General features: G+C 41.8%; 1 protein-coding gene and 1 pseudogene across 1 annotated transcript; both read left to right on the top strand.

Annotated features, from left to right (window-relative positions):
• Window positions 1-4650: 4650 nt before the first annotated feature.
• Window positions 4651-10163, top strand: LOC115005496 (protein phosphatase 1 regulatory subunit 29). Its single transcript, XM_029427345.1, has 5 exons — window positions 4651-4775; window positions 5766-5915; window positions 6276-7270; window positions 7811-8447; window positions 8514-10163. The coding sequence occupies exons 1-5, from the start codon at window positions 4653-4655 to the stop codon at window positions 9396-9398; spliced, it is 2790 nt and encodes a 929-aa protein (XP_029283205.1). The 5' UTR covers window positions 4651-4652; the 3' UTR covers window positions 9399-10163.
• Window positions 10164-42977: 32814 nt separating this feature from the next.
• LOC115005467 (uromodulin-like) lies at window positions 42978-57496 on the top strand (annotated as a pseudogene).
• Window positions 57497-72089: the final 14593 nt, after the last annotated feature.

Genomic DNA, 72089 nt, shown 5'->3' with positions numbered 1-72089 from the left:
TAATGTAAGCATGGAGACTAAAATGAGACTAACATAAATAAATAAATTGAGAGAATCAGAACGAGACACGGAGAGACATGGAATATACTGTATGCACAGGATTTGAAGGAACAGTGCGGCACCTTCACGAGAGCTTGAAAGGAAAAGAGAGGAGAAAGGAGTGAGGAAAATGAGTTTGAGGGAAAAGTGCAGCAGCTTTGAAGGTAAAGCAGGCAGGCTGGCAAGTTGGCAGGCTGGGACGCAAAGATAGCGCTATTAGGCATAATTCTCAGCTCCGCGTCCATGATGCTTCCCACACTGATACCTGGCTGGATGACTGACTAGACAACTGATTGGCTGGTTGTCCGATCAACGGATTGACCTGCTGTCTGTCTGACTGGCAAGGCATTTGATTTGCTGGTTGTTGGGCCTGCTGACTGACTGACTGGATTGATTGACTGGCTGACAAACTGAGACTCTCAATGGCCAGCTGATCTTTGGCCTGTCTGACTGACTGACTGATGACGGATTTCCTGGATGGCCTGATTTCATGATTTCTGAATCACTGGCTAACCACTTGACTGGTTCACTGTGGGACAATCTGTCTGGTGCCATGTTCCTGAGCAATTCTCTCTATCTGTACTGTCTGTTGTTTTACTCCTGTCTATCTGTCGATCTTTCTCACTCAGTTGAAAGATTCATGGCCTGGTATCTAGGTTAGCTGTGCTACTCTTGTCTTCCTTGTTGTTGTCCTCTCCTCAAAACTCTCACAGCTAAGACTCCAGGCAGAGCCAGGATTTCAGCAGCCCATACCACTTTTATCTAAGCCCAATGAGTATAACCCTAAACTCACATCTTCATAATACTTAACACTCATGGATAAATGCTCTGGTTCCCAAATGACTAACCTTTTGGGGACCACATATTTGTCCAAAGAAGTCCCCACATTTCCTGTACACTTACAGTATAGAAAGTATTGTAGCACTCATAACTATACCTTAAAGCAAAGGCTGCAATTCCTCTTTATAATTTATTTTCCACAAAGTCAATTTAGTCACTTTTCAGCTTTTACTTCATATTAAACTCCCTCTGGAAACCTAATAAAGCCTTTTCCCATTTTCTGTTAGATTGTGCTGTCAATCTGGCCCACAATAGCTCAGCCATGAATGGAACGGGTGGATAGAGTTCAGTTAATATGGATTGGAAAAGAAAGTGAGCAAGGAGGTGATCATGCCGAACTATAAATCTCGACAAAAGTTTGCACGTCATTATAACACAGATGGCAGTTAGTCACTCTGTTCCAGGGCTTCACTTCTTAAAGGTTCACACATCTTGGCTGGAATCATTCACCATTGGGCTAAAAAGTGGAGCATCTAATAATTTGAATGTTTAATGCAAAAAGAGTGATTTGTTGATTATTTGGAAGGTTTGTGTTCCACTTGTGCTGTAGTGCCATCAAGAGGTTAACATTTGGTGTTTTCAACAACTATTAAATGGATGTCATAACATTTGGAATAGACATCCCCAACCCCGTAAAGATGGACTGTAACCACTTTGGTGTTTACCTAACTTTTTATTTGGTCAAAATATCAATTTGTCCAATACTTTTGATCTTTCTGTATATGACTAAGAATTGAGCAGAGGGGCATTGAGTTGATAGTACCACTGAATCCTTCACACTGGTACTTTATAGAATATGTATCCTTGGATGAAGTTACTGAGAAAATCCAACTTCATCCTGTGGTTTTCCAATGAGGACAAACGCACAGAGTAGTTTTTCTCAGGGGCCGTCAGACCCTCCCAGGCTTACTTTGGGAACTTTCCATTTGTTTCTATGACCTGACATCATTAGTGTTGTTTGTCTGATCCAAAGCTTTAATTAAAGCCCAGCTATCAGGGACAATAATTAAACACAAAGAGAGCCTGCTTTGGAGAAGAAAGGGATGGGGGGGGGGGGGGGGGGAATAAGGCTGTCTCTTCCTCTGGCTTCTTGTCAAAATAAAATCAATGGCAAGAATGTGATAAAAGCAAAGAAGAGGCGATGAGATAGCAAACAAAAGGTGTCAGGTTGGGTTTTGGCAATGAAGCATATTCATTTGTGTGTGTACTTGAAAGGCAACAGAGATACGCTTAAAACAAAGCCAGCAGAAGAAAGGAATGGAGAGAAAAGAGTAGAAAGAAGTAGACGGACTGATGAAAAGAAATGCAGACAGAGATGGAGAGAAAAACAGGAGACTGACCCAGATGATAAGATAGACTGCGGTCAGGATCATTCCAGAATTATTAATAAAAAATACTGTCCTGATCTTAGCTGTTGTGACTGGACTCGGCAGTAAACAACTAGCTTTGAAATGAGTCTTGACTGACGTGTTTCATGTCTGTAAGGCGCAGTAAATACCATGTCAGGGTAGCAGTCATGTCGTATCAGATGTGCTCTGAGCTGCCGATGGGGAAAACAGCCAAACGCTCATCACAACTGTTTGGCAATTTGGAGTTCTTGAATTGCTAAAGTGTGCCAGAGACTGTCGTACATTACCTTAAACCCTAATGATAGGAAGGATGTGGAGGATTTTATCACTACATGATACAAGGCTTGGAGTTGTCTTCAAAGTGGGAGAAGAGAAGGAATTCAGAAACAGGATGAAAGAAGGAGATTGAGTGTCAGTGTCAGCGTGGCCCTTATGATCAATGTCCAAATGTTGTTGTTTGATAAATAATTGAGTTTGCTTGCGTCTTTTCATCATGACGTGCCATGAACTAATGCTCACACTCACACACATGTGCTCTACTTGGCAGCAGTTAAATCAGTAGAATACATCTGCTTCAGAGCTGAACACACACAGCTACAACTGATTAACGATAATTATCAAGGTGAAATGGAGTCGCTTTAGTTGTTGTTCCACTGAGATAAATTGCTTTTTTTGTGGGCGGTTTATTTCATACACACACATACGGACTACAACAGTGCTGGGTCAAAGGAACATCGAAGGCCTGTGGTGGAGGAATTGAATTGTCAATATCAATTTCATGGAACAATTTGAAGAGAGGACTGAGAGCTGCTCGGGGTTGTGGTGCGGCAGAGATGAGAAGCGACTGGGAGGCTAACTGAGGTGCAAGTCAGGACAGAGGATGGCGAGGAAGAGGAGGACGAGGGCAGGCTATTAGGAATGGGCCACTTTAACAGACACATTCAAAGTTGTCTTCCATTTCTTCTGAGTAGATTGGGTTCCAGCATGTCATTGCTTCATTTCTTGCAGCAGGTTTTGCTTTTAGGTTCCATCAACCAGATGAAGAAAACAGGAAGGGGAGGAGGAGAATTTATTTGGAATTGAGATAGAGAGAGTACTTAAGTAGAGTCTATTCCTTAGGTGTTCTTCACTATCAAGTCCCTGTCATTCATGTCGTGGTTAGATAACTTTTCCCTGGGAGGGAATCAAAACTTTGGAAACAAATTAAAAGAGTCGGAGCTGTGGTGATGAGATACATAATATTTTATGCTGGATTAGAGCCTAATCCACGGTTAATCCCCTGAGAAAGGTAAATATCTAACTGTCAGCTAGTATCCTGTTAAAACATGCAAATTACAACAACCCTTGTCTGTTTCCCACTTAGCCCATCTTCCCGTTTGTACCCCTATATAACTGCAGCTATTACCTTTTTATTGTTTCATTATGAACCTCAAAGTTGAAATAATAGAACCGCAGCTGGAAACTGGTGAACCTTGTAAACAATGACAAAACCAAAAGAAAAACAGTGTTGCTTTCATAGTCTTGGCAAATTTCCATTTTTATTGGTGCATCATGTGTTAATATCTGAACGGAAAAGCGACAATTTATTTTCATACGAGACTGTTTGTTTACATAAACATGAATAATTACAGAACAATTCGGTTTCATTTGAAAAGTCAAAATATATTTCTCTGGGCTTTATTAAGACTTAATGAAATAATCATAGCAGTTAATGGATTTAAAAATGTGATGCATTACCATGAAGGGAATGGGTAGCATGGGTATTACATTCATATAGCTTTTTTTTTTTACGCAGTGCTCTTAGAAATTAGACCTGAACTCAATTCACTGAAACCATCTGGGGATATATGAACTGTATTACAATGCCCTGCATACTCATAATAATTTTGTGCATATCACTATTAATGCTATTTTTTCCCCTCCCTTCTCTCTCTCTCTCTCTCTCTCTCTCTCGCTCTCTCCCTCTCTCGCTCTCTCTCTCCCTCTCTCGCTCTCTCTCCCTGTTATATAGGCTCTCTACCTTTCTCTGACAGGGACTATTTCCTCATCTGTCTTGCAAGACGTACGGTTGTCAGGGGCCATGAGTAGCTGCTGGGGTGACAGTCTCCAAAACCCTTTGACGTGGAACACCTAAAATGGGGACAGGACTTGCTGCTATGCTGCAAGCTCAGCTCTAATCACCGTGAAGACGCTCTTCCGTTCACCTTTGTCTCTACTTAGATTTGGCCTGCTTGCCCCTGATCTGCAACCCTTTCTGATTTGAAACTGCTGCTCACTGCCTCCCTCCCTCCAACTCCTTTCTTTTCCTCCTTTCTACTGAGGCAATATCCCTCGATAACACTCCTAATCCAAACCATGGCCAGCAGACACCGCTTGTCCTCCCTGTTTCTCTCCCTCCTGCTCCCTGCACTGTTGCTCCTCCACATGCCTGGCATGGTGAAAGGGGACTGCTGGCTTATAGAAGGGGATAAAGGCTACGTTTGGCTGGCTATCTGCAGTCAGAACCAGCCTCCATACGAGACCATCCCCCAGCACATCAACAGCACGGTCAGTATGAACGTATCTATCTGTAGGCCTTTTATAGCGCTGCAGCCAGCTCGATTAAACCGTATGCCTTCATGCACTCTGAGCTATGATGATGTCAGCTAAACAGCACACGCCTTTCATAGTGATAGTGGCTTTTGAAAAAAATACAAGTAAATTGAATCTTCTGTTCTGTCAGTGTAATGCTTGTGGTTCATTGTTTGATTCTGAAGGTTGTGATACTATGTTGATGTCATTTAATCATTTTTAGATTGTAAAAATGCATGAATCAATCAATTGCAAGGTTATATTCATGTGTCCAATGATAGTGAGAGTATCAGCAATAATGGCTAAATTGTTATATGGCTGTGATATTCATACAGCAAATCTGTTAAATAGATTATAGAGATGAGGTGACATAGAAGAGAAACATCAACCAAAACAAACACTTGTTTTGGGAATTGATGGCTACTAATTAAGATTGTCTAGCAGAGCCAACGGTATATTTAAAGTCGAGCATCTACAGAAGATAAGAATCAGGGCCGCACTTCACCCTCCAGATAAGCCTTTGTAAGATTACTGCACTGAAATAAACCTTCTTGTTAGAGCAAAACTGTAAGATATTCTAGATCAACTTGCTATTTGTTTATTTTATGTAGTGGCTTGCTGTTACATTTTAGAAATATAAGTGGCAAATATTTTAATTACCATCTGTAATTTACTGTGTAACAGAAAACAGTAAAACATTACCATTGGATGCTTTGTTATTACTGAACTACATTCCATAACTCGGAACAACATGTACCACTGCTAAATATCCCCGGCTGCTTACAAACAGTCTGTGATTAACAATGTATAATTGAGGAAATTACTTAATAGACAGCAACCGTGTATGTTTGTAGGTGTAATATGCTCCTGGCAGCTATTTTTGGCAAAGAGTTTTGCTTCTCCTCTATGGCTGCCAGAGGGTGCAACGCATCACCTGTAAGTCATCCGCTCTCTCGTCTCCCGTAGGTTCATGACCTGAGGCTGAACGAGAACAAACTTAAGGCTGTGCTCTTTACCTCCATGTACCGCTTCACGAACCTTACTGACCTCAATCTCACCAAGAACGAGATCAGCTACATCGAGGATGGGGCCTTTGCTGGACAGGCCAACCTGCAGGTCTGAGGCCAAGAACACAACTCTCTTTTTGTATTTGTTTGACATTACTGTGACTTTAAATTAGAAGTGAACAATCTTCCTTAAACATGCTCGTACATTAATACAAATGTGGTTGAATAAATTGTGTCTCTGTATAATATAATCCCATTAAGGATTCTATGCATTTATTGTATTATTTGTATTACTTTTTTTATTTTCATGATTTATTCACCATTAGTTTCATTGACTTTATTAACATCAGTAAAATTAAGTTACATTTCTGTTAAGTTGTATTTGCAGACCTTAAAAACATCCACTAAATGATTAACAATTAATTTTGTTGTGTCATTAAAAAGGGGCTACTCTCTCTTTCTGTCTCAGGTTCTCCAGCTGGGATACAACAAGATGACCAACCTGACGGAGGGCATGTTGAGAGGTCTGGGTCGAATACAATGCCTCTTCTTGCAACACAACCTTATTGAGGTCATTGCCAGCAATGCCTTCTGGGAGTGCCCCAGCCTGAGCAGCCTGGACTTATCTTCCAATAAGTTGGCCCGTCTTGACCCATCTACATTCACTGTGCTCAACAGGCTGCAGGTGTGTGAACTAGCAGGAAACCCGTTCCACTGTGGCTGTGAGCTCTACAGCTTTCTCACCTGGCTGGAGGCTTTTAACAATGTCACCCACACCTACGACCGACTCCAGTGCGAAACCCCTCTTGAAATGACTGGTTATCCACTTCTGAGCCCGCTGCCCGGACACGGAAGAAATGCCCGTTTCACTCTTTTATCCATGTGTCGTGATGGTGTGATAATTCCAGGGATGACTTCCCAGACACCAGATCAAGATGGCTCCGGCATGGGTTTCGACAACCCAGACCAAGGTCTGTACCACCAACCAACCCTATCGTCCACTGCTGACCCCACCAATAACCATCAGATTTCCATGAAGCTTCAAACTGTCTCCCTCTACAGCGCTTCTCTATTGGTGCAGATCCCACGACCATACAGTAAGATGTACATCCTCTCCCAGTACAACCACACTTTTGTTGCAGACATCAAGCCCCTAAAAAGCAAAAAGGAGGTACTGACTTTGGATAAACTAAAACCACACACAAACTACACTTATTGTGTGGCTTCTGCAAGCAAATCCCAGCGTTACAACCACACCTGTCTGTTCTTTACCACTCGAGCTATCGGATCAGAGGACCCACAAGCCAATCCATCCACAACTACCCACTACATCATGACCATCTTGGGATGTCTGTTTGGCATGGTCATTGTGCTTGGATTGGTCTATTACTGTCTCAGACGGCGACGCATCCAAGAAGAGAAGAAGAAAGCTATAAGCGTGAAGAAAACTATTTTGGAGATGAGGTACTAGTACATTTTTTATTGTGTGTTAATATAAGGCTTAAAGGCCACATTATAAACCTTTTTCTGACAGTGAATTGTGGAAGAGCCACTACACAGCTAGTGACTGCAACATAGATGTTTAGCCACAACAGAAATGACAACTACTGTGTGTCCCTTGGGTAAAATTGTTTTCTTTGGAACACTTTATGCTAAGGGTTTCAGTTCATCAGTTGTTTTGTTGCATTGCTTTGTTTTGATTTGAATTCCTGAAAAGCCTATTTTGAAAAACAATTTTCCCCGACCATACTCTTGGCTTTGGGCCATGCTATTTTTCATAGCTTTAATAATTTAATTGAATAACAGCAAGGATTATATCACTCCATTGCATCACTGAAAGGACATATTAAATCTAATTTATATAAAAATAGAAACAGGTATTAGGTACAACTACATTTTACAATCATGCTGTTTAGGATAATGTGCAAAATGATGTAACAATATGGGTATAGATAATGAAACTAGATGTATTGTTTGTGTTAAAGTGAATCTGTCATTCTTCAGGTATGGCCCAGAGGCGGCTGCGGCAGTGGCCAATGACCCAGGTGCCATGCAGCGTCTCCAGGAGCAAGCTCACCACCAGCACCACCATTCAGGAGGAGCTGGAGGCAAGCTGCCTCCGTCTGCCTCCTCTAGCACAGGCATGCTCCACGGCTCAGCCAACACCAGTTCCTCACGCCTCTCCAGCTTGCCGCAGGTGGAAAAAATGGCAACTGCCTTCTCTGAGGCAATGGGTGGAAAAAGCAACTACATGGATTTGAGGACAGCGGGAGTGGCAGGGGAAGGCAGGGAGGGAGGGGTAGGAGCTGGAGGACCAGTGATAGGAGGGGAAGTAGTCGTGGATATGCGAGGTGGGGCTGAGAATGGGACAGAGGCTGGGGAGGATTCGGATGATGATGGCCATGGCTCAGCATCAGAGATCTCCACCATCGCCAAGGAGGTGGACAAGGTAAATCAAATCATCAACAACTGCATTGATGCCCTGAAGCTGGATGCCTCTGCTAATGTTGTAACCACGGCTGACAATGGCAACTCTGTGTCCTCCTCCCAGCCACTAACTTGCATCACGTCCCTCCCCCGCAACCTCCTGCCCCTCTCTCCAGGCCACCTTGGAGATCAGATCATGGCCTCCTCTCCAAAGGTGCATCCAAAGTCTCACCCCCAGCCTCATTTTCATCCTCAGCCACATCCTCAGCCTCATCCTCAGCTACATCAGCCGCCTCACCCGCCATCTATGGCCCCAGTGCCCCTTGTAATGCCCCTGTCTGAGCGGCCGGGCATCAGCGGTGGAGGGTTCCTCTCCCCTCCTTACCGTGACCCACCTCCAGCCAATGCAGTGCGGCCCCTTCAGAGGCAGTTGAGCGCTGACACTACTGTGGTGAAGAACCGTTGTGGTGCCACTGCTGCGGGATCTGTCAAGAGCAACAGGGTGTACAATGTGGAGATCCCTGAGCAGCGCAGCGATCCTCCCAAGTACCCAACAGAAAAAGGAAGCCCTGTGGGTTGTGGTGGAGGGGGTGGAAGTGGAGGAGGTGGTGGAATAGGGGGCTGCAATGGGAATGGGATGGGAAACATAAATGGTGGTGGGGTGAGTGTGAATGGGGGCGGGATGGGGTGTAATAATGGGAGTGGAGGTGGGGGTGCGGTGGTTGGCCCTGGACAGCAGCAGCAGCAGCACCAGCAGCAGCACCACTTGGAAGTTCTACCAGACTACCACAGCTCCGAGCATCGCCACTCCTTTCCTGCACTCTACTACGAGGGTGGCAACGACTCACCCTCACCAGCCCAAAAGGCCTCATTCCTCAAGCCACTGGGCCGCACCAAGAGAGATGCCACAGCCACCTACTCCCAGCTCTCACCTTCTCGTCACCAAAACTACAACTCTGGCTACTCCTCCAGTCCAGAGTATTCGTCTGAGAGCACACTGCGGATCTGGGAGCGTTTCCGGCCTTACAAGAAAAGCCCCAGAGAGGAAGCATCCTATATAGCTGCAGGTCACGCCCTGCGTAAGAAGGTGCAGTTTGCCAAGGACGAGGACCTTCACGATATTTTGGACTATTGGAAGGGGGTTTCTGCCCAGCAGAAGCTGTGAGCCAATGAAGCTGACATGTTGTATGGGAGATTGTGAGGTTGGATGCCAACAGCAGACTATAAAGGGGAATTGATGTTAATGTAGCAAAACGGATGATGAAGATGTTCCTCTGATCCTCTGTGGTGTCCAGTGACATGGTTCATTCCTCTGCTGGATCAAGAGTTAAAGAGGTATTCTCACTGGGTGATTAAAAAAAATGATTTTATGATAATCCATTGACATTTTAAGAGGTTGTTTCTGAGGTTGGCTATTTTCACCACAATACTTATTGATAATTGACAAGACTCAAGCTGTTCACCACACTACCTCTTACTGGGCACTTTGGTCCTCGCAGGCTTCCATAGCCCGCTGAATCCCCACTAATGAGAAAAGAAAAGGTGGTAACAAGCAAATGTCTTCTACCTCATTACTCTTACCCTGTAGCTCAGCTATCTCACCAGAAGCAGCCCCTTTCATGACTTAAACCCCCTCCTCTACCCTGTTTCTAATCCCATCAAACCGTCATTCACAAAACAATCCTTCCACTGCACTGCCAACACCTGCTCTCCTATAGAAGCATCATTTAAGGAGATAATGAGGGAGGGAGCAGGATGAGGAATTAGGTGCGTTTGTTTTAGAGTAGCCTGAATCTCTCTCTTTGGGGGAGGACATTAAGTGATACTTATCGGGCTAATTGTTCTTCCTGGCAATTAGCCAGTATAAGAATAGGTCGGGGAGGCTGTGTGTTGAGCATGCTTATCGATTTGAAAAACCTAACTACATATGTTCAACGGTGTGTGGAAATGTATATAGTTTGTGCATGCTGGTGTGAGTGATTGTGTGTGGGTGGGAGGTCGGGGTTGGGGCTGGGGCTGGGTCTTCCATTATTCTCAGTCTCCTCTACGGTAGCGAAGTGGATATCTTAGTGGAGATGCTTTGCATATAGATAACAGTCCAGTTGGTGTGTGTGTGTGTGTGTGTGTGTGTGTGTGTGTGTGTGTGTGTGTGTGTGTGTGTGTGTGTGTGTATGTGTGTGTGTGCTTATATGACTGTGTTTGGCCCAGCATGCCTGTGTATCTAGATATTGTGAATAAACCCCTTCAAGACCTGAAGGTATTTTTGTCTCGTAGACCATTTCTTATTTACAGGTGTAGCATATTTATGATAAGGGAAGCTATGAGGTAGGACATTTACATTTCAATAGTGCGAGTCATGCAGCAATTACTTTAAGGTGGGTTGTGCAGGTTGGCAAGACAGGTGTTAGCTCCTATATTAAAGAGCCCAGTAATCACATTTAGGAGACAGATTGAGAGCAGGTTAGAGGTTTGCTGCATCTCATTTTGAACATGCCAGTGTTGAGGAGACGAGATAGCGTCCTTGTATCAGCTCAAGGCGATACTGCTTACACAGTGAGATTCAATGGATGGTAAGCAGAGTGAAGGCTCAAAGGATTTACTCTGCCTTAGGCTGGATGACTCTCCCCTCAGTTTATATGACCCTGCTTTGCTCTGGACGGGAGCTTGCTATGGACCAAAGTGCCATTTGGAGGTACAGTATGATTTTACAAGTTTCTATCATATTCATTATATTTGCTTTTCCTTCTCAATATGGTTAATTGAGAATAATTTAGTCCTAACGAGCAAGAACATAGCTGCCTTGGTTTCTTATTTAAGATTTAACTTCATGGGTTGCAATGAAATGTGTTGAAACAAATAGGAGCAAGGCTTGGCATTATTACAAACCAAACGAGAGACTTGATATGAGACGGATGTTTTTCTCACTTGCATTCATGCACAAAGCATTCTGACACTCAAGAGGCACACATTCTGATGATTCTAACGATACAAGTGCTTTAGATATTCAAAACAAAAGTACTTCTCAGCCATATAAATGATCTTTACACAGTACCTCTGCATCAACATCCATGCTGTCAAAATATTAATTTCAGCCGGCTGTCTTGTCTCTTTTTCTGCCCACTCTTCCTTTTCTCACCACTGCCATCTTGACCCCTCTTTCACTGACGTGATGCATCTCAATTGAAAAGGTATAAATTCTGTTTTTAAAAAGTCTAATGAATTCATTCTCCTCCATGTTTTTTCCCCTGCCCGCAACCTCTGTCCAACTTAATGGGGTAAATTAATGAGTAATTTGCGGAGGTTGATGTCGTACCATCGTCTGGGGTCAGAAGGGCGTGCTGATATTATTAACTCTGCCAGACTGAGAGCCTGATTGAAATTAATGACGGCTGCTTCGTCTGCCTATCTTTCCTTCTGCGCCTGCTTCCCCCGTCAGATGTTTAACCATGTTCCACCTCTCTCTGTTGCCTCTAACTCTTGCAGACAGGAATGTTCCTCAGTAAAATGAGTCAGATTGATGCTTCAACATGACGGTGCATGTTATGAGTAGGCCAAGGTGAGCTAGTGTGGGATCTAACCTCCATTAGAGGCATTATTCTTTCTCTTTTGAGTCAGATCGGACAGGAAGAAACCATCTATCGGGCCTGGAAGTAATGCATTTCTGATATCATCGTTTTGACAGGGCTTGAATGTACCCGCTGTTCGAGGTGTGAGTTTGATGAGGAAAGTGAAAGCGGAGGGTGGCATTTACTCTTTGACCTAGAAAGATCTCTGTCTACAGAATTGGTCTCTATTCAGATGGTCAGCAGATCTATTTGTTGTGAAGTAACAAAAGAAGATTATGTTCATGTGCATAAAGCACGCCTATTGGACTTTTTACCTCAAAAAGTACAAAGAAAGTAGTTCCAGCAAACAGCAAGGTCTGTAACTATGATATTTTTATACTTCAGTGATGTTTCTCAAAACCAGAGAAATTAAAAGAAACTGAAACTTGAGGGGTAAATGAGGAAACATGTTTAGTAATTTGGGTGAACCAACCATTTAATCATGCTCTAGTGATCTACCATCTGTTTCTGCTTTTGATTTTCCATTGTTTCACATGAATAATGACTTTCCTTCTGACCTCTCTATGTCATCTGTGGCAGCCAATCCAATACACCCACTAGCGTTCACCATGGATGTTAAAGGCAAGTCATTATTCTTCTATCAGATCAATGGAACTTAACTTTGGCGGGTGGGAGCAAATAAAAAAACACAGAGCACATTCCCTTGGGCGCTCATTTGGACAGCTTCCATTTTTATAAAGAGTCCACTTTTTTATTTTGGCCCATTGTTCATATTCCACTGGCAGCTCCCCTACGTGTTAGGTCCAAGGAATAACCAATCAATTAGATTTAAATTAGTACCACAGGCTATGCAGGGGTGGAAGCTTTTTAAAAAATAATGGCTTGATTTGGAAGAATAGGGGAATAGAGCTGAGGTTACCTACACATACCCTCAAGGGTTTTCCCTAGATGTAAGGATAACATTAGCTCAGTTATTTATAAGTACAGTGTGTTCAATTGGCATAATTTGCTGGCGATCATTACTGATTTCTGTCCAATCATTCAGTGTTCAGTGTCAAACTGATTCCATTCTTCTCTGTTTGTGTAAATACCACTACAATAATACATTTCAATTTGAACATACAGCCAAGCCTTGCTTCTCTTCCTCAGTTAATATGTCTCCTGTCTTTCCTAAACTATGTATTCCTCTAGAGAAGTCTTTTTCACTGTACAGCAAAGTTGTTCATCTCAGTCCCTTACAATGAGAGGTGTCTGAATTTATTCCTCAGGGGCCAGAGTCCACAAATTGAGACTGACGGATGTACAGATACTGTACCTTAGGGATTGTGTGTGTGTGCCTTCTCTCCAGTCTGGCCAATTAACAACAATGATGAATCAATGTGATGGAATTGAGATTGCACAACTTGTGGCAGCCTCTGAGGAGTAGAGTTAACCGCTCTCTTTCCAGAGCTGTGAATCCCAGAAGTACATTGGAACTGGTAATCAGGGGTGGTGTCTGCTCCCAACAAAATAATAAAACCATTCACTGGGTCTCTTGTTTTCCCAAATCGGGGTCACAGAGAGTGCAGAGAAATTTGCGTTAACGTCAAGACTATGGTCTTTGAGATTAACAGGTACTTTGGGCGGAACAACTCTGATAAAGAAGCAGCGAGCTTGATATTAATCTGAGAGCCGCCTCACTGTAATTCATGGGGGTTTACACTGTTCTAGACAATATTGCCGGCTGCCTCGGGGACTCATTGCTACACAAGTTTGGTTTTCTTATTTCAGTTTTATTTTTTTTAAATTCAGGCTTCTTGAAAAGCAAATTAATAGTCTTGGAAAATCATGGAACAACCCTCTCCATTGCCTCCCTTTGGAGATGTAGTCTCAATGCAAACTTCTGGCAGAGAAACTATGTATTGCAATGTTTCCCTGGGAATGGCAGTTTAGGCCTCTTTGCTCCTGTTTAATTCAACGTTTGAATCCATACAATAAGGTCTGGAAACATGGACTTTGTTTTAATGCTGTAAACATGAATGCATTGTGTTCAGAGAGAGGCTGACACCCAGAAGCATTCCATCTTCCGATCCCCTTATGCCCCTTCCTTCTTCACCATTAACAATGAATGGTACCTTCAACCTGGGCTGTGAACATACCTTTTTGGACTTTAATATCTGAGCAAAACATTGGAGTCTTGGGACAGAAGTTATGCGATGAAGGGAATCCAACAAATTGTCCCTAGAATTTTAATCTCCAACTTTGACCTGGTACATTTATCTCCCCTTACAAAGTTGTGCATTCTGCTAAACAGAATAATATATTTATGTTGTAAACATGTAAAATATAATACCTTTTCACACCAGATACATTTCAGAAGCTGCAGTTTGGTGCAATTTGAAGACAAGTATTTTTGTGCTATAGTGTGACAGGGTGGGACAGTCCTGCTTCCCACTATAGGGCTCAACAGGGCAGGCCAGGGTTTAAAGCACAGTTCATACAGACACGTCATTCAACACGTCCTCTTACATCTCGCTGCTCTTGGAGCAATTCTGTAGTTTAATTTGATATAGTTTATTTCCTCTGATGCCTTATGGACACAGTAATTGCTGAACATGTTAATCTGAGTCAACAGTGACAAAACAGTTTTTTGTGTTAAGCTTTAGTCAAACAAACAAACATGTATGCAGAGCTGCTGTACTTTGGAGGTAGACTTATCTTGGGCTGTCATGAATCTTGATAGGCAGAGCCAAATATCTTCTTCTTTGCATTGTCTCAAAGGCTGTACACCACGGCCTCAATCTGAATCTTAATCACCTGGATCCTTTGATTGACAAAGACTTGGAGAAAGTTTGAACCGTTTGAAAGGCTCAGTTCAGAGCATAAGCATCACCCTTCAAGAACACAGTGAACCAATGAACAGGGCGAGAAATGACAGAGAAGGTGGCTAAATATAATGAAACAGAGAACTTGTATCTCTGGAACTCTATTGCTGTTTGGCTCTGCCTGGAGAAATGGCCTTTCATCCCATCGAAGATGCTCCGCCCCTGAGGGACATGTTTGTGTCTGACTGGAAGCTACACTTCCACCACTTACCCATATCAGTCCAGCTGAGTTGACCTTGACCCTGGCTAGTTGTACCGGCTCTAAAGAGGAAGCAGGACTGTGATTTAACTGCAAACAATGCCGTCTGTCTGCTGTTGATGTTTGTCGATTCATTGGTGACCTGATCCGTTGATTATTTGATCCATCGTCAACCGATGACAAAGACAGAAAGAGGGAGTCCCTTTATGAAGTCAACATACAACAAAAGTGGAGGAGTTTCTACCGGAGGCCAACTGTGACAAACACACACTCACACAACTACACACGCACAGACACTAATGTAGAGAATCAATGAATATACTGTACGTGTTTGAATAGATTAGAGTTACACTATATATGGACATGTGAGAACACATACAACATATAAGTTCCACGCATAACTGAGTATACATAACACACACACACCCACACAAACTAACACCTTCCCACACACACAAAACACACAATATTCACACCTGCCCACACAAAATATGGACTGAATATTTTTATCCACGTTTACAGACACTAAATGGTCTTAAAAAGTGCCGAAACGGCAAGTTTTATGTGCGGGTGGAGTGGAACCAAACATCTGTAAAAATGAACTTCGTGACTTTACAGGCCTAAAAGTATAAGTGTCTTTTTTGTTATGTATTTACTTCTCTGTATAATTTATGCATATTCATTTCTAAACTGTTTGTATTTTCAGTGTTAAAGTTCACATGATCTGTTCTAATCTGTTATCTTTGTGAATGTTGGAATGAAAATGTCATATGTCGCAGGTCATGGGTTCTTCTGATCTGTCTGCTTTAAAACTGTCTGCGTTATCACAAATGTTAAATTACATATTGGGACAACTGAAAAAGCCCTGTTGCTTTGCGGACACCGCTGCTGTGTGAGATACACAGATTAACAAGAGCGCCAACAGTATTTATGTGTCAATATTTCGGATTAGATTCAGTTTCTGGTCTTTTAGCTTTTTGCCTTCAGCTTCATGGATACACACACACACACACACACACACACACACACACACACACACACACACACACACACACACACACACACACACACACACACACACTCTGAGAGCTGTGTTGAAGAGCTGATAATATGCCTGTCACGGCTGGCCTTTTCAAGGACCTTGTTTTTCAGGAGAGGCAGAGAAAAGGAAAAACAGCTGGGGACTTTGAGTGTGTCCTTTTGGAAGATTGAACTGGCTCTGCTGTTAGAATGTTATTATCCTGTGCATGTGTTTGTGTTTCACACTTTTGCGCTTTTTATCTGCTTTCAAATAACCTGTTGTGTCTGACAGTGGAGCTCTGCATGAGTGCGTCCTCAACATGAGACCGGGTAGCATTCATAATGGTGGGAGTGTTTGCCTGAATGTGTGTTTGAGGGATTCTGTTATGAACGTCCGTTCTGTCGCGAGAGTGACGGCTGAGGCTGGATATATGAAGCATTTTCAATTCATCTGCCTTTCAGTCTGCAGGTTCTCCAATAAGGCTGTCTTCATTCACCTGCCTACTATCACTCTCTGACACACACACACACACACACACACACACACACACACACACACACACACACACACACACACACACACACACACACACACACACACACACTCTCGCTCTGTCACACAGACATTAATTGCATGCTGCCCATTTCATACCCACATTTCATTGACACATTCACACCCACAATACAAACAATCAGCCAAACCTATGGATTTCATGTCTCACACAAGCACTGATTGTAATTACAAACTGCCTGGTCTGCACACTGTTCACTACACCACAGTGTCACACCTATTCATGCATGCACGTCCCTCAAACATCACTGTCATCCCTTCATCTTTTTATTTTCTGTAATGCTTTTACTCCCGACCCTCCTGCCCCTTGTAGCCTGATTAGTATTAGCGCAGCAGGTTAGCTTGGACTCTGACAACTAGAGTGGTGTGCTACTTCCCCCAACTCCTGCCCTGCAGCAGGGGGCAGAGGTACGATAATTGTCTGACAGACCCCACACAGACCTGGGTTAAGTAAAAGGGAGGCTTTGAATTGTGACTTTTAAACCCTTGTATCTCAGGGACTCCATCACAGCTGTTTACTGACTTTGGGTTCAATGAGTCGAGAGATAAAGAGGTAGAGGAGAGAGGAAGAAGACAAACAGTAAAGACGGAAACAAAAAAGTAACAAAAGAAAACTGAGATATGAAGACGTTGACAAAAGCTTCTCTGGTACAAGTCCACAAAGTAAACTGAAGTGCATTGTTGTCTGTGCTACTAGATGCTCCATCATCTTAATCGCCCACTGTTAAATGCCTTTGACACACAGCGCTGCAAGGGAGGCACGATTGTGCACACTGTAGTGAGTTCTGCAGTTTGACTGGCTGGCTGGGAGTCCAACATATCCTTGAGCAAGGCACTGAAGCTGAACACATCTCTGATGCACCTGCACATTGGTCAGACTGGCTGTGCTCTGCTGCTCCCAGATATGAATTCACTTACCACAACAACACACGTTTAAAGGATGAAGCTCTGTTCGCCCAGGACTAGAAATACCTGAGTCGTCTGTGATCTTAAACCCATGCATGTCCGTAAATTGTCAAGTAAAAATTCTGCTGCAAATGTTACACAAATGTCAGTAAATTAGAGTAAAATACAGCTTTTGCTTGTGTCACAATAAGCACAGTCATGTCAGCAAATCCCATGAGCTCCGTTAGTCAGTGTGTTATTGCTTGTACACTACCAGAGTATCATTACTGCCATTTAGCTGTTGAGTTATTTAGCACAATGAGATTAATAAGTTGTAGGTGCGACTCATACAAGCTCCAACGTTTCTGATTTATGTCCACTTACACTGATGTAAGACAGAATGTCCTCCCAGTGCAGCATCTAAAACTCTCTGTGTGATCGTTTCATCTTGGCTGTAGTCGGTGAGGACAAAACTAAATATGTTTAACATAAAACTTTATCCCCGTATTAAAATCCTGTTTTTCACCAGGTATTTAAGTCAGTACATCACAAGACGCTGCAAATATAAAAATGGGGAAGTGGTGGAAGCAGATCTAGAAGATCTAGCATCTAGAAAGCATGTGGGATGTTAGGATGCTGTGACTGTCCTGTCGATGTTGGATTCTGTGCTTGACTATTCTGATAGCTTGAGCCTCTAATGTTGAGAGGACAACATTTGTCTCTTCTTGTCTCGGCGCGCTCTCTCTCTCTCCCTAAGCCTGTCTCATCTTCGTTTATATCAGTTAACAATTTCCTGCATTCCCCAGAATGTATTTTACACCCGTCACTGGAAATACTTGCATTCATCTGGTTTCTCACAGAGTGTGCAGGTGGAAGCGACAATAACTCTGCTGAGATTCCAGTTTCTTTTGTTCAAAAATGAGCTGCAATCTGTGATCTCTCTCTTCTCTATGAAAGCTTCCCCCGTATGATTGTTGAGGGTTTTGCAGTTTGTTTGCGGAGGTGGTGAGTGAGTCATTGATCAAACTCTACATTCAGTTTTATCTGATGAGCTGAGTTTGAAACATCTTGTCTGAAGATCAATTTAATTACTATATGATGGTGAGAGCAGTTGCTCCACTCATCACACATATGCCTTCTGCAGTGTGGTCTACTGCCGGGCTCGTTTTCCATCCATCCATCCATCCATCCATCCATCCATCCATCCATCCCTCGTCTACCTCTTATCCGGGGTCGGGTCGCGGGGGCAGCAGCTCCAGTAGTGAACCCCAATCTTCCCTTCTCCGGGCCACATCCTCCAGCTCCGACTGGGGGATCCCGAGGCGTTCCCAGTGAGGAGATATAATCTCTCCACCGAGTCCTGGGTCTTCCCCGGGGTCTCCTCCCAGCTGGACGTGCCTGGAACACCTCCCTAGGGAGGCGCCCAGGTGGCTCCTTACTAGAAGAACCACCTCAACTGGCTCCTTTCAACGCAAAGGAGCAGCGGCTCTACTCCGAGTCTCTCCTGATGGCTGAGCTTCTCACCCTATCTCTAAGGGAGACGCCAGCCGTCTGAGAAAACACATTTCGGCCACTTGTACCCGTGATCTCTTTTTTCACTGACGGTTAATTTTATTTTGCGTTATGAAAGTGCCTTTTATTTCTGGGAAGTAGACCTGCCTCTGTCGTGAAATGCTGAACAAAATGGTTCTTAAAAGAAGCTCGCTGCTCCTGGATTACAGGCACCAACTTCAAAACTGACATTTACTTTTAGTGTTTTACAATAAATCCTTTAAATGTTCTTTGTTCTCTCTTTCACCAAACTCCTCTGAAAATATCTGATATCTGTTGATTATACCGGAGAGGCTCTACTCCTCCGCCCCTGCGGCGCAGTGGGTCAGTGGTTCATTGTAATGTCACGCTGTGGTCTCCGGTTGCCGAGCAATCGATTACAGGCAGCAGCGGTGGTTGCCGGGGGCGACAGGCGGAACAGTCAAGGTTGCTAGGTAGCAGATAAGAACACGGGCTCTCATTAATTTCCTTCTGCCGTCGTGGCTGAGAAAGTACAGACACAGTGTGTGTATACATTTAGGTGCACACACACATCTACTCAGTAAATGACCTTAATACACCAGCATCTAGCAACGGGAAGACATGAGAGGAAGGAGGAGACGGAGGTTACGCAGAAAGATTGAACAATAATAGAAGTCCACAAGAGAAAATTACTATATTTCATTTTGATTGAGGTATAAGTAGTGGATTTGCCTCCACTTGGACAAATTTGTAATTCTACAAGGTATCATATTTTCATAATGAGGATAATATTTCACCGTTATTACACGGGCCAAGTTTCATACGAGCTACATTAAGAATATCTGATCTGACGTTTTCTTCTGGACAGCCATGAACATTTCCGACCAGAACCTCAAAAGAAGTAAACATGAAACATCTCACGCCTCGAGGAATCCTGTCTCATTGAAATCATTATCTTTACAGTTGAAGCTTAATTCAGACAATTTGCATAAAATTGCAGCCTCTAGGCATCGATGTCAAACACATCAGCTGCGGTCAGAAACTTAATGTGCGCGCTCCTCTGACAGCCGAGCTCTGAATCTTTGGGTTTGATGATACAGTTTCTGTTCTCACTTTCATCACAGCTGCACTGTGAAACACAACGCAACACCACTGCCACTTTGTGTTAGTACAGGGCTCAGATTTAAACATATGTAACATTCAAATATCTTAAAAACATCCAGACCTATGTGATTATGTTGAGTTGTACACTTACATTATTCCAAATGTTTTTTTAAACCCAGATCAAGGTAACCTGTAATTGTGACGCATCCATTTAGCGCATGTTGTGGTCGTCTGCCAGAAGCTGTTATAAATTGACTTTTTATTTAGTTTTAAGCCACATTTTCACCCTGCACTTTTTAGAACTTGTTTGTTTTTAACTTGTCAGAGTTAGCAGAAGCTAAACAGTGTTTTTACTGGTTTTAATCCCTTCGGATTCGGAGCTTGTTTTGAAAAGCTTCTGATAATTTGACTTGCGGTAAAAAAAACCTGACCGTTGGATGTTAAGTTATCAGATAACCAAGCTGAGCACTTGTGGCAGTTTGTCTCGCATTTCCTCTGGGACGTCCATTGAGACCTTTGTGGATAATTCGTCTCATTCGATCAAAACCTCCTGAATGATGAACATGGAAGGAATTCTAAGCAGGAGAAGCTAAACACAAAGGTTGTGCCACACATTACATATTGAGCTTTTATATAGCTACGTCATTGAACAAGCAACAGTAACAGTGTTCTCATAAACCCATTTTATATGAAAGGCAGCCTGATTAAATGGGAAACTATCATTTTTTACAACCCTCTAATGTATACACCTGCCAGAATAAACAAAAAGCAATATACTGGCAATTCTCTTATGCCTAACTCATGTGATTCATATAGGAACACTGTTCACCTGTCTTCAGGTGCCGGTTTTGTCTTGTCAACCTGAGTCCACCCCGTCTTACTCGACAACTAAGATGCCCTCAAAGTCCTGCCGGTCCACGGTCCTCACATCGCTTATTAAAGATGGAGTTGTCTCTGTTACTTTGTGGCCGGATACAAGCTCAATAAAACCTTTTAGCTCACGCTCACAGTAAGGATGTTAAGCCCCCAAGACTCATGTTCGTGGCTTACAGAGGGGAATAGCAGAGCGAGAATGCACTGTGTTAAGCACGTTGTGTACCAATAAACACCAGCACACACACACATACAGGTTTTGCTTGAGCGATGCTGTTAAATACTTTAAGGCTCGCTCTCGTATACTCCGTCAAATTAATTACATCTGCTCACTTCATATCCAGCAAATTCAACCAGTTACTGTTTCAGAGTCTATGATAGCAGGCAATGTGAGGACAGGAGGACAGCACAGGAAGAGAGAAGTAGTATTCAGATTGAAACCCAGATGGACAAAGAAAGAAAGCTTAGGGTAGAGAACTTTAGCTGATGGAAGGTTAAGAGCTAGCAGGAGATAAAGGAAAGAAACAAGAAGCTGAAAGAGAAGAGAACAGTAAAGGAGAGTTTAATGAGAGCGTGATGGAGACTTAAGACTTGAACGCTTGTGCTTGTATGCTTGATACATTCATTTACGAACGTAGTGAGAAAGTGAAAGTGTTTAAATCTTTTCTGAATGGACACACTCGAGTGCGAGGCAATGAATCGTACAGATGAAGATAATGGGGAACACTTTTGGAGAGTCTCTGCTCACAGGCATTCACTCATTCAGTAATCACAAAAAGGGACAAGAGCTTGGGAGAGGAGTGGTCCATCACCGTGGGTGTTGGGCGTAGTTGTTGGTTTTTGGAAAGACACACAATTGTGTGATGTAAACCCTCCAATTGTGTCTGAACAATGTGAGGGGGTCTCACATGTAGTTCCACACACACCGAGTATGTTTACAGCTTTCTTTAAAAAAAACGATGCTGTTCAAATTGCGATGCCACTCAGTACCAGCATGCATGGAGATAACTAAACTTTACCCAGTGTTGAAGTTAGAAAACAACAGAGGAAAGAAGATTTAAGAAAGACAGAATGATTGCAAGAGAGATGATAACATGCAGGAAGGGTTTTGGAAAGCTGCATCAACTAAGACGGACAATCCTGCTTTTAGAACTTGTGAGCAAGAAGAGAGTAAACAAACCTACAATATGCAAAGTGAGTAACGAGAGTGAAAGCAGAGTAGAGGGTGGATTGGTGGCCGGGAGGTGAAAGGTTGACGACATATTTGAGTATCATGGTTCCTAAACGGGGTTTAGGAGCTCACCGTGAAGCTTACAAATTGTTTGGCCGGTCATTTCACTCTCATTCTCGTCTCATTCCCCTTTGGATGTCAGAGAGAAAGAACCATTCAAGTATTGGTGACGTTGCGGCTCTCTATCTACACAAAGTTTATGAAAGCCAGTTCTGTTCGGAATGTCTCTGGATACATACTGAATCTGCCATAAAGGGTGTTGAGATGAAGGTTTGTGGGAGCTGCAACAAACGAAGAAAAGACAGAAAGTCACACTTTATTAACAGAAAATCCAGGGAGAAAACGTATGCAAGCGATTGCTTGATGGCTTACGCGGATCAGTCACTGGTTTTGTTAGGTAGTGGCATCCGTAGCACAAGCAACATGTATCCTAAAGAAAGAGTAGTCGAGGTACAGCAGCCGTCCAACAACCCTGAGAGCAAATGCTTCTCTGGAGACTTGTCGTGTTGACAGATGTCTGGTGTGTTCTGACAAGTTGACTTGCAAGAACCTGCAAAGAAGCGTCTCAAGACATCGCCAGTGTGTGTTGCCCTTTATAATGTCATACGTGACTTAATGTCCCCGCGTCACGTAACTGTCCACATCGAAATAATTACATTATTAGTTGTTTGTTTCAAACATTTCAAACAACCTATGTCTACATATTCCTGTCGCGTGACCTCTTCTGGGGGTGCAAACAACAATAGAATAAAAGGATTTCACGGATTAATCCTTTAAGTTGAGTCCCATTGCACAGTTGGAGGAGGGACAGAGATAGACGGGAATTTAAGCCTTCAAGAATCCCAAAAAGGAAAAGCATGTAGCGTATTATGAAATACAATAGAGGCAGCTTGTTATGCTCCAAGCAGAATGGTACTTAGCATGCAGAGAGGTGGTGGGGGAAGGGAGGGAGAGAGAGAGAGGGAGAAAGATGGGATGAGATTTTCCTAAAACAATTTGGAGCACTGCTTGGAAGAGCATCAATCTCTCCTACACTTTTTCCTAACCCCTTTTTCTAAATGCCTCTCCCATCTCTCGACCCTCGTCTCTCTCCCCTTCTCAACAGCCACATGCCCCCTCCCCTCCCATTTTCACACCAAGTTCCTGCAGTTTCACCAGTCTGTGCCCGGCATCTCTGAGAGTATGAGGATCCGTGTGTGTGTGTGCGTGTGTGTGTGTGTGTGTGTGTGTGTGTGCGTGTGTGTGTGTGTGTGTGTGTGTGAGTGAAACTGTCTATAGAAACAAAATAAACCCGCATTGACTGATCAAGCAGACAATTTGTTCTTTTACGGCCCCATAAACCAGCACGTTACCATGTGATGAATATTGAGTGTATACAAAAAAATATAGTGCCATGCGCCCTTTATGGCCTATACATGGATAATACGTTAGCTAATCCTTCAATGTGTGTAACGTGCACATCACAGGGGAATGTACTGTACGTGTATGTGTGTGTTTCCTCCTTTTTACGAGCGTGTGTAGGCGTTTCAGTAGATCAATGATCCTCCCCTCCATCCTGACACAGGGCTTGTTTTGAGAGCCACTTACGCAGATTGGACTAAATGAACTGAGAGCGAGAGAGAGAGAGAGAGAGAGAGAGAGAGAGAGAGAGGGTGGGAGAAAGGGAGGAGAGCAGCTAGGGAGAATAAACACTGATAAAACCGCAGGGCGGCGTGCTGTGGGCTGCGGGCTGATCCATCAAGAGAGGTTGTTAAGGGGTGGGAGAGAGATAGCTGAGTGATGGCATCAAAACAGGATGTAAACACACTGTCCACCGCAGACTGAGACCCACATAGAGCCACCGCACTGCCTCTATCTTTGAAAGGTTAAGTTGCCCCGACATTACAAATTCAAAGTTCTGATTACTTTGAAATCACCTGAAGGTACCTGAACCTCACTGTACTCTGGGATCAGACATTGCCCCTAAAATCCTTCAATTTGAACCTGTTATAAAAGATGTTACAATAAGATAGATAACAAACGTGGTAAAATCCCAGCATGCCTAGAAGAACAGAGAAGGGGTGTTCAGGATATGCACAACGTCTTACACAACTCGTGTCTAATGTGCATTGCATTGCAAAGTCTCAGTAAACTGGCCAGCTGTCTCCGTCATCATTAACAGTGTTATCAGCCACAGCTGTCATCTCTCAGCTCTCCGCCGGGATCACACCACGAGTGATGTGTTCTCACGGTTATCTCTGCCACTGACAACGTGTGAAATTACATTGTAGCAACGTGACAGTTAGCATAACAAAAAGCCACGCGTGTCTCCATCCATTGAGTCTGGTCGGGTCGCTGACAAACGACTTAGTTGCCGCTTTATGTTTATCAATGAGACAAGAAAACACTTTAAACGAGTGGTTCCAGAACCACTAACAGTCGTTATAAGTTGAACCATTGAGTCTAAATATTCTAAATTTGAATTTTATGATGAATGTTTTCCTTTTGGAAAACAAATAAGGCTTCATCCAATAATAAATGCAGCTACACAATCTCAGAGGAAACAGATTACAGGTCCAGTTCAGTTGTGTGCTGGCTCAGAACGATCGGCGTGAGAAAACATGCCTTCTCGTCTTGATTGGTTTCAGATTCACACATTATGATTCTCACCACTGCTCTGATGTGACTCGTTGCTCCCACGGCCACTTTGCACCACGCGGACGTCTTTCTAACAACGAACTACACACCTTGTTAAATTATTTCTGTGTCCACAGTTAGATTCTTATCTTGTTCTCTTCTTGTGTTTTAAGAGCTTAGTACCAGATGGCTAGTCGGTCCTCTTAGCCCACATCTCCAGCTCGATGGCCGATGGCCCCAGGTGGACTCGCTGGTTGACTCCAAATCCGCCACATTTTCTCACGCTGCTGAGACATCGTCCTCATCTAATTAGTGGCCAACAATAGTCTCTCTGAAGTGATCATTTCCCAAATGAGCCAATGAACACATTTCCCGTCCTTCATCTTAGCAGAGAATCGTCTCCACCTGCCAGCTATTCACAGCTAATTCTGCCTTCTGAGTGGCCGAGACAGACAATGCAGTCCCCTGCCTGCTGTGTCACGCTCCAGCCGTCCTCTTGCCGTCCTCTCGCCTCCCTCTCGTTTCCCCTCTTGTACCTTTTGGCTCCATTTCCGTTCAGATCCCTGCCAAGACCGTTCTTAATGTGAGAGAAGTAATATTTACAGCATACTGCTTTCAGAATGCGCTCAACATTCATGGTGAGAACACAAACACAGTTGATCTAAAGGTCATACAGAATGATTATGTGACATGATGGCAACATCTCTCCCTTTATAACGCCGCACAGATTGTCTTTAAGCATGAATTCTTAATGACCACCTGAGAAGACAAATCAAGTCGTTAAGCTCAGTTAAGGTCGACTTAACTTTCGGAGTCGGATACAATGTTTATTTGAATAAAAGTCTGAATTAAAATGGTGTTTTATCTCAAAACTTGTACTTTAACCGAGCCATCGATATTGGTCACTGTCACACTGCCACTGACTGCTGCGATGCAATTGGACATTTACCACATGTGATGTGTAGAGAGAGAGAGGGAGGGAGAGAGACCTGAAAGCCGTTGTGTTGTGAGTGCTCTGATTCTTTGATTTTGAAACAGAAGTTGTTATTTTGAAATATGTGGCGTCTTCTCCAGTTAAGTGGAAAAGTTCACTTCAGTGTTTCTTAAAGCAGACTTCACTTTGTAGCGATGCCTTTCGAACCGTGTCAACCCAACATTGGAATGAGAAAAGAAGTGACTTCAACACTACCGTACATCTCTACCTTACTAACGCATATTTGACTGTTCCTCCATCTTCCTTTCCTCCTTTGATGTCTTTTCTTCTTGTAGTCTCTATTGATACCAGCGCCAGGGGCCGGGGCTGGGGGCCGGGGGCTCCTGCTGGAAGACATTACACACCACATTAACTAATGTGGTTTGTGCTGCTCTGACTGTGGAGGTGACTAGCAGAATAAAGGGTGGAGGGAGGGTCAACAGAGCATGGAGAGAGAGAAGTGGATTCGTAATCACCCGAATGATGATGGAAATGTGTGTGTGGACGACAGGGGGCTATTACAGGCAGTAGCATTACTCTAATGGTGTGCGTGTGTGTGTGTGTTTGGGTTAATTGCCCTAATCATGATAACTGTATGTAGCGTCACGCAAGAGCCATTTCCTGTATGACTGTGTGTGAGTGTGTGTGTGTGTGTGTGTGCCTGCAGCCTTTTACACTCTCTGCTGTGACTTTGTTGTGACCTCATACGAGTGACATTAGTGTCAAACGTTCCCTCTGTGGAAGAACAAGCATACAGACGTGCAGCAGGTGAGAGGAGCACATAGCAAAGGGCTGGCCATGGAGACACATCAGGTAATTGCTCATATTTGTTATGCAAAAGGCGAAAGAGATACACACTGAGTTCTTTATTTGACATTAGACAACAAAGGGAAGAGAAACAAGTAGTTTGTACCTTTTGTTTGGTGCCATCGTCCCAAAATTGAGGAAATATCAAAGCATAACAACCTTTACTTCCCTGAACACACCCTCTGTCCTTATACCCTCTGTCCTTAGACCCTCTGTCCTTAGACCCTCTGTCCTTAAACTCTCTGTCCTTAGACCCTCTGTCCTTAGACCCTCTGTCCTTAGACCCTCTGTCCTCAGACCCTCTGTCCTTATAACCTCTGTCCTTAGACTTACTGTCCTTAGACCCTCTGTCCTTATACCCTCTGTCCTTATAACCTCTGTCCTTCGACCCTCTGTCCTTAGACCCTCTGTCCTCAGACCCTCTGTCCTTCGACCCTCTGTCCTTAGACTCTCTGTCCTTAGACCCTCTGTCCTTAGACCCTCTGTCCTTAGACCCTCTGTCCTCAGACCCTCTGTCCTTAGACCCTCTGTCCTTAGACCCTCGCATCGCACAAGGAAAGACTTCCTAAAAGAAACCCCAAAATTAAAGGGGGAAAGAATGGAAGAAACCTCAGGGAGAGCAACTGAGGAGGGATCCCTCTCCCAGGACGGACAGACGTGCAGTAGATGTCGTGTGTACAGGATAAACAACATAGTACAAATACAACATTTGACAGAAATGATGTTGTGTTGGAAAAGAGAAAGTTTGGATGAATCCAGGAAAATGTCAAAAAGGCTTCCCGGTGTCCAGCAGGACCAGGGCAGCAGGCGCAGCCACGATTCCTGATCCTGACGTAAACTTTATCAGTGGCAACCTGCCACATGAGACACAGACACTCCGGGGATGATACCCCGGATGGTGAGTTAATAACATACATTTACATAAATGCATACAGATAGAGAGGAGAAGAAGAGAGAGGGAGGGGAGGAGAGAGGAAGAGGAGGAGAGCAGGGAGGTGTCCCCCGGCAGTCTAAGCCTATAGCAGCATAACTAGGGGCTGATCCAGGGCAAACCTGAGCCAGCCCTAACTATAAGCTTTATCAAAAAGGAAAGTCTTTAGCCTGCTCTTAAATGTGGAGAGTGTGTCTGCCTCCCGAACACAAACTGGAAGCTGGTTCCACTGGAGAGGAGCTTGGCTCCCATTGTACTCTTAGAGACTCTGGGAACTACAAGTAACCCTGCAGTCTGGGAGGAATATATTGTTTACAGTCATAATCACTGCCTGCAGATGACGGGAGTTGTATGAAGCGTCTTTGTCACAACGTTGCTTTCTGTGATTCATATTTCAATATACTTCATAAACACATTCAATCTTACAAACACAATTGTTTTGAGAGCGGACGATGATGATGACGACATTTTAAAATGGTGACATTTTTCTAAAACGTCAGGTATCTCTTTGTGAAATTAACATTTTCTGACATCAGCCATACATCGGTTTTATTTCTGTTTCTCAAAATCAAACCAGAAACTTGATACGTTTTTTCTGCATCAATGAGTAGTTTTAAAGAATATTACAAACACTGTATTTGGACGTACGCATGATATACACAAACAAAGAGCAACTGCCAGTTCTTATAATTTGTTACATCAAATAAAGATTTAACCTTTTGTTTTGACTCAAACTGACCTGAACACTGTGGATTTCTCCTTCAGATATGTGGTTGAATGTCCTCAGACATGTTCTGTGTCTGAGGGTTGAGCAGGTCGTGTGAGATGTTAACACTTCTTTATGACTCCACGTCTGTCAACTGCAACAACACGTTTCCCAAAATATTCACAACATTGTTAAAACGCCAATATCAGGCAAATGGAAATATTGTGTCCTGTGCACACAGAAACACTTACACAACATGTAAGATAGATCCTACTTAGTGTTATATATATTATATTATATATATTGTTGCCCCAGTGTTTCTATCCAACAGATAAAGACACCACATGTGATTAGTATTTGTGTTTCTTCAGCTAATTAGCACGTCACAGTCATCACTATTAAAGCCTGTTATTAATGTGCTGGATGTTCTTAGTTTAGCTCGTTATCCAAAGCGACAGATCAGAGGGTCACATGACACTGCCGTGTGACACGCATGAAGATGGATGAGGTTGAGACGATGAGCTGAAACGTGAATATCATTCGTCTTCACTGACTGACTGCTGTATCGTAACGTTCACAGACCCACGTCAGTGGCGGTAGCTATGTCTATCCAGCCTATGTTTCACTTCTGTTGACTTGTCGTTTGCTTTACTTTGTGTACTTTGATCTACTTCTGGTATATTTTACAGCAGTTTGGTTGCCTTTTGGGGAGGCAGAGTGTAAACTAAACAAGAGAAATCTGTGAATTTTGTACAAACTGTAGGAACAAATTACTGTTTTTCTACTGAGCCTATTATCTCTATATGTGTCTTTGGTGAAAGGGCGGGAAGAGAGGGATGGCGCTCTACGTGTCAGGGTGGGGGGGTGGGGAAGGGAATGAGGGTCCAGACTTTTCTGTAACCGGTCGGGGACTGTGCAATGACTGCTTGTAATTAATAAGAGAATCCAGAGTATAGAGGTGGAAAAAATGTCCCTTATGAAATGAAATAAAGTGTTATATTTGCATGATTTCCTGTATTTTCATCGAGCAGATATGGTTATGTATTTTGAGTGTCACATGAATAAGTGTTTAATTATGGAAATACTGTCACTTTCTTCTGTGAATATAAATATACCGTTTCTTAGCTCTTTTACGACTTTTAACTTTAAGTCTATGTCGTTCCCGTCACGCCACTGCAGCGTGTGATGTTTCACCAACTCACGTATGATAACAACTCTTTCAAAGTGTATTTATCCTCCGAGGCACGGGGAGAGTCCTCTGAGCTTTCCAATGACAACCTAACAAATCCCCTTCTCCCATGAGAGAAAGATTTATCATAAGTGGAACTGCGGTATACAAATTAGTATGGTAGACAGTATGGTCGTTGTGTTGAAAGTCCCAAAATGCAAAGACAACTGTGGAATGTGAAAGTAGAATCAGAACAAGAAGCTTTTAATATGAAGAAGGACTCGTGAGCTTTAAAAGTGTATTTTTGTCACTTATTAAATATTCTTTGTACAAAACTTCAGCTGCACAATCTTCTTAACTCGCACAACAAGTGACAAACGGCTGATCCCACTTTAAATACACCATCAGAACAACAGAGGTTGGGTTTGTTGTGTTTAAGTGGCGATCTTCAGAAACCCAAAAAGAATATAAATGAGTAAATAAACACGAGGTTGAAACTCTGAAACATGATCAGACTTTATAAGAAACACCAGGAGCAGTGATGATGCTCAGAGCAGCCGGAGAACCAAGGCTTCAGCTAAAGGGTGAAACTTTAATTATCGTGTTTCCAATCGTCAAGTGAATTTTAAGAACTGGTTTGGAGTGAATAAACTACAGTGTAGTTGTGTCATGAGTTATATAGACCTGCATGTAATCCCCGAGTAAACAGAGAAGAAGAAGAAGAAGTAGAGGTTTCGATCCGGAAATAAAACAAGTCGGCCTTGTCACATCTGACGAGAGGAAAGTGGAGAGAGGTCTTCAGGAAGTCTTAATTGTTCTTTCATATCGGCTACTTTTGGCCAAGTTTAATGCTGACCGGAGAAGAAGACAAACCGAGAGATCAGTCATGTGAGATAAATGTTCGCTACGTCAGATAATCCATTTAGCGCAGGGGTGGGGAACCTCCGACCTAAAACAGAGATGATGCGGAATGTCGCACTTTCCAGGAGAAATGGACGAATGATTAGTTCTCTGTGGAAGTTAAAGGCCAGTGAGTCGAGTTTGTGCGGACGTACTTGCGGTGATGAAAAATAATCTCGAGCGTCATTAAACCATGAGACATGTCAAACTGCAGGAGCTGAGAGGACGAGTGTTTGGATAAAGTTAACGCTCTTCGGTGGAGTTTGGCCCAACAAGCAGCTCTCTGCAGAGCGGAACATACAAACATGGACAGATAGAGAGGTAGACCCCCCCACCAAGAACACACTGTTGCACCACTGCTGTGCAGTTATCACTGCCTTGTGCAATACTCACTTTATTTATATCACTTGGTACTTATATTATCTTTTATTCTATTTAATTATTGTTTTCTGCCTTTTTACTTCATGTTCTTCTGCTGTGACGAGATAAACGAGATTAGTCCCCCGTTGTGGGACTAATAAAGGATTTCTGATTTCTGATAAAAAGATACTATAAAGATACTATAATTAGTACGGCCCTCGAAGGATTTTGTAAAAAATAAATGGCCCTTGATCGGAAAAAGGTTCCCCCCTCCTGGTTTAGTGCTTACTATAAAGGTTTAAATGTGAAGCTTAAACTAACTAAGTTTATATAAATATTAAATCTAGAAATGTATTTGGTAAAGGCGTTTCTATAATCCATTTAGCGCATCAATTATTTTTCAACAAAGGCAAAGAAACACCTTAAAAGAGTCAAAAATGTTTTGGAAATTAAGGATTTCTTTCTAATCTTGCAGTTTACTTGCAGTTATTCTAATGTGATACTTTAAAATATGCATACAAATACACAGCTGTTGACCATGCCATCTGTGATCACTTGTCAACTCACTAAGAGCGTATGGATGAGGATGAAAGGATGAACACAGGCTGGGGGTTGAAAGGATTAAACAAGGACTCAGGATAGTTCCTGACGTGTGGGAGAGTCATGGACAAACTTAGACAAACACTAAAACAATAGCTGCAAGCACATATGCAAATGCTTCCACGCGTGCACACTTTCACACACACTCTCTGCTGACTGCACTGATGTCTCTTACCCACACACTTGACCTCCGAAGACTGTGTGGGGAAGTTTGTGTGCACCGACTGACCGACGGAGTGACCTGTAGAGCTGCGGGTTGCAGCTAAAAAGGTGTAAACATGGCCTAAATATAATACAGGAAAAATATACCAGAGATACAAAAAGCTCTCAACAGTGAGGACACTGAAGTGTTGGTTCCTGGAATGACTGAGTAAGTGTGTTAATGTTCCTCAGTGTCAACACATGAAGTAAATGAAGCAGAAAAACTGATTTATCTTGATATATCTAAATATGCATTGAAGTTAAGCTGCTTCCAGAATAAACATTGCATCCAGAGAGCAGAGACTGCATTGATGAGATGTGCAGTGACGACAAGTGAAGCAGACATCCCCATCAGAACACACAGAATCACAACAGAGGACAGAGTTACCAACCCTCACACAGAGCACTGCTCTTTCTTTGTGCCATCAGTCATTCTGAAGCCTTTTCCTCCCTTGTTGTTAGCATTGCACAGCAGACCTGGTTGCAGATCATTTGAGGTAAAGCCAATAGAAAAACAAGAAATTCTCCTGGCAGAGAAAACCAGCTGAATGTGCGACAGAGAAAGACTCAGCAACTAGGAAGTAAAACAACGAGGTGTATGTTGTTAGTTCACCAGGTGATGAGGCTCATGGGAAACTGTTATCCATCTCTCCCCACCAGCAGGACTCCAGCCTCCCGTCTAATGTTGGGTAACTCCTGCAGAATCAACACCCTGGACAGTCATTGTGAAAAACACAATTTAAAGGTGATAAAATAAGGCACATTTGATATCTTCAGTTACACCATGAGCACCAGCAGTGGCCACACTCCTGTATTTGCTCACTACTAATACAAATGGAATTTAAATTATTGAACAAAACATCTTATGTTGCAAAGGAAGGGAGAGCTGTAATGCCATGAATATGTTGCACATGCGGCTCATGTCCTGCAGCTTTCTGAACTGCACTTTGAACGGCTGGTGTGAAGCTGCCTGTGGTGGAAGCGACATCGGTGGCCTGCAGCATTAAACAGAGATTGGCTGGTAGATGCGAACACTTGACTCTGCCCTCCTCCTTGATGGGAACTCATTGTGTTCTGACCTTTAAGTTCCCTCTATCTCCCTCCATGTCTCGCTGGCTGTTTTCTTCTCCTTCTCCTATCTTGCAGTGAGGGCCAGGGACTTGACAGCTGATTTGAAGCATTGCAGAGGCACTAGCGTTTTGTTTAATGACCCCCCCCCCACCCCTCTCCTATCTCACTTTCTGTTCCGATGTCCTGTCTTTCACCTGTGATTCTTTCCCTCTCTCCATTATTTTAATGAGAGTCAAAGAGGGAGCGTGAGAGTTGCATATCAGTATGCAGAGCGTCCGCCCCCTCTCTATCTGGGCCACAGAAACAATGGCTGCTCAGGGCGATGGGAATAAGGATTGGACAGTCCACTGGCATTTCATATCAGTTCCTCACAAAACGGCAGAAACAGAGACCGAGAGAACAGTACAGTCAAATATAACTCAAGTACTTTCTATAATATTAAATGAATGCATAACTGCCATACCTCGTATCAGTTCAGATCCCCATGCCATTATTAAAACACACTAGTTGTGGTGCATTGCGTTGGTTAAACTCTGTAAAGTCCTGTGTTTGAATTTGACCTGGGATGTCTTTGCGAGGCCTGAGCTGACATGTTCACACGGGGCCCCACATGGGCTTGTGACTTTTTTTGGTCCATCTGCTACATGTACTTTAGGTCCCATGTGGTTCCATTATGCTCATATCAGGAGGGGTAATGGGACCAGGGGGGTATATTTTCGCCCTCTGCCTTTGGATTGGGACAAGACGGGATAAATGTTCAGCTCTTATCGGCCCCAAATGAATTACATGTTTTAGTAGCAGCTTGGGTAAAACATAATGTCATCCAAGGTAATAGTTGTGAATTTTCCCATTTTCCTCAGACCACTGCATACATGGGCTCGTCATGAGGGGTCCAAAGTGGTGAGCTCACATTCAGAATTTTATGGATTTTATTCCAAAAGTTAAGAAAACTCATTCAAAATCTTTAAAAAGACGTTTCAAACGCAAATAACTAAAATAATCCAGAACTAACTTAATTAACTTGACAGTAAATTGTGTGGTTCATAACTAATAATAATAAAAGTGTCTCTATATTCTATAAGAGAGTATATATTGTTACCTCTTCCTCCTACACACAAGTCTTCTCACTTGTACTTACCTCAGCTGGGGCCCACAACATGCATCTTACAATCTACCTCTACTATGAATTAACTTTGAATATCAATAAATCTGAGTAAGCTTCCGCACATGTTGGTAAATATCCACTCTGAATATTTCAGTTTGGCTCGCATCAGCTCTTGTGAGGCTATAACTGTCATGAGTTAGTATGATCCTGCCTGCATTAACCTGTTGTGTTTGTAAGTCCAGCTGGCAGAACAGATTTGTCTCCAAGAAGGCAAACATGAGTCTTGCTTGTGAGGAGATGATCTAACCTCTCCTCGACTGCAGGACAGTTCCACACGAGCTGCAGAAATGTACCCAGAGAACTCTTTGGTTTGTAATGTGCTGCAGCTGCACACTGCAATTCAAACCAACATTGTAATTAAATTTGCTGAAGCAAATCAAGAGTACTATCCTGAACACCTTGAGGCTTCAGTCCTCTCAGGGCCAGCAGTCCTTTCCCCTTAAAGGTCTAAAGGCATTCACCCTCAATGTGAACTGTTTGCAATGACTGTCTTTTGCTGTGTGTCGGATCGGTACAAATTGCTTCTTAATAGCCCCTTTCAGAGACCTAACAACACCCCTAAGAGGGACAGGGAGCCAGACATCTCCAATCATGCATCTGTCATCCTCACACTACCTGTGCACAATATAGTCCCAATGACTTCGTTACCACAGCGGGGGCCAGAGATAGAGCGTCTGTCACTGGCAGTGTCTATACAGTGTCATGTTTTACCATTAGGAGCTGTGTCCTCGTCATGGAACACATTGTTAGGACAGGCAAGAGGATGTGATGTATTTTAATTCAGTGCATTGCAATCGACCCAGAAGGAATTCCTGGAGATGTCAGTTGGGCCGGTTGATTGCAGGATGTTGTTCAATCTTAAAATGATCACCTTGTTCAATTCTTATTCAAATCAAACTACGACAGGTGAAGGCAACACAGCACTACCAGGAAGTAAGCAACACACCGACAGCAGCCGACATTTCTTTCTTTACTTGTCCTTCATGTTCCGATGCTTTTCATAGCTTCAGCTCTCGTCGCCATAATTGTTAGTAGAAGACCATGTAATCTTTCTCTTTTCAATCTCTCAACAAAAAGATCTATTTCTACATTTTCAATAAATTGTTATTGAGAAAAGACCATTTTCCATCGAGTCCCCTCTTTATGCTCATTTTACGTGAAGCTGTAGATGTGCTGAGGATGTGACTGAGAAGGATAATGTGCGGTTCCATAACGTGATGATTATTCGTCCATTAAAGGCCGGGCATTGTTTTATTTGATGGTATATCCAGACACGTCTCTAGCGTGGCTCTGTTAAAGTGAACCGTGTCTCATTCTACTGGAAGTGCATACCTGTTTGTTCACAACGCTGTGTCAGCAGCTATGAAGCCACTGAAACATTTAATGTGTCCATCCGTCCGCACGGACCACACACACACAACACTGCTCTCTGAAAACTGCAAATACAAAGTGTATCATTTCCAAATCCATCAATAAATTAATACATTAGAAAGTGACGAATATGTAAATGTATGTTCAGTGACAATAGAATTTCATTCAAAGTATATTTGTATGCATGTTACGCCTTTCATTAGATGGCCACTGCAGAGAGATGACAGGAGACGACAGCGAGCGAGAGACAAGAGCCTCAAACGAAGCAGCGGCGTTGTGGTTACTGATTCCTGAGCTCCAGGGGCCAACAGCTTCCTACATCAGTTTATCTACAACGTCTATGCATGAGCAAAGTGGAGACCGCGATGACTACTACTACTAAATATTGATATTTAGGTTGATATTTGGCCGCTTTGGGTGTGTTTCATTATGGCGGCTGTTTTCTCGGAGGACTTTTCACCTGCTAAATGTTCCACTCTTTCACCAGCTAGCGATGAACTGTGTCTGTTGTTTTGTGCTGGATGGGTTAGCATGAAACCAAAACAACGAGCTGAAAGATGCTAAACCGGACCGAAGACATGAGGAGAACCGTAGAAGTGAGTTGTAATGCAACCGACTCCTTTCACATTACAGATAATCGTTTCATTTGATCATCTTACATGATTTGACTTCTGTTTTGTTACTTTTACATCCTGGTGAAGCTTCTTTTACTTCAAATGTGACGATTTCTTCCAGGATAGGTGTGAAAATGTATGAAGTCAGTGAAGTTGGTGACAAACATTCAAACTTGTCCCTCTTGCAAAAACACACTTGAAGCAGCAGGGATCGGTGTTTCACTCTGTCGCCCCGGGAAACATTTTTTGGAACATGTGGTTGTCTGGATATTCAGGGGTCAGTAGCAAACCTCTATACCGTCTTTCAGCACCCCGACCATGATGTAGAGCTTTACCTGACAGCAGCAGAAAGGTAATAACCTCCGAGCGACGTGGACGACAGCAGAGCTCGCCCTTGGAGTGGCAGGAGGCAGAGGAGGAGCTGCAGGTGTTAGTCTCGTCTCAACTGACGCTCGAGAGCCATAACTATCGACAAGCATTCAGTTAAATTATCAATCAATGTATGATCAATGACATAACACGTTCACAACAAATACAATGGCTTCTTTCTGACGCTGACTCTCTGATATACAAACTGCTAAGAGGTGAATTTATTATGGGCCTCAAACATAACTACCAGTGCCACCGTCAATCATTCCCCGTGTGTAATGCACGTGGATAAAATATGTATAATATAATCAATACAACAGTATTTCCCACTGTGGCCTGTCTGGTATTTGGTCACAATGAAAGGAGGGAAGTTAAATGAGCCGAATCAGAACCAGCCCGGCCCGAATCGACTGAGCGTGTCGGGCAGAGCTCTAACTCACACCTAGGAATTCATTACTTATCGGTGCAGCCATTGACCGGGCTGTGCGATCAATTCTGCACACAAATGCTACATGTACACACTTACACACACACACACACACACACACACACACACACACACACACACACACACACACACACATATATAGTACCAGAGCGATGATTAATCAGAACTTTGACCCAAACACTAATTGCAGAGCCAGCAGTATTTCCTGCTGATTTGTTATCTCTTAATGTGCAAAGTTTGTTCTTTTACTGTGAGAGGAGTCGGTCCGTGCTGAGAGAGTGATACAGTGAGAGTAATACCAATCAGGGGAAATCAGTCTGGAGTACATCCTCCCATCTTTTACTTCTGTCCCCTCCACTCGTCTCCTCTTATCTCTCCTTTTATTACCTTCACCCTGCTCTCTACAACTCTTTTTCATCCAGACCACTTTACCTGCAATTTCATCTCCTTTCTCCCCTGCCCTCATCTCTTCTCCACTCTTAACAGCGAATGTCAGTTTGGTGAAGTGTCCATATGCACGACATGTATCCAGAGGTTTGTGTACTTCCTGATCTGACACCTGCATGTTAGTGTTGAACATCTAGTTCATTTTATTACGTTTATTTAAGAAGTTTATTAAAACATGGCAGAGTTAGCCAGAAGACTCTTTTCTATCTGTAGTCCCTGACCAACGTGTTACTAAGGCTTCATAAAATACAAGAATAGAGCAAAGACCAAAACAAAACATGCAGTTAAAAGGTTGTAGAAGGACACACAGTAAAGCAGTAGTTACATACACACATATAGAACTACTTTGCACACAATCAGGACATCAGCAGCAGAACAGAGAGAGTGCTGACGTGTAATAATCATTCTTTGTTTTAACTGGTTACTGAAAGATCTATAATGTTTAGTTGTCTGATGTGGACATTGTGCTTTAAGATGTTACTGCGTGCTATAGCACTCAGGTTCCACTGTGCTGGGACGTTATAGCCCAAACCGTAAGAAACAAACTAACATGTAAACTAATCAATACTAGTTTGGGTTTCAGCATGTTAAGTTACTAAATGAACAAGAAAACATGTCATTCCACAGTCAGAACTCACCACACAGTAGCTTTGTATTGCTGTCCGACATTCAGGAATATCTTCGCATCTTTTGACACAAGTCATTGTAACATCGGGATGGATGGAGCGGGCTCAGCACAGCAGATGGCAGAACTGCAACACTTATAGATGCCAACGCAACGCCATTACATTCAACAGAAGAAGAAGAAGAAGAAGAAGAAGAAGAAGAAGAAGAAGAAGAAGAAGAAGAAGAAGAAGAAGAAGAAGACAGGTCAAGGCCGAATTTGAGCTACGTGTACGCGGCTGAAGACCTTTCAGGAACATGGCTGGCAAAGGAACTGTTTTTGTCCGGTGTAGTTGTGTGTTTTTTTTCGGAAAATGCTAAATCGTAACTTTGTTGAGAATTCAAACACGACACCAGCGGAGTCTTGTGATTGGTTGGCTTATTCTACGCGAACGTGTCTTACGTCAGAAGGACGAACCCTCATGTCCATGTGTGAAAAGGACTTTTGACTTAACAGCTGAACTTTATTAATTGTTCCCCTCGCTGTGTTACATACATACATTCTGATGACAGACATCTTGGTCATTTAGTTTCATTATTTTACATAAATGTGTTGGATATTGAGTTATTTGAATGTCGAGGTATACGGCTGAATTAATGCTTCTGCACTTTTTATGGTTCAAGTTTATTTCATTTTAAACGCCCAAGATCAGAATGAAATCTAAATAGCTTTGGGACAACGGTCAAAATAGAAAGCATACATATTGAAGTCTGTTCATCCGTTTGTGCTGACAAAGAAAAACTCGGCAAAATTCAAAACTTGGACAAGCGGAAAGTTTCAATGAGTCTCGCTGCTGGAAACAGAAGACTTTGCTCGGAGACAAGTCGGGGGAATATTCTGCTTCTGGAACATATAAACAATATCTTTGACGAAAGTCGTTCATGCCCCACAACTACTCAAGATGTTTTCTTGCACCTCACGCAGAGATTGTGACGAGTTAGTTAGAAGGAGTTCATCCTAAACATAATGATCATGAAAGAAGTTTGTATCTGTCAATCAAATTGTGAGTGATTGTAGTTTCCAATTTTCTGTTGTTGAGGATATAAAAGAAAAAAAAAGAAACATAAAAAAGAAATCAGACTCTTTTAATGGTTTCCAAAGCCAGCAGGAATTCTCTATAACTTTTATGCTGCAACGTGAGACGTAACCTGAAACTTGGGTGTTTAGCATCAAACACTCACCACCTGCAGGCTTGAAAGGTGGCCGTTAAAAGCGAAGTCGTTTCATCCTTTCTAGAAAAGAATAATCAGTGGACAGCTTGACTTTGTGTCACTTATATTATATATTAATATAGATATCAATAGTGACACGTTTTCAAAATTTTAAAGTACCAAAAAGTTCCTTAGAAACTTCTCAAACCAATATTGCAGCGTAAGCATTAATATACTATATGCTTCAATATAAAACAGTGTGTGTGTTAATCTATGCAGCGTAAAGATATATTACCTTTAGAATCCGAAAATGTCTGACACATTACGGCCTCGTGCAGGACAATGACATGAATGAATGCGCGACAAGTAGGTTGCATTCCACAAAGACGCTATGATCACATAAAGATTCTGCACGTAGCTTAATTATGTTTGAACGTTACGTTCCACTCTGAGCCTCTGAACTACTGTACAATAATGACGTGATGAAAGAAACACTTTCCCTCACCTTAAGTAAATCATGTAGATTATGCACCATCCTCAGCTTGTAAAATAAGAAGAGCTGCAATTACATGTCATTTACAATCCAATTATTATTTGTTTGCAGGATGAGGAAACCGAAATCAAATCCGACATTTGCATCAGTGAAAAACAAAACCAAACGTATTCCTGCAAGTCAGAAATTCCATTATGCAAATGTGGTTCACGCCATTTAACACTGATTAAGAATTCATTATACAAATATATTTTAAGGTGGAAATGTAAATACTTAAAGTACAAACATGCAACAACAAAAACACACACTGCGAAAACAAAGAGTGTGTGGAAGGAGAGAGGTGATGACACAATGTCCTGACACAGATACACAACATCAGCTCATACACTGGAGACAAGTGTTATACATGTGTGTGTGTGTGTGTGTGTGTGTCTGTGTGTTTGTGAATATCAACAGAAATGTTTGTACCCTGAAGTTAACCCCCAAACACACACATACACTCATCTCTTGGTTCCTGTTAATGTCCTCACACCCAGAAGTACCAAGGAGCATCTTTATGATCAGATCAGACTCCGTAAATCTCATTAAATGATTTGACTGTGTGTGTGTGTGTGTGTGTGTGTGTGTGTGTCTCAGCATCAATACATTATGTAAGCATGACCATAAGTGTCTAATAGCTCAGCTGTTAGTGGGACGACGTACAGAGAACGATGTTTGACACTGTGCAGATTAATGAAGACCTTATTAGTTATAATGTGAGACAAACTTTAGTTCTTTAGTTGTGCAGTTCACATAGATCTGAGTCGCATATGTGCACAAATAATCACTTTTGGTGCACTTTCCCCTGCAGTGCGATTCTGTTCTGTGCTCGGGGTTCGGAGGGCTTTGTAGTAGAGTTTGCCTCGGGAATGAAAATAAGGTGATTAAAAATGTTTTATGTTATTATTAGGAGGTATCTGCTCTTATTTTCTTATTTTCTAATTTATATTATATTCTGCTCTATATGCATTTGTTGGTGTTTGTATGTGTTTGTTTGAATATGTATCTGCAGAATGGTGCATGTGTAGTCTCTCCCTCTCTCCCTCACCGTGTCTCTGGGTGAAACAAAGCCTAATTGGTGTTTGGCCGTATCAGCGACTGGGCAGCAGACTGTTGGACCTGCCCTCAGTCCCGCTGGAACTTACCAATTAACGTCTCATTACCCTGACAAAGGGATGCTTTTTCTTTAGATCCGTATGTGAATGGGAGACACAGGAAGAGAGCGAGACACTGAGGGAACATGTGATTATTTTATGGGAATAAATGTGTGTGTGTGTTTGAAACCTGAAAACCTGTGTTTGCATTTTTTTATTGATGTGAAGAAATGTATGTGTCTATAGCTGAGGGTGAAAAGTTTGCTGATACATATGAAACATACATGTAATACACAAGTAGCATCACCACGGCTGTGGCTCAGTAGGTAGTGGTCGTCCACCGGTCGGAAGGTTCAATCCCCAGTCCTGCAGTCAGCATGTCGAAGGTTCCTTGGGCAAGATACTGAACCCCAAATTGCTCCTGATGGCCAACGGTTAGTGTGTGTGAATGGTTATCACGACTGATGAGCTGATGTGCACCTTATATAGTAGCCTCTGACTCTGTGTGAATGTGTTGTAAAGTGCTTTGGGTGATCGTAAAGATTGGAAAAGCGCTTTATTAAAGCAGTCCAGTTACCATTTACTTGGACCATCGAACAGGGAGAACAGTGGACAGTACCAGTTACACTCAAACCAGGAAACACTTCATTTAAAAAGCAATGGGAGGTTGTTTAAATATGAGACGGGATAAACAAAGTTCAGAGATCATATGTGTGTGTGCCACGCATCAGAAGGCTGATGGAAGCAGGGAGTGGGTGATAACAGAGTGTGTGTTTGCATCTAAGGATGGTCGATAGCGTAAATGCGCAGACATGAAAATGTCATAAAAATGTGTGTCTTGTGTGTGTGTGACAATCAGCTGTCAGATCTCCTCTCTGAGGCCTTTTCATCTCTATTTCCTCCCAACTGCCCTCCTTTGTCCCTTTAAAGCAGGGGTGGGGAACCTTTTTCCTATCAAGGGCCATTTTATTTTTTACAACATCCTTCTAGGGCCATACTAATTATTGAACTCATAACCTCTGCAAATGTTTTTAAGACGCAGCTCATTCATTTCTGTTTTATCAGAACTCCTTTATTAGTCCCACAACGGGAAACGTATCTCGTCACAGCAGAAGAACATATGAAGTAAAAAGGCAGAACACAATAAGCCGTGGTATAATGAGCGTATATCACGGGTAGAGTTGTAGTTACTTTTCACAACAAGTCAGTATCCCTCCGCGTCTGAGAGAAAGCTACACCGTTACAGCTGTTAAATGACGTCCGTTAAGAAACAAACAACGCTTTGCTCTGGAGGAGTGGATGATGTTCATGTTTTGTGCAGAAGGCAACGGAGAGACTATTTTATTTTGAACATCATTATTTAATAATAAAAACTATTTAAATTGGAATGTGTATTTTTCTTTCACATTGCCACACTTGGTAACCGTTTTATAAAAGCAATAGCTTCAGACCGTGGTATATGGTCATTACATCACAGTTAAGGGGCGTGGTTCGGCCTGACGCGAAGCGGTCGACAACCCCCGGCCTAATCACTGGTTTAACCGGTTTAATCATATACCACGGCCTGTCGTGAGCTATTGCTTAAATATATGTATATATATATATATATATATACACAGTATATGTTATCCCTATATCATAAGAAGATCTCTCACGATCTTTCACGTCTTGGATTCTCATTTCAAGAAGAATCATTAACATTTGATTAGTTTCACCTGTTGTTCAGAGTTTACTTCCACTAATACAATCTAGTATCTACTCTGCAGCATTTACACCTAAAACCAGAGAGAACGTGTTCACGTGTTTTTATTCAGCTGTCACACGTAAAGAAAACCTAAACAAACATCATAACCCTTTAGACACGTGAAGGAAGAATGTTGAAGACAGTCAAAGTATTGTCCCAGGGCTTCTCAAAGATTGATGGCTCTTCTTCTTTCTGAAAATGATAAAATAATAAAAAGCCAGTTTGAGGAGTTTTGCGGGCGTTGGCGAGAAGGATCTGCATATAAGAGACAGAGAGACACACAGCATGCACATCATCTGAGAAGTGAACCAGCACAGACACGGTAAGACGAGCTGCACGCTCTTCCTCTCTGCAGGCTGAATATCACTCTGCTTTCATGTTGTTTCAATTCTCTTCATTTGATGATTTCTTCTTCTTATATTTTATGGTGGAACTGAAGTTCTTTCATCCACCACTTTTTACTTTCCTCATTGCCTTCAGGTGTGACACGCTCAGGTGCTAAATGTGTTCATTGGATGATAAAAGTAAAACAGAATAATCATTTATTTCTAAATACGTTGAATGAAACTACTCGTACTCCTGCTACTGATAATAACATATTTTGCATTTCATCTCAATGTGTGATGTGGGCTTATTGAAGGGTTAAATAAAGTGTGTGTTCCACTGTGTGTGTGTGATGTGGCTTATTGAAGGGTTAAATAAAGTGTGTGTTCCACTGTGTGTGTGTGTGATGTGGGCTTATTGAAGGGTTAAATAAAGTGTGTGTTCCACTGTGTGTGTGTGTGATGTGGGCTTATTGAAGGGTTAAATAAAGTGTGTGTTCCACTGTGTGTGTGTGTGTGTGATGTGGGTTTATTGAAGGGTTAAATAAAGTGTGTGTTCCACTGTGTGTGTGTGTGTGTGATGTGGGCTTATTGAAGGGTTAAATAAAGTGTGTGTTCCACTGTGTGAACTGTGTCTCTGCTCTTCACAGTTTCCTGCTCCATCATGAAGACGGCTGCCCTGCTCCTCCTGCTGGCAGGTCAGCCGCCACTCAAAGCTTTCACTACTTACATCTATGAGTGAAATAAAACCCTGAGACTGGAGCTCCTGTAGAACCCCCCCTGAAGGAACATGTGTTTTACACTCTGAATATGAACTTTATTAAGTCATTTCATCTTTCACTCCCAGGATGTATTGCATTGATGAATGTGATTATAAGTGAGAGGTGTCCTTTGGGAATGATGAGTAATAACACTTCTCTTGTTAGATTAATATAAATATTTCTTTCCTTTACATTCACGCTGTAGTTGCTGCCAGCCAGGTGGACGTTTCCCTGTCCGCCACTATAACAGCTCCTGGTGGAGAGATGAACATCAGCTCGTGTCCCATCACCTACTACGGACGCTTGTACTCAATGATGGATGTGAGTTCAACTAAACCCTGTTTGTGTTTCCTCTACTGGTGTTAACACGCAGCGTGTCAGACACATCGCTTCTCTTGCTGAGAGTTCAGTGAAAGGTTTGACATCACGTCATGTCTGTAAATATCAAGCTGCAGCCGTGCAATACCACAATGTAGATGTACTATGATGCAGCATGGCCCTGTTCACAATAATATATGTTATGGATTATAATTATTGACGCATGTGTTCGTCACTTTAATGTTGCAGCTGGTAAAAGTGGGGCTCATTTTATTAATTAATATACTTTATACTTTATTTTACTATATTCTGTTTTTTTATCTGAGTCTCCAAAACGTAACTAGTTACTAAAAGTATAGTAAAAACTACAATACAAGTACAAATACCTCAGATTGGTAGTTACAGTACTTGTTCCCACACACTGATTGTAATCAGTGTGTGGGAGTGGTGGAAAGTAACTGAGTACATTTACTCAAGTATTGTACTTAAGTAACATTTTGAAGTACTTTACTAGAGTATTTCCATTTAATGCAGCTGGACATACAAACATGTGCAACTTGGCAACAGTTTCAATAAAGTAAAAATGACTAAATATTGTGTACTCTGGTTTGAATGCAGCAGTCCCTCTGGAAATCTGTTGTGTAACTCAACAGCGAACTTAAAGTAATTGGACACATTGACAATTGGCAACACCACTTGCAGTTAAAATGGTGCTTTTACATTCAGTTACATTACATTCAAAAACATGATGCTGTTTTTGAGTCTTTATATTGTTGTTTTCTTCATGAATGCTGTCTCTCTGTTTCTGCAGGTGTCCTATAATAACGATTCATCTGTTTCATTTTGCTTCAAAAATAACCAAACTGAAAAGACACAAGACTGTGTGAAGATCGTATATTCCATCCCGATTGCTCTTGTGCAGTGGACTGTAACAACTCATAACAAGTCCAATATTCTGTCAGGCCTGACAAGTCCCTGCTTTATTGATTTATATTGCTTTTCTTCACACAATATGATGGTGAGTCATCATCAGATCCATGTTTATTAGATTGATTGACTGTCCAGCCTTTTGCACAAAATGAACATTTGAAAGACGTTGTGTTTAAAGAGAACTTCAAATCAAGACTGGAAGACTTTTCCTAATATTTCCTGTCTGTCTTTTTATGCTTTCAGAATACTTTATATTTATACAACTTTCACACACGAGCAGCTTTGCGATTATTTACTGCTAGATCTTCTCCTTTGACAGTAAGTATATGAAATACATAACTTTGGTCTCAGAGATGAGGCTGAGTCTGTTACTATGGAAACTTCATCAAACCAATCTGCTTTATGGCAGCTTTAGTTCAGACTGTGTCTGCAGCTTTAGTTCAGGCTGTGTCTGCAGCTTTAGTTCAGACTGTGACTGCAGCTTTAGTTCAGGCTGTGTCTGCAGCTTTAGTTCAGACTGTGTCTGCAGCTTTAGTTCAGGCTGTGTCTGCAGCTTTAGTTCAGACTGTGTCTGCAGCTTTAGTTCAGACTGTGACTGCAGCTTTAGTTCAGGCTGTGTCTGCAGCTTTAGTTCAGACTGTGTCTGCAGCTTTAGTTCAGGCTGTGTCTGCAGCTTTAGTTCAGACTGTGTCTGCAGCTTTAGTTCAGACTGTGACTGCAGCTTTAGTTCAGACTGTGACTGCAGCTTTAGTTCAGACTGTGTCTGCAGCTTTAGTTCAGACTGTGACTGCAGCTTTAGTTCAGGCTGTGTCTGCAGCTTTAGTTCAGACTGTGACTGCAGCTTTAGTTCAGACTGTGTCTGCAGCTTTAGTTCAGACTGTGTCTGCAGCTTTAGTTCAGACTGTGTCTGCAGCTTTAGTTCAGACTGTGTCTGCAGCTTTAGTTCAGACTGTGTCTGCAGCTTTAGTTCAGACTGTGTCTGCAGCTTTAGTTCAGACTGTGACTGCAGCTTTAGTTCAGACTGTGACTGCAGCTTTAGTTCAGACTGTGTCTGCAGCTTTAGTTCAGACTGTGACTGCAGCTTTAGTTCAGGCTGTGTCTGCAGCTTTAGTTCAGACTGTGTCTGCACATTAGTTCAGACTGTGTCTGCAGCTTTAGTTCAGGCTGTGACTGCAGCTTTAGTTCAGACTGTGACTGCAGCTTTAGTTCAGACTGTGACTGCAGCTTTAGTTCAGGCTGTGTCTGCAGCTTTAGTTCAGACTGTGTCTGCACATTAGTTCAGACTGTGTCTGCAGCTTTAGTTCAGGCTGTGACTGCAGCTTTAGTTCAGACTGTGTCTGCAGCTTTAGTTCAGGCTGTGACTGCAGCTTTAGTTCAGGCTGTGTCTGCAGCTTTAGTTCAGGCTGTGTCTGCAGCTTTAGTTCAGACTGTGTCTGCAGCTTTAGTTCAGACTGTGTCTGCAGCTTTAGTTCAGACTGTGACTGCAGCTTTAGTTCAGACTGTGACTGCAGCTTTAGTTCAGGCTGTGTCTGCAGCTTTAGTTCAGACTGTGTCTGCACATTAGTTCAGACTGTGTCTGCAGCTTTAGTTCAGGCTGTGACTGCAGCTTTAGTTCAGACTGTGTCTGCAGCTTTAGTTCAGGCTGTGACTGCAGCTTTAGTTCAGGCTGTGTCTGCAGCTTTAGTTCAGGCTGTGTCTGCAGCTTTAGTTCAGACTGTGTCTGCAGCTTTAGTTCAGGCTGTGTCTGCAGCTTTAGTTCAGACTGTGTCTGCACATTAGTTCAGACTGTGTCTGCAGCTTTAGTTCAGACTGTGACTGCAGCTTTAGTTCAGACTGTGTCTGCAGCTTTAGTTCAGACTGTGTCTGCAGCTTTAGTTCAGACTGTGTCTGCAGCTTTAGTTCAGACTGTGTCTGCAGCTTTAGTTCAGACTGTGTCTGCACATTAGTTCAGACTGTGTCTGCAGCTTTAGTTCAGACTGTGACTGCAGCTTTAGTTCAGGCTGTGACTGCAGCTTTAGTTCAGACTGTGTCTGCACATTAGTTCAGACTGTGTCTGCAGCTTTAGTTCAGACTGTGTCTTCAGCTTTAGTTCAGACTGTGACTGCAGCTTTAGTTCAGGCTGTGACTGCAGCTTTAGTTCAGACTGTGACTGCAGCTTTAGTTCAGACTGTGTCTGCAGCTTTAGTTCAGACTGTGTCTGCAGCTTTAGTTCAGGCTGTGTCTGCAGCTTTAGTTCAGACTGTGTCTGCACATTAGTTCAGACTGTGTCTGCAGCTTTAGTTCAGGCTGTGACTGCAGCTTTAGTTCAGGCTGTGTCTGCAGCTTTAGTTCAGGCTGTGTCTGCAGCTTTAGTTCAGGCTGTGACTGCAGCTTTAGTTCAGGCTGTGTCTGCAGCTTTAGTTCAGGCTGTGTCTGCAGCTTTAGTTCAGGCTGTGTCTGCAGCTTTAGTTCAGGCTGTGACTGCAGCTTTAGTTCAGGCTGTGTCTGCAGCTTTAGTTCAGGCTGTGTCTGCAGCTTTAGTTCAGGCTGTGTCTGCAGCTTTAGTTCAGGCTGTGTCTGCAGCTTTAGTTCAGACTGTGACTGCAGCTTTAGTTCAGACTGTGTCTGCAGCTTTAGTTCAGACTGTGTCTGCAGCTTTAGTTCAGACTGTGTCTGCAGCTTTAGTTCAGACTGTGTCTGCACATTAGTTCAGACTGTTTCTGCAGCTTTAGTTCAGACTGTGTCTGCACATTAGTTCAGACTGTGTCTGCAGCTTTAGTTCAGACTGTGACTGCAGCTTTAGTTCAGACTGTGTCTGCAGCTTTAGTTCAGACTGTGTCTGCAGCTTTAGTTCAGACTGTGTCTGCAGCTTTAGTTCAGACTGTGTCTGCAGCTTTAGTTCAGACTGTGTCTGCAGCTTTAGTTCAGACTGTGTCTGCAGCTTTAGTTCAGGCTGTGTCTGCAGCTTTAGTTCAGACTGTGACTGCAGCTTTAGTTCAGGCTGTGTCTGCAGCTTTAGTTCAGGCTGTGTCTGCAGCTTTAGTTCAGACTGTGACTGCAGCTTTAGTTCAGGCTGTGTCTGCAGCTTTAGTTCAGACTGTGTCTGCAGCTTTAGTTCAGGCTGTGTCTGCAGCTTTAGTTCAGACTGTGACTGCAGCTTTAGTTCAGGCTGTGTCTGCAGCTTTCAGCCAGAAGTGAAATGCAAAGTTGAGAGGAGAGCCAGTTTGTTCCTCTCATGTATTGTATAAGATATATTATAAATATTGTGACGTTTAAATGAATCAATATTTGGATGTGTTTTACCAAAAGGTCACATGTCACTTCAGTGGAAGACCTGCGGTGCATTATTCATATGAGCTCCTGGGATTTTAAGAGTTGTTGGGTAATCTTTGGAGAACACTTGGACCTGTCATTAATATAACTGTACTGTATGAGAGCTACAAACTGGAGCATCCTGACAGATGATTAGCAATTTAGGAATCTAGTTTAGAACTGTTACTCATTGATCATATAAAATACAGTGAATACAATAAATGTATTTATATTAACAGAAAGAGACCGTAAACCCACGGAGAGCTATTGTCACTCACTCTGGCAGCTCTGATAAACTCCCTGTGCATACAGACATTTAACAGCTAACAAGGAGAGCTAAAGGGAAAGGGAACATTGCACTGACATGACCCGGTGGTTTGTTTCTGGGCTTGTATTGCCCGAAAGTGGCCAAAGAAGTGGATTCGAAATAATGATCTTTAATCATTTGTGGAGGGCTTCATCCTGCCAGTCTGCTTAACTGATGCTTAGCTCACCACTGCTCTCAACATTAAAGGAAAATATATTTATATTCATTATCACAGTATTAACGTTAATTTCTGTCTAATCCTTTTTCTAGAAACTGGAAGCATTGGTCGATAACTCAGTATTTAAGACAATGACGTCTCAAGGCACTAGTGAAATAAACGGCTGCAGAGTCTCAGGTCGGCAAATATGTTGGTTCCCAATGAAGGGACTGGAAATGTGATATTTTAAATTGCTGTTATTTGCTTCTCTTACATTTTGCACACTAGTTGGTGAAGTTTAATATCAAACTCATTTTATAAACCTTCTATCTTCTCCAAGATTTCACTTTAAGACTCGGTCCATCGGCTACTAATACTACTTATGTCCAGCATACCCCTAATTTATATCAACGCACACCAGCGTAATGCCGATATTTCATATGTGCCGGCACTCGTTTCCGCCATACGGACATGTGTGACAGGGCCTTTACCTTCAGAGGAAAAAAACACATTTTTCACATTATCCATCAAAAATGTATAAATCCTTAGTTGTTAAGTGCAAATTTAAGGCTTTTACATTTTCAGGAAACTATTATTATGTTGAAAGTTCATAGATTTGTGTTTTATTGCACGTTCACCAGGACCGACCGAAGCCTTCGAGGGTTTGTGTGGCAACCCCACTGTTTTCAACCCGATCTGGACCCTGATGGCGCAGAAGTCTTCTCTCTACAGTCAACAGAGGTAACACTTAGTCCCACTGATATCACCTTTTTGTATTAATGTTGTATATATTTCAAATGTAATGTGATGTTTGTCTCCCCCCAGCTGCCAAATTCAGCACAACGACACCGTCGACAATTCAGTCAACTGCAACCGTTCAACTGAACAGTAAGAACTGAGCCAGAGAAACACGATGCCGTGACACTTACTAAAGTAAAAGTAGTCATACCATAGTGAAGAAATACTCTGTTACGAGTAGAAGTAGTCATACCATAGTGAAGAAATACTCTGTTACGAGTAGAAGTAGTCGTACCACAGTGAAGAAATACTCTGTTACGAGTAGAAGTAGTCGTACCACAGTGAAGAAATACTCTGATATGAGTAGAAGTAGTCGTACCACAGTGAAGAAATACTCTGTTACGAGTAGAACTAGTCGTACCACAGTGAAGAAATACTCTGATATGAGTAGAAGTAGTCGTACCACAGTGAAGAAATACTCTGTTACGAGTAGAAGTAGTCATACCACAGTGAAGAAATACTCTGTTACGAGTAGAAGTAGTCATACCACAGTGAAGAAATACTCTGCTACGAGTAGAAGTAGTCATACCATAGTGAAGAAATACTCTGCTATGAGTAGAAGTAGTCATACCATAGTGAAGAAATACTCTGCTACGAGTAGAAGTAGTCATACCATAGTGAAGAAATACTCTGCTACGAGTAGAAGTAGTCATACCATAGTGAAGAAATACTCTGTTACGAGTAGAAGTAGTCATACCATAGTGAAGAAATACTCTGCTACGAGTAGAAGTAGTCATACCACAGTGAAGAAATACTCTGATATGAGTAGAAGTAGTCGTACCACAGTGAAGAAATACTCTGTTACGAGTAGAACTAGTCATACCACAGTGAAGAAATACTCTGTTACGAGTAGAAGTAGTCATACCATAGTGAAGAAATACTCTGCTACGAGTAGAAGTAGTCATACCATAGTGAAGAAATACTCTGTTACGAGTAGAAGTAGTCATACCATAGTGAAGAAATACTCTGCTACGAGTAGAAGTAGTCATACCATAGTGAAGAAATACTCTGCTACGAGTAGAAGTAGTCATACCATAGTGAAGAAATACTCTGTTACGAGTAGAAGTAGTCATACCATAGTGAAGAAATACTCTGCTACGAGTAGAAGTAGTCATACCACAGTGAAGAAATACTCTGATATGAGTAGAAGTAGTCGTACCACAGTGAAGAAATACTCTGTTACGAGTAGAACTAGTCGTACCACAGTGAAGAAATACTCTGATATGAGTAGAAGTAGTCGTACCACAGTGAAGAAATACTCTGATATGAGTAGAAGTAGTCATACCACAGTGAAGAAATACTCTGTTACGAGTAGAACTAGTCATACCATAGTGAAAAAATACTCTGTTAAAAGTAGAAGTAGTCGTACCACAGTGAAGAAATACTCTGTTACGAGTAGAACTAGTCGTACCACAGTGAAGAAATACTCTGATATGAGTAGAAGTAGTCGTACCACAGTGAAGAAATACTCTGTTACGAGTAGAAGTAGTCATACCACAGTGAAGAAATACTCTGTTACGAGTAGAAGTAGTCATACCACAGTGAAGAAATACTCTGCTACGAGTAGAAGTAGTCATACCATAGTGAAGAAATACTCTGCTATGAGTAGAAGTAGTCATACCATAGTGAAGAAATACTCTGCTACGAGTAGAAGTAGTCATACCATAGTGAAGAAATACTCTGCTACGAGTAGAAGTAGTCATACCATAGTGAAGAAATACTCTGTTACGAGTAGAAGTAGTCATACCATAGTGAAGAAATACTCTGCTACGAGTAGAAGTAGTCATACCACAGTGAAGAAATACTCTGATATGAGTAGAAGTAGTCGTACCACAGTGAAGAAATACTCTGTTACGAGTAGAACTAGTCGTACCACAGTGAAGAAATACTCTGTTACGAGTAGAAGTAGTCATACCACAGTGAAGAAATACTCTGTTACGAGTAGAAGTAGTCATACCATAGTGAAGAAATACTCTGCTACGAGTAGAAGTAGTCATACCATAGTGAAGAAATACTCTGTTACGAGTAGAAGTAGTCATACCATAGTGAAGAAATACTCTGCTACGAGTAGAAGTAGTCATACCATAGTGAAGAAATACTCTGCTACGAGTAGAAGTAGTCATACCATAGTGAAGAAATACTCTGTTACGAGTAGAAGTAGTCATACCATAGTGAAGAAATACTCTGCTACGAGTAGAAGTAGTCATACCACAGTGAAGAAATACTCTGTTACGAGTAGAAGTAGTCGTACCACAGTGAAGAAATACTCTGTTACGAGTAGAAGTAGTCGTACCACAGTGAAGAAATACTCTGATATGAGTAGAAGTAGTCGTACCACAGTGAAGAAATACTCTGTTACGAGTAGAACTAGTCGTACCACAGTGAAGAAATACTCTGATATGAGTAGAAGTAGTCGTACCACAGTGAAGAAATACTCTGTTACGAGTAGAAGTAGTCATACCACAGTGAAGAAATACTCTGTTACGAGTAGAAGTAGTCATACCACAGTGAAGAAATACTCTGCTACGAGTAGAAGTAGTCATACCATAGTGAAGAAATACTCTGCTATGAGTAGAAGTAGTCATACCATAGTGAAGAAATACTCTGCTACGAGTAGAAGTAGTCATACCATAGTGAAGAAATACTCTGCTACGAGTAGAAGTAGTCATACCATAGTGAAGAAATACTCTGTTACGAGTAGAAGTAGTCATACCATAGTGAAGAAATACTCTGCTACGAGTAGAAGTAGTCATACCACAGTGAAGAAATACTCTGATATGAGTAGAAGTAGTCGTACCACAGTGAAGAAATACTCTGTTACGAGTAGAACTAGTCATACCACAGTGAAGAAATACTCTGTTACGAGTAGAAGTAGTCATACCATAGTGAAGAAATACTCTGCTACGAGTAGAAGTAGTCATACCATAGTGAAGAAATACTCTGTTACGAGTAGAAGTAGTCATACCATAGTGAAGAAATACTCTGCTACGAGTAGAAGTAGTCATACCATAGTGAAGAAATACTCTGCTACGAGTAGAAGTAGTCATACCATAGTGAAGAAATACTCTGTTACGAGTAGAAGTAGTCATACCATAGTGAAGAAATACTCTGCTACGAGTAGAAGTAGTCATACCACAGTGAAGAAATACTCTGATATGAGTAGAAGTAGTCGTACCACAGTGAAGAAATACTCTGTTACGAGTAGAACTAGTCGTACCACAGTGAAGAAATACTCTGATATGAGTAGAAGTAGTCGTACCACAGTGAAGAAATACTCTGATATGAGTAGAAGTAGTCATACCACAGTGAAGAAATACTCTGTTACGAGTAGAAGTAGTCATACCATAGTGAAAAAATACTCTGTTAAAAGTAGAAGTAGTCGTACCACAGTGAAGAAATACTCTGTTACGAGTAGAACTAGTCGTACCACAGTGAAGAAATACTCTGATATGAGTAGAAGTAGTCGTACCACAGTGAAGAAATACTCTGTTACGAGTAGAAGTAGTCATACCACAGTGAAGAAATACTCTGTTACGAGTAGAAGTAGTCATACCACAGTGAAGAAATACTCTGCTACGAGTAGAAGTAGTCATACCATAGTGAAGAAATACTCTGCTATGAGTAGAAGTAGTCATACCATAGTGAAGAAATACTCTGCTACGAGTAGAAGTAGTCATACCATAGTGAAGAAATACTCTGCTACGAGTAGAAGTAGTCATACCATAGTGAAGAAATACTCTGTTACGAGTAGAAGTAGTCATACCATAGTGAAGAAATACTCTGCTACGAGTAGAAGTAGTCATACCACAGTGAAGAAATACTCTGATATGAGTAGAAGTAGTCGTACCACAGTGAAGAAATACTCTGTTACGAGTAGAACTAGTCGTACCACAGTGAAGAAATACTCTGTTACGAGTAGAAGTAGTCATACCACAGTGAAGAAATACTCTGTTACGAGTAGAAGTAGTCATACCATAGTGAAGAAATACTCTGCTACGAGTAGAAGTAGTCATACCATAGTGAAGAAATACTCTGTTACGAGTAGAAGTAGTCATACCATAGTGAAGAAATACTCTGCTACGAGTAGAAGTAGTCATACCATAGTGAAGAAATACTCTGCTACGAGTAGAAGTAGTCATACCATAGTGAAGAAATACTCTGTTACGAGTAGAAGTAGTCATACCATAGTGAAGAAATACTCTGCTACGAGTAGAAGTAGTCATACCACAGTGAAGAAATACTCTGATATGAGTAGAAGTAGTCGTACCACAGTGAAGAAATACTCTGTTACGAGTAGAACTAGTCGTACCACAGTGAAGAAATACTCTGATATGAGTAGAAGTAGTCGTACCACAGTGAAGAAATACTCTGATATGAGTAGAAGTAGTCGTACCACAGTGAAGAAATACTCTGTTACGAGTAGAAGTAGTCATACCACAGTGAAGAAATACTCTGCTACGAGTAGAAGTAGTCGTACCACAGTGAAGAAATACTCTGCTACGAGTAGAAGTAGTCATACCATAGTGAAGAAATACTCTGCTACGAGTAGAAGTAGTCGTACCACAGTGAAGAAATACTCTGCTACGAGTAGAAGTAGTCGTACCACAGTGAAGAGATACTTCTTCTACATCTTCTTTTTACTAAAGTAAAAATACTTAAATTCTAATATTTTAATTAATATTCTGCTAATAAGTACTTTTAGTATTGGTACTTTAAGTCTATTTTGATGCTGATACTTTTGTACTTTGACTTAAGTAAAAAAAGATGCAGTACTTTTACTTGTCGCAGAGTATTTCTACACTCGGTATTACTACTTGTACTTAAGTAAAAGACGTGAGTACTTCTTCCACCTCTGTGCAGATCCTTGACTGTCACTCTTCCTCTTTGAACAGCTGTCAGCTCATGAGGCAGGCTCCCTTCACTGCTTGTCACAGCTACATTGACCCAGAGCCGTACATCACCGCCTGCACAGACACTTTGTGTAAATACCCGTCGGTGGACAATATGAAATGTCAGTTTGTGGAGGCGTACGCCAAGTCCTGCATCCTGAGAAACAACGTCACACTGGAGGGCTGGAGGGCACTGACTGGCTGCTGTAAGATCCTCCTTCACTTTATATTCACAGTAACTTGGGCTTAAATACACAACCTTCAATTTTAAGTCTAAAAGTATGCACAGTAGCCTGTAAGTATAGTAAAGTATATGTGATATACGTAATACAAATGTGGTGCAGTGTTTGTTTACTTTGATTCCTCTTTAGTCCAGGTTTATTTCAGTCAGTGTGCATTTTACAACAATGGTAATGGAGTTAAGACCCTTTAGTTCATTTAGTTCATCATTAACATTTTGAATACTATTATTATTAATAATTAATCATTATTTATAATAATAACTATTACTATTGCTATTAATAATATTAATTATTATTATTATTACTATTGTTATTTATAATAATTGTAATAAAACATTATTTAAATTGATATTATAATAATAATTTACTTGCATGTATGATCAGCAAAAATACAAATAGTAAAAGCGTTCGATGTGCAGAATACTAATCATCAATGATGCATTACAAGCAGCATTTTAATGTTAATTTTAGACATTTATTTAATCTATTATATGTTTATTAAGTCTTTTATGAGTGTTATTGTTTACTCCTCATGTCTGAAGTTGTATTATTCTTGTGTGTGTGTGTGTGTGTGTGTGTGTGTGTGTGTGTGTGTGTGTGTGTGACCGGTGGGACCCGCTGCTTCTGTCGGGCGCTGTTCGCCTCCAAGTACAACTCAACAAACTCTTTAGGTAAAATGCAACAAGTGAGAAATGGAGTTTATCCAGTTATGAGAATATTCACAGTTCTTATTATTAGTTGCTTTTAAAAGTAAATATTCTGAAGCACATTTGTATTTAAGCAGATGAGCCTAAACAAAAATCTGATGAGAGGTGGAAGAAGTGCTCAGGTGTTTTACTTTAGTCAGAGTGTAGACTTACAAGTTACACGTACCAGTACTGCATCTTTTATTATCTGAATTATATTAATGGATTATATTATTAATGCTTTAATGTGTTCATCACTTTATTTTTTAATGACTTTAATGACTTTTTATACTGCAGGTATATTAATCAGTTTTGTATTAATAATATGAAAGTTAGCAAAGTCACTAATGTTGTCAAATAATTGTAGACGAGTAAAAAGTATAATATTTGCTTCCAAATCAAATAATTCAACAGTTTGATACTTTTACAGGCGAGCCGACAGTCTGCATGCAGAACTCTGCCTCTCTGACTCTGGCTGGATGTCTGCTGGAGGACCAACACATCGACTACTCCATCTTACACCTCAAGGACCCGAGCTGCAAAGGTCATATGGACAACCAGAGCCACATGGTGACTTTCAGCGTCGACAGCAGCAACACCTGCGGGACGGAGGTCACGGTGGGTCTCAACAAGAACGTGCTTATCATGGCTCGACATGTTATGTTCAGGACACGTTAGCCTTCCTTCCTTTGGCATAAGACTCACAGAGAGCTGCATTAACTGATTTGAATGCCACTTGCTTTACACACCCAGCACACTATGCACTCTATGATTGATGTAAGGGGAGGACACAGGCTGTAAACTCACCTTGTTTTAACATTTCCACTAGTCTTCTTCATGTATGATAGAAAGATACATGTGATTTATGAACTGGATGATAAAGATCTGGACTGTGAAAGTTTCCTCTGTCAGGATTGTAAATGTCACAGGTGAATATGAGAATATTGTGCATTAAACAAACTTGTTTCTTCCTGTCACAACATAGATGAACAACAGCCAAGTCATCTACAAGAACTCCATCACGATGAACGGCTCTTTGAGCGGGATCATCACACGCCACGACCAATTTCAGATTGACTTCTCCTGCCTCTACATACAACCTAACACCAAGAGTGTGTCCTTCAGGATCACAGACAGGTGAGTGCAGCTTCACCTGATGGTGGAGGTGCTGCAGCTTCATCTGGTGGTGGAGGTGCTGCAGCTTCACCTGGTGGTGGAGGTGCTGCAGCTTGTTGTTACAGTTCGAGAGAGCTGAAGTAAGTGTGTGTGCGTGTGCGTGTGTGTGCAGGTCTGTGGTGCAGGAGATTGTTTCTGGACTTTGGAATTACACTGTGATGATGAGCGCCTACACCAACGCTGGCATGGTGCAGCCCGTCGGGTCGAGCACTGAGATCCAGCTGAACCAGAAGATCTGGCTGCAGCTGAAGACGCAGGGGCTGGACGCCAACATGCTCGCCATAGTGACCGACTCCTGCTGGGCAACCAACCAGCCGTCACCTGATGCTAGTCTGCGATAGGACCTCGTCATTAAAGAGTGAGTAAAACTCTGAGGCTGCTTCAGTGACTGTAAGATTCGGCTCCTGACGTCCTGATGTGTGTTTTCCTGTTTCTGAGCAGATGCCCGAACCCTGCTGACAACACGGTGAAGGTGGAGGGAAACGGAGAGGGAACGTCCAACTTCTTGTCTTTCTCCATGTTCGAGTTCTCTGCGAAAAATAACGAAATCTACCTGCACTGCAAAGTGGAGCTGTGCGTCAAATCAGGGAACTCCTGCGTTCCGGTAAGCAGGACTGCAGAGATACTGCTTCAGTGAAAGTAGTACTTCAACATTAGAGAATGCAACCTTTATAAATAATATCTCTAACTGAAACTTGAGCTTGGGAAAGGTCTAACCCTTGAGCATGCTCTGTCTTACAGAACTGCAGTGGTGCTCTCAGGAAGCGCAGATTTATTGCGCCTCAACAGGCGGATGCATTCATAAATACATAAAGATAACTGATAAGTCTCAAGAGGCTACTTGCTTCGGAGTTCTTGAGCCGATGTACAGGAGCCGTAATGTTTCATAAACACACAAACCCCACGATCAAGTTCTTAATAATGAAATGTTTATAGAACTGCTCACTACACTTCTGAACAGACTAATACATGAGAAGGCTTTATCCTCTCAGTAGCAGAAAGTGAATCCGACTGTTTGATATTTTAACCCACATCAGAGACATGTGTAAATCATGACTCATCAGTTTTGTCTGCGTGTCTTCTCAGGTGATTCCTGTCTTTAGCTTTGTCCCGACAAAGAGCCTGAAATCTCACTGAAGCAAAGTTTGAAGTTATCGTTGCTGTGAAACAATGCTTGCAGATAATCTTCCTTTGATCCTCCTGAGACGATGACATATGTTCTGCAGAATCTTTGTGGTGCTGATTCCACCCAATGATGCAAGTTATTATGAAATGTTCTGATTTAATTTCTTTGTGCAATGAAAACAAATAATCAAGTAGGGTTTTAGTGGTTTTATTTAGTGTATGCATTATATACAGTATATATATCATTTCTTCTTGAACTTTTTAACTGCCTACTTTAAATGTACAGTCTAAATGCTTCCACATGAAGTCAGAAACAGAAAATATGAAGAAGAAGGTTACAAGATCCAGTGTAAGGACAAAACTGATATGAACATTAAAACTGTGATTATTATTATTAGATTGAAGTTACGACAAATGAAGAGTTTCAGTTAACATGTTGTCTTTAATTACCATGAGGCTGTTGTACCATTCTTATGTTATTATTACTCTTTGCAAAGAAAACTCAAAAAAATAAATAAAGGATAAAGGGAGTAGGTAAAACAAACATGAGCTTCTGTCCTTCTGTGTGTGTGTGTGTGTGTGTGTGTGTGTGTGTGTGTGTGTGTGTGTGTGTGTGTGTGTGTGTGTGTGTGTGTGTGTGTGTGTGTGATAAAAATAATAGTCATTTAACTTTTTTGTGTGTTTTGGTTTCATGCAAAGATTTCTGCACAGACATGAATCTAAATTGTAGGTTTAAGTGGAACAAACTAAACTTTTAAAGCCTTTTTGTTGGTCAGAAACTCAATAGTCTTAATGTTTGAGGCTTGTATACAGAACCTCTGGCCTATAATAAAATGTTATGTATACAATTTTATTTTTTTCAAATTCTGTAGAAGCAGAAAGTAACTGAACCATTAATTTATAGAAAATATATTGATCATTAAAATTTAACTCATGTTTATGTTAAATCGTATCTCAAATCTTACATCCAACAAAACAAAAAAATCAGAAATGCATCCATTGCCTTTTTAATAATGTATCTAGAAACTTTTAACTTGAATGTCTTTACCCGAAGTAGTAAAGGTGTCTGATTGGGTCAAACCATTACACTTCATCATGAATGTTTTCTAGGACAGCTTTTATAATCATTATCTGGAAAGAGCTGCTTGTTGGGCCAAACTCCGCCGAAGAGCGTTAACTTTATCCAAACGCACTCGTCCTCTCAGCTCGTGCAGTTTGACATGTTTCGTGCTGTAATGACGCTCGAGATTATTTTTCATCACCACAAGCTCGTCGGCACAAACTCGACTCACTGGCCTTTAACTTCCACAGAGAAATAATCGTTCATCCATTTCTCCTGGAAAGTGCGACATTCCACATCCAGCTTTCTCTGTTTTACACTCGCCACGTTGCGTTCACTGATGTCAATGACTCTCGTTTAATATTGAAATATAGTCACATGACCACGTGGTGACAAGTTCCGCTCGTGTTGTGTTCAAGTACCCTGATCCTGGCCAGGAAAAACATTCAGTGGCCCGTTTAAAATATTGCCTTCTAATTTTTTTTTTCTAGTGGATTGTTTTTGCGTACGAATGACCTCGAGGGCCGGATCAAATGGTCTCGTGGGCCGTATATGGCCCGGAGGCCGGAGGTTCCCCACCCCTGCTCTAAAGGAAGCATTACCGTCTAATACAGCCCATTCTCCCATGGTGTCAAATACTGACGCTTGGACAGTAGCCGTCGGCGCGTTGATTCCGACGCACAGGGCCTACTTTATCCTCCAACGTAAACCCATCCCTGTCACTATTGGACGTAGTGTTGAGAGCGAGGTTGTCCGCTATGCGTGGTTGGGAGGTATGGTGGATGGGTCAAACATTACAACAACATTATGTCACGTGAAATTACATCACTGAGTCACATGACGTTACATCCAGCATAAATTACGAAACACATAAAACAAATTTATTTCAACCCAAACCATGATCTCTTTTCCAAACCTAACCAAGTAGTTGTGTTGCTTAAACCTAACCGTGACCGTTTCACAATGTTAACCAACCTTCTGTACTGCAGAGACAACCTGAACATGTCAGATACATCCTCCAGTATCAGCTCAGTCACCAGATACCTCCAACTTTCCTGCTCTGAGATCATGTAGACATTTTTGGACATTTTTATGACATTTTGCCTTTAATGTGATGGGCACTATCTGAAAGCTATTCTGCCTGTGTTGAAGCATTAAACAAACCTGAATGACTCTTCCTGTATCTACACCCGACTCTGCATCTCTGTGCATATATACCCCTGGGCTGTTCATTAAAAATCTAGCAGTTATGTGCACCGTCAATTAAACATCTAGCAGACTTTGCAAGCTTCGTCAGCGTGTTGTCGATCGAGGAGACTTACAGTGTCTTTGGTACCTTTTCAACATCTTGAAGGTTTCATATTCATCTTCACAGCCTGAAGCATGGGAGCATTGAGTAAATAAAACAAGGATGGTGGCTGATATCCTAGTTATTCACAGTTTCCATGAGTTTTAGTCCTGTCTGGATGAGGTATATTTCTACTCTGTCTATCAGATCTCATTCTTTATTTTCATCTAGTTTTTTTGCATGTCTTTAAGCTCTAATGATTTGTATACTCTGCCTCTACCCCTTCTTTCCCCATATATCCCCAATAAAGGTTTTCTTTTGACATTTTCTCCAAATTGGGTTAAACCGTGTGATATAATTGGAAGGAAACTTGGCTAATGTCACTCTTGCTCTGTCCTGCTTCTTCTCCCCCTTTTCCTTCCTCACTGTCTCCCTCTTTCCATCTTTCCATTCCAATTTCTGTCTCCCTGCCCCTGTCTGACCTCTGCATGTCCATCTCCATTAGTTTTCTCTCAGCCCTTCCTTCTTCATCTCATACACTCGCCTCATCTTTTTGTTCCCTTCAGAAGCGGCCGGACAGCTTAGTTCAGTGCCTCCGTCTTTCCTCTCTCAGCCTGTATCAGACTCTCTTTGCTCTTCCTTTCCTTGTTTTTTCATTTATTTTTGTTCTTCTGTCCTCCCAGATCTTCTTAACTAACATCTCACATCTCATTTACTCCTTTTTAAAAGTATCATATTATTTCTTCACATGGAGAAAGTGCTGAGTTTACACGTCTATACAAATATCTCTTTGCTTCCTTAATGATGCTGGGTGTAAACCTTGAAAGGTTTATTGTTGTGGCATCCCCTTCTGGGATCACTTAATATTAGATTATCTTCTAAAGACATAATTTTAAGATAATTTTCTGCACTTACACACTGACAAACAGGAAGGTTAAAGGTGACGTTTGGATGGGATGACTGGAGGCCAGATGCCTTTTCGCGTCACACACTAATTTAATTTATTTAACGGCTCATCTCTGTGAACAAACCTTTTGGCCAATTATTGTTGTGCAGAGCTGAATTGGCCTGCTGGAGCTAAACAGCTGAATCTGGCCGATAGAATTCTGCTTTGAAGTCATCTATAATGGCCTCTGCATACATAGTTGTTTATCTTCAAAATGCAGTTTTCAAATTTAGCAGAAAGCCTAAGAGCTGTGGTGATGCCCTCAGGCAGACAGGAGAATATTATCCTTACCCATAAGTTTCTTTTAGATGTATCTCTCTGAAGGCTTTCATTGATCTATTGATATCTGAAAGTATGAGCAGATGGGTGTAAAGAATGCTACAGGCTGCAGCAATGCAGAGCAATGCTCACAGCTATAGTGAAAGTGATAGAAAATACTATGCAGCAATACCTGCAAGAAGATTATATTGTTAGTATACTTGCTGTTTCACTTCACCGATCTGCACGTTTAATCTTACAGTGTAAATATTCTGCCCGCCTCATTACGAGGGACTGAGTCACTGCTAAATTTACTTGAATATTAAAAGATTAGGATGTGATACTCATAACAGCGATAACCTTATAATATGATGAGTAATCTATGTTAGCTAAATGAGCCCACTGCACTTTCTAAGTTAAAGGCTAAAGGCTAGAGAAGCGCTCAAGTCATTTGATAAAGTCACATGATATCTGTGTCGACAGAAGACCTCAGGTGTATGACTCCAGCTCAAGGACTGTAATAAATCTGTGGAAGTTAAATAAAAGATATAAAATATTGTGCAACTGCAGATAATTAAATCCTGTCAATGGGACAATGAACATAGGTGAGCATTTTAAATGATGATATAATATGTTGGAATCCTGACCGTATGAAGACTGAGCTATTGGACTCAATTTCCCATCACCTTCCCGGTGCCACCGTGGTTCCCCACGGGATCGGCCCAGCAGAAACCACGCCACCGCAGCACGCAGCATCGGATGGCTCTCTGATCACTGGACTTTCTCCTTTAATGGCATAGGATGCGAGCGCATGTCCAAACTAAACAAGTGTATTCCATGAATTGGCTCTCCACAGCAGGCTAGCCTTCACAATAGGAGCAACAAGTAGTTAGCAAGAAGCTAACTGCACTCTGCAAGATAACTAACTGCACACAGCTTAATAAGCAGTAAACAGCAAAGACACAACGACTCGACCGGCAGCATGCCTGGTTTTCTTCAACTCACTAAGCTAACAGCTGAGAGCTGAGTAGCCTTTCCATCCATGAACTGAACCTCCACTGGGCATAGTATATAATTTAGTATATATTAACTTTACACAGCTAAGTAAGCATAGAACTGCTATACTGTTGTAAATGTGTGCACGTGTTGATTTGGTTTTTATTCACTAAACTGTATTGTGTAATCTGGTGTATTGAGCTAATGGGTAACCTTCAGTTGTTTCACCACGTAATGTGTTATTATTGTATACACATACAGAGTTGCATGCACACTTTTAACACAGCAACACAGGATGCTAAGGACTCAAAGCTCCCGCTTTATATGTCCCCTTTGTTCTACACACGCTTGTGCACGCGTACGGATTACATTTTAATATCTTTTTGAAATGATGCACCTTCTTCATTGTAGTGCATTTCAGACTTGCTCATACCAGAACCCCAAATATAATGGTGACTCTGGCGTGAGGCGTAGCAGTGTTCCAACACATGTTACATAATGATTCATCAGTACGGGAAGATAAGAAGGCTCGATAACATCACATCGTTAAATAGCAAAGACATATTCTATATCTTAATATTGATAGTAGCACAATTTATCATTATGGTATGAAAAAGGAAATGAGATAATCCAACAGTAATGACTGAAAATGAAAGGCTAATGTTGCTCCATATTTTCAGAATGTTTATATAGGCAACTGTTTGCCTTGTTAAAAAATAAATGTTTAAAAATAGTTCACACGCTCTGACATTTTTGCAGTGGACAGAATATTCTGGAGTGGATGTTCTAAGAGGATGTGCAGCACAGAGGTGAGTCAAGTTCAAATACCCAAAATCCTGGACATAAAACGTGGCAAGGCGAAGTTCAGAGTGACCCACCTAACTGTGAAAATAGTCTTTAATTCACTTCAACCATCGTTTATCTGACACATGTGGATACTTACACACGGAAAAATCCAAAGCACATACAATCTTGAAAAGGTTTTTAATTTATAGATACAAATCCTACATTTGAATGTACACCCTAATATGCATGTAGCCTCTTAGCGAGAAGGTCCTTGATATTTCTGTGTGTCTGCATGTTCCGTCCGTGTCTGCATTGGTTTACTCACTCCAAGAAAATGCAAGTTTGTTGGTCTGAGGACGGCCTGTAGGTCTGAATGTGAATGGTTGTCTGTATGTGTTATCTCTGAGAGGGACCGGCAACCTGCAGAAAAATACGCTCCAGCGTATTACCTTCAAGCATTATTGGGTTAGGTTGACCCAGGCAATTAACATTTTCACAGACATGATATGCAAAACACATTTTCTTAGATAAGGGGAAGAGTTACAGGTGTGTCCCACAATAGCATGCATGTAACTTAATTTACGTAATAAATGTACTTATTTTAACCCAAACCATGATCCTTAACCTTACCAAGTAGTTTTGTTTGAATTTACAACGTTAACCACGTATTTAAAACTGCGACCGTGCATCTGAATGTGAGTTCGGAATAAGAACAGGGCTTTAAATTATTTGTAAAACGCTTCAACTGCATAGACGAGAATGCAAAATGACCCTAAAATTGATGTGCTATTTATACACCTCCCCAAAATATCACTCCGGCCAGACCACTGCTTGGTGAAATACTATACCATGAATATTTATAATCTACCATATCCTGTATTTGATCATTTGTCAAAGATTAGGAGGTGTTGTGCATGAGGACGATAGTGTAGCTACTGGTTATTGGGTGTCTGGTAGGCTAATAATGGAAGTGGTAAGCAGAGTGAGCATCCACTGTGGCAAAATAGTGATGGATGAATAGGTAATAACATCTTGCATCAATTATTGATGGGTTCCCTTGTTATCAATCACCTGTGAGACCCTGTGTGTGTGTGTGTGTGTGTGTGTGTGTGTGTGTGTGTGTGTGTGTGTGTGTGTGTATGTACTTAGGGAGGGCTCTCTTCATGAATAATGAACATTCTCACCTCGACCCGGGATTTCACGCCGTTCAAACTCAAGGGAGGGGTGAGTGTATGGGTGTGTGTGTGAGAGAAGAAACGATAAAGAATTTAATACAGGGTGTTGATGTTTGCATGCTTGTGTGTGTGTGTGCATGTGTGTGCGAGAGAGAGAGAAAATGTGCATGTAATAGAAAAGGAATGGGGTCGAAAAAGTGCATTAAAATGAAATCAGAAATCAATCAGTTAATATCCATGTATGTGTGCGTGTACATGCGTGTGCCCTACATGTGCACGCCTCTAACTATGCGTCATTCTGAGTACTGCATTATTCAGAGTGCAGATAAGACACAGGCTAAGCTCATGCTCTTACGATTATGTTTGGATTTGCGTCAGAATGATAGATTCCCAAAGAAGAAGAAGCGTCTTCTCCTCGTTTCAACTTGTTTCTCCTGCCGGCGGAGAGAAACGCACACCGCTGCCTGCCATGCTGAAAGCCCATTATGGAAACAACCACTCCTGTTTAGAGCCTGCCAGGGAATCCAAGAACATATCTGTTATGTAATTTCCTTACATAAAATGTCTCTTATTCTTCCTTTGTACATCCCTACTGGTTCCTTCTTGTCTTCATACCTGCTACTTGTTGTTATCGTCTTTTCTTTTTCTTTAGTTTACTCTGTTTTGTTAATATCTTGCCAGTCTCTCTGTGTCTGTAGGTAGCTTACTGCTGCCATGTTAATATATTATGTATTTAAGCTGAAACAATGAATGGATCCATTGATTAGTTGTTTATCCTACTATAACCCTTTACCTCCTTTTCACATCCATCCAGATGTTCAGTATCTTCTTCACTCTTTCACCACTGGTGTCTCTACTCCATCGGGGGGGGGGTGTTCCTGTACCACTGTACTCATAGCGGGACAACTCCCTTAAAAAAGAAATAATGTTAGGATGCCAAAAACTCCTCACATATTTATTTCTAATGTTCAACAGGGACACTAGTTTTTATTATTGTATAAAAATCTATGAAAAAATGTCCCATGCTACCACGATGTTGTTCAGTTGTCCGAGTATACGCCTTGGAACTTTAGTTTTCAGTTCACACATGTTATATGTAACATATTGGTCACCTAAAATGTTTGATATACATATAAACTCCACCCAGTCGTGTCACCTTTAGTTCCAAAAAAAACAAGATGGCGATTCCTAACTCGATGAATCGTTGGAATGTAGTACCAATGGAATGGTTATACTGGTGATTCACTGATGATCGGATGATTTACCGGACAATCTATGTTCCGAAGGGCCTGTGGTCGGGAGTTTAGGGGAGTGATCGAAAGAATGAGGGCCCGGATACAAGCGGCCGAAACGTGTTTCCTTCGTGGGGTGGCTCCACCTCAGGATGCCTCATGGATGCTTCCTGTTAGAGGTTTTCTAGGCAGGCCCAACTGGTGAGATCAGCCAGACCAAGAACACACAGCAGTGATTTATATATCTTGTCCAGTATGGGAACGCCTCTGGGTCCCTCAGGAGGAGATAGAAAATGTTGGTGGGGAGAAGGACGTCTGGAATCTTCTGTTGCCTTCAGGCAATGTCTAGCAACTTTTTGATGTTAAACACAGACAAAACTGAAGTTATTATACTTGGCCCTAAACGCCTCCGAAACGCATTATCTAATGACATAGAAGCTCTGGATGGCATTAACTTGGCCTCCAGCACCACTGTAAGGAATCTTGGCGTCATCTTTGATCAGGATCTGTCTTTTAACTCCCACATAAAACAAATCTCAAGGACTGCCTTCTTTCATCTACGTAACATTGCAAACATAAGACACATCCTCAAAATGATGCAGAAAAACTAGTCCATGCATTTGGCTGGATTACTGCAACTCATTGTTATCAGGTTGTACCAAAAAGTCGCTTAAGACTCTTCAGTTGATCCAAAATGCAGCGGCACGTGTATTGACTAGAACAAGGAAACGGGATCATATTACTCCTGTATTAGCTGCTCTGCACTGGCTCCTGGTAAAATACAGAATAGAATTCAAAATCCTTCTTCTGACTTACAAATCAATTAATGGTCAGGCTCCAGCATATCTTAAAGATCTCATAGTACCTTATAAACCAACTAGAGCATTACGCTCCCAGACTGCAGGGTTACTTGTGGTTCCTAGAGTCTCTAAGAGTACAATGGGAGCCAGAGCCTTCAGCTATCAAGCTCCTCTCCAGTGGAACCAGCTTCCAGTTTGTGTTCGGGAGGCAGACACACTCTCCACATTTAAGAGTAGGCTAAAGACTTTCCTTTTTGATAAAGCTTATAGTTAGGGCTGGCTCAGGTTTACCTTGGATCAGGCCCTAGTTATGCTGCTATAGGCTTAGACTGCCGGGGGACACACCTCCCTGCTCTCCTCCTTCTCTTCCTCTCTCCTCCCCTCCCTCTCTCCTCCCCTCCCTCTTTATCTGTATGCATTTATGTAAATGTATGTTACTAACTCATCATCCGGGGCATCATCCCCGGAGTGTCTGTCTCTCATGTGGCAGGTTGCCACTGATAAAGTTTACGTCAGGATCAGGAATCGTGGCTGCGCCTGCTGCCCTGGTCCTGCTGGACACCGGGAAGCCTTTTTGACATTTTCCTGGATTCATCCAAACTTTCTCTTTTTCAACAGAACATCATTTCTGTCAGATTTTGTATTTGTACTATGTTGTTTATCCTGTACACACGACATCTACTGCACGTCTGTCTGTCCTGGGAGAGGGATCCCTCCTCAGTTGCTCTCCCTGAGGTTTCTTCCATGTTCCCCCTTTAATTATGAGGTTTCTTTTTCCTTGTGCGATGCGAGGGTCTAAGGACAGAGGGTCTAAGGACAGAGGGTGTAAGGACAGAGGGTCTGAGGACAGAGGGTCTAAGGACAGAGGTTGTCATAACCTGTACAGTCTGTAAAGCACACTGAGACAAATGTATAATTTGTGATATTGGGCTATATAAAAACATTTGATTTGATTTGATACAAGTGTGTTATCTCTGAATTACTCCCTTTTTCTTTTACTGGATTAATAAATACAGGGAAGAGGTGTTTAGAATACAGGCCATGCGTTTAGAATTAGCCCCTATGGCATCTAAACAACGTTTCCTCCTAATTAAATCTAATTAAGCAGCTTGTACAGTAGCAGTATGTGGTGCATTAACCCTCCAACATCTCATACTGTGCACCCTGCAGACATTGGAGAAAGCTAACCCACCTTAACCTCCTAGCATCCATCATTAGCCTGAACATTAGCCATTAACTCCGTGCTGAAGTGAATGAATCAATACAGCCTTCAGACCTGGCTGAGTGGCAATACTGGCATTCCTAAATAATCAGCAGATAAACTTGATTATAAGGATTATAGTTGGATTCAGGAGACAATATGCTTTTATACATTTCTGCTGCATCAGGATTTAAGTGTTGAAAACACAGCACTGCACAGGAAGCAGCTGCAGTGTGGAATATTAAACAGCACACTCATTTATAAATTTGTTCAAGCACGTCTGCGGAACATACAATGGCAAAGATAACAACAGGACGGAAAGGAAGAACAGTTTGTTTGTATTTTACAGAAAGAATATTATAGGATTGCATCAGTCTTGCACAAGTTGCTGTAAATGAAATCCAGTGTTTACTCACAAAGACGCTCAGTGTGTGTGATGGATCCGCTTCTGAACAACTGAAGAGGCATTCTCAGCCAAAACACTTTACACCTTAAACAATTCAATAGTGTTAATTATTCCTGTGATATAAAGCTTATTGGTTGCTAAGCTAACTGTTGTGTTAACATGGGAGCTCGTTGTACAATCATGCAGTCAATGCACATGTTGAGTAACATGTGCATTGGTTATGATCCTTGATGATGTTCTCAGCTGTATATATTACTTGGTGGTGCAACAGTATTTGCCTGAACTCACACTGAGCTTCATAATCAGAGCAGAACAAACCCCCTGGGAAACCCTTTATTTTGAAACACACAAGCGTAATTGGCCATTCATCCAAAGGAAGTTCAGGACCTTCATTCGTCTTGGGAAATTGTTATTTTCCTGTCATTTTGAAATCATTAATTTCTGTGAATGTAAAACTCTTTTCACAAAGAAACAAGGATTAAAAGCCACAAATTAAGTTTGGCTTTAAATTCAGAACCATACAAACATTTTATTTAAGCTTTCTGATTTCATAAAGGTGAGATTGTATGTTGACGTTCATTCAATCATTTCATCCATTCAAATTCAAATGTATTTTCCTGTGATGATAGAAAACCTTCCCTGCTGATGTGGCCTGTAGCGTATAAGTAATGAAGGTAACTCTTTACAACACTGCACACAATTAATGAATCGTTTATGAAGCGTTCCTGAAGAACTCAGAATTAAAGACTATATCGTAGAGTTACTACACCATAGATAAGGATGAGTTACTAGAGAACAGACTGGAGATACTATATCAATGAATCATTAGGTAATAACTCATTCATAAATATCTGTGAATCTGAATAACACCTTTCTTCTTGAGTCGTTCCTGATTAACTATGAAGCACAAACGTAAGGACTCATTAATTACTAATTACTTAATCATTAGTTTCCCTTTTCTGCCCCTAAAGTAAAGTGGTACATCATACTGAGTATTACCGCATTACTTTATGATTATCTCATTATCAATCTACCCAAATCTACCCAAGGTCTCCCACAATGCATCGCTTCTCCGCTCCCTTCACTGGCTACTAGTGGCGGCCCGAATCTGCTTCAAGACTCTGGTGCTGGCCTACCGTGCTGAAAATGGATCAGCCCCTTCCTACATCCAGGCCATGGTCAAACCATACACCCCAGCACGTTCACTTCGCTCTGCGTCGACCAATCGGCTCGCTACTCCCTCACTACGAGTGGGACCCAGATTTCCCTCAAACAAAACCCACCTGTTTGCTGTCCTGCTCCAAAATGGTGGAACGACCTCCCCATTGATGTCAGGACAGCAGACAGTCTTCACATCTTCCGTCGCAGACTGAACACTCACCTGTTTCGACTGCACTGAATGAAGAAAACAAAATAACTGTACTTTGTATGTTGCACTTATATTGGTTTGGCTTATTTATAGCTAATAGTTGAATTTGTATTCTATTGTTTCTGTATGTTGCACTTATGTTGCACTTCAAACTGGCTATTTGAAGACAGTGTTCATTTATATGATTGCACCTATTTGAAGCTATTGTACTTACAAGGTTCTTGCTGTTCGGAGTTGTATCCTCATGATTGTTTACACTTTTTGTTCGTCGCTTTGGACAAAAGCCTCAGCTAAATGAACTGTAATGTAATAATGTAATATTACTCACCCCCTCCCTTACAGTAAAGCATCATCATCAAACACTGAAGTATATTGATTTTGAGGAATTTACATTTAGTTTTTTAATAACAAATCAGAGACGGCAGGATTACAATATGAAGAGCACATATATTAATGTTCACATCCACGTATAAACTATACAGTGAGACAAGATGCTGAACCATTGCATGCTGACATTCATTCTACTTGTCTGCGATGAGTTTAACAACAATGATTAAAGCCACCATGAGCATCATCATCACTTCAACACTGAAGCAACGACAAAGGCTAATAACCAGAAATTAATCACAGAAGCTAAATCTACACAAGATGCCTAATTTTTTTAATTTCAGAACACAGGAGGGGGATTGACCACCTGGTGACCAGATGCCGTCAGAACAAGCCTCCGGACAGTTGAGGTGGTCGTGCAGGGTGCCGTTCCCGTCCCCCTGTGTGGAGTCCTCACGGTTCTCCATCATGGGAGACAGGAGGATGACGGCCAAGCTGTCCTCTCTATTGAATAACATGTCACCCCCCTCCCCTCCAGGACACTTTGTCCACCCTATGCAGCTCCTTCAGCGACAGGTTGCTTCACCCGCGGTGACCGTAGGTCCTTTCTCCCTGTAGCAGTCAGACTGTACAATCACCACGGCCCCTGGTAGATCACCACACCAAGAACAGACTATTCCACCACTGTGTGCAATTATCAACGACTGTGTACTTATACTACTGTTACTCTATTTTGTTCTATAGAATCTGTGTACTCGCCACTTTACTTTCTTGTTCTTTTGCTGTAACAAGGTAAATGTCCCTTTTGTGAGACTAATAAAGGATTTCTGATTCCCCAGGACCTGTATGGGAGTTTAACATCAGGACCAAAACCTTACGCTACAAAAACAGTTTCGACCAACCTGCAGATGGACTCACCAACAAGACCCGGAACCCCCACTGACACAGACTTTGCCCCCCACACTACACTGTTAATGCAGTAGCTCAGTTTGTGTTTGGACTGTACCGGTGCCCCTCCTGCTGAGAAGCGGACGGCGACTCCTCTCCTCGGGCGCTGTGTAGTAGCTGCCGACTGCTCTCTGTACCAGGGTGGGATAAATGTCACCGTGTGTGCTGCGATGTGTGGCCACGATAAGTTGCTTCAATTAAAATCCTTAATTTCCATAATGTCCTCACATCTGTCTGTATGCGATACATTAACATCTTTCAGGACAATTATCTCATCTTCTTATTACTATGAACATTTCTACATCCTAGAATATATGTATATATTTGTATAGGATATATTCTTTGTATTCAGTATTCTTTGCACATTCCTGCTTTGCTCTTTCCGTCTTCAACCATTACATTGAACATTAATGTCACATTTTAAATAGTATTTTTATAATTTGTATTTTTTGTCACACCTTTAATATGCTGCTGCTGTTCGAGCTTTTACTGAACAACATATAAAAGGAGGCGTGATTTAATGACATATTTGTGCTTATTTTATTGAGATATTTTAGATTTAATTCATTTTTATTCAGAATTCAGTCTCAATAAAACATGTTTTACTACTGTATGAAAACGTCTTTTGTTAATATTACTAAAACCAGGCCACTAACAGTATCTCACTAACATCTGTTTCTAATGAGCTGTCCAGTGTAGTATTCTGTACGGTCTCTGTATGAAGTCTATCGATCCCTCTGCAAAGAAAGAGAGTCGTGGTAGGAGGCCATGAAAGTGTCTCTCGATTCTCTCTGTGAATCAATGAGACACACACAGCGGAGAGGGACGCAAACATTTTATGGAAACTAATCACGCTACAAGTAAGAGATGCATGGGCAGTGTGTGTGTGTGTGTGTGTGTGTGTGTGTGTGTGTGTGTGTGTGTGTGTGTGTGTCTGAACTACAGCTCCTGGCTGCTGCAGTAGCTTGAGGATAATCTATAATGAAAAAATAATTGGTCATGTGGATAAAATGGATTTTCCACCAAGCTGTTGCTCCACAATGGTTACTGCAAGGTATACATTTGTGTTAGTTGGCCTGCATTTAGAAATTGTATGCATGTAAGGTTAAGATGAGCGTGTAAGTGTTGTTATTATATACGTGCTTTCGAGTGCGGAGCGTCAGCCAGCTTTCCTGACTCTCTATATGTCCCTGATTGCATGTACGTGTCTGTTGAAATCTACAGAAGTGTGATTGTTATGTGTGTGGGCACAATCGTGTGTACAAGCGATCGTATGTGAGTAGGCGTGTACAGGCGGAAGAAAGGTAATTGATTCTCGCTTAATTCTTCCCTCCATCCGTCCATATAGGAGCTCAATCCAACAAAGGAAGAAGGACAGTTGGTGCGAAGAGTCGTTTGTCAGCCATGTTGAAATGTTCCTAATTGGATTTTCTTGGCATTAGTGAAGGTTTGGAGAGAGGAAAGCTGGAGAGTGAAAGAACAATGAGACAAGTTAATTTAATCTCCTTGTAATGAACTTTTTCCCTCTATTGTTTGATTTAACCTCACTTGAATTTAAATGAAAGGCCGCATACTACAATAGAATGTAATGTGGTCTTCAACTTGACCTGATCTTAAAACCAAACGTTTGAACGATTGAAGATCCTTTGGATTACGTGTGTTGCAACAGTCAGCCATTAGTCTCTAGTCATGTTCAATATCATCATTCCAGCCATCTAACCAGAGACGGATCTGCACTTTGGACACCATGTAAATGGAGTGAAGTATCTCAGATGACGGAACACAGACAGAGGACGTCACTCATGGGTTTGAGGACTTGTATTTTGAAGTCTTGAGTTTTGGCCATCGCCATCTTGGTTTTTGTGAGACCTGAGGGGGGGGGGGGAGGTTATACAACTGAACAAGACAAAAATATTACAATTAACTTTCATGAACTGAAAACACACTGTGGTAGCGACCTGTCAATCACAAGGCCCCACTCTGAAGCATACACTGCTTTATCGTCTATTTTACTCTAAATCGGAAAATACTTGAAGACTAAGACTTGAAACTAGCGATCCAGACCATAAACGTATTAGGAAAACGTTTACTGAAGTAATAAATAAAGTGAGAAGTAAGCTCATTTACTCATAGACTTCTATACATTTAGACTTATTTGTGTAACCAATGCAGACAGGAGGTTTAAAGCACTGGTGCCTTCACTCTGCAGAGCTGCAGGTTGCCTCTTGTGACAGAATAACAACTGTTATCTCTCCTTTAATGACCTGAACGAGGAATCTCTGCTAAAAAGATAGTTTGTTTGAC

This window comes from Cottoperca gobio, unplaced genomic scaffold (assembly GCF_900634415.1).
Source record: "Cottoperca gobio unplaced genomic scaffold, fCotGob3.1 fCotGob3_30arrow_ctg1, whole genome shotgun sequence".
Lineage (NCBI taxonomy): Eukaryota > Metazoa > Chordata > Actinopteri > Perciformes > Bovichtidae > Cottoperca > Cottoperca gobio.
The sequence above is the reverse complement of the archived record's forward strand: the minus strand, read 5'-3'. Positions and strand labels throughout refer to the sequence as shown.

Coding starts and splice junctions, on each gene's coding strand:
- LOC115005496 (XM_029427345.1), top strand. CDS start 4,653: ATGCCTGGCATGGTGAAAGGGGACTGCTGGCTTATAGAAGGGGATAAA. Junction 5,916..6,275: donor CTGGACAGGCCAACCTGCAG/GTCTGAGGCCAA, acceptor TTTCTGTCTCAG/GTTCTCCAGCTGGGATACAA. Junction 7,271..7,810: donor AAAACTATTTTGGAGATGAG/GTACTAGTACAT, acceptor GTCATTCTTCAG/GTATGGCCCAGAGGCGGCTG.